At 43.2% G+C, this 72089-nt stretch overlaps 1 protein-coding gene across 1 annotated transcript; it reads left to right on the forward strand.

Annotated features, from left to right (window-relative positions):
• The first annotated feature begins 442 nt into the window (after nt 1-442).
• Nucleotides 443-48097, forward strand: LOC126106130 (chymotrypsin BI-like). The gene is made up of 3 exons (XM_049912374.1): nt 443-503; nt 19700-19868; nt 47797-48097. The coding sequence occupies exons 1-3, from the start codon at nt 443-445 to the stop codon at nt 48095-48097; spliced, it is 531 nt and encodes a 176-aa protein (XP_049768331.1).
• Nucleotides 48098-72089: the final 23992 nt, after the last annotated feature.

Genomic DNA, 72089 nt, shown 5'->3' on the forward strand with positions numbered 1-72089 from the left:
AGCCTCAAATGTTGGGGAAAAAACGGTGGAAGCAAAGTTGTATACCTTGTAACTCTTATTAGTCGGAGCAAATTTTCTTGGACATATGGCGTGGAAAAGCATATGATACTGCTGAATAAGAACAGGGGAACTTGCCAATTAAAGCAACTATTTCGCCCTCAAAATTAGGAAATTAATCGGTAGGATACGTCTGAGATGTATTTATAACTCGTGCAGACAGATTAGAGATTAAAGAATTTTAGATTTCTTAAAAACTCTCCCTTTCTGAGAAATGGTGACTAATGCAGTTTGAACAGACAGCAGCACTGACTTCGTAAAGCATGCGCGACAAACTTGTAACAAGCTGCTAAGTACGGTCCGCCACGCGGGTTGCAGTGGCGATATATAAGGCGACGCGGTGTGCCGTGACCGCAGTAGCTGACGGTCAATTGCAGCAGCAGCCATGGATGTGAGCGTCGTATACTCGCTGGTGCCTGCTCTGTTGGTAGTTATGGCGAACGGGGGTGAGTTTACTTCTAGCAAAGATCATATTTCTCACTGGTACGTGCAAAACGACTGATTGGTTAACTAGAAATTTTTATGGTCCTTCGTTTCCATTGCCAAACGTTAATCATTGTATCATTTAATTTATGTTCATTTCTTCTGACTAGTTTGTAACGGCCTACCTCCATTATCTGTCCTCCGAGACATCTCTTCGTTGCAGAATGCGATATGCGCCCAACATTTTCAGTCACCTGGAGTATATACAGGGTGTTACAAAAAGGTACGGCCAAACTTTCAGGAAACACTCCTCACACAGAAATAAAGAAAAGATGTTATGTGGACATGTGTCCGGAAACGCTTAATTTCCATGTTAGAGCTCATTTTAGTTTCATCAGTATGTACTGTACTTCCACGATTCACCGCCAGTTGGCCCAATTGAAGGAAGGGAATGTTGACTTCGGTGCTTGCGTTGACATGCGACTCATTGCTCTACAGTACTAGCATCAAGCACATCAGTACGTAGCATCAACAGGTTAGTGTTCATCACGAATGTGGTTTTGCAGTCAGTGCAATGTCTACAAATGCGGAGCTGGCAAATGCCCATTTGATGTATGGATTAGCACGGGGCAATAGCAGTGGCGCGGTACATTTGTATCGAGACAGATTTCCAGAGCGAAGGTGTCCCGACAGGAAGACGTTCGAAGCAATTGATCGGCGTCTTAGGGAGCACGAAACATTCCAGCGTATGACTCGCGACTGGGGAAGACCTAGAACGACGAGGACACTTGCAATGGACGAGGCAATTCTTCGTGCAGTTGACGATAACCCTAATGTCAGCGTCAGAGAAATTGCTGCTGTACAAGGTAACGTTGACCACGTCACTGTATGGAGAGTGCTACGGGAGAACCAGTTGTTTCCGTACCATGTACAGCGTGTGCAGGCACTATCATCAGCTGATTGGCCTCCACGGGTACACTTCTGCGAATGGTTCATCCAACAATGTGTCGATACTCATTTCAGTGCAAATGTTCTCTTTACGGATGAGGCTTCACTCCAACGTGATCAAATTGTAAATTTTCACAATCAACATGAGTGGGCTGACGAGAATCCGCACGCAGTAGTGCAATCACGTCATCAACACAGATTTTCTGTGAACGTTTGGGCAGGCATTGTTGGTGATGTCTTGATTGGGCACCATGTACTTCCACCTACGCTCAATGGAGCATGTTATCATGATTTCATACGGGATACTCTACCTGTGCTGCTAGAACATGTGCCTTTACAAGTACGACACAACATGTGGTTCATGCACGATGGAGCTCCTGCACATTTCAGTCGAAGTGTTCGTACGCTTCTCAACAACAGATTCGGTGACCGATGGATTGGTAGAGGCGGACCAATTCCATGGCCTCCACGCTCTCCTGACCTCAACCCTCTGAACTTTCATTTATGGGGGCATTTGAAAGCTCTTGTCTACCCAACCCCGGTACCAAATCTAGAGACTCTTCGTGCTCGTATTGTGGACGGCTGTGATACAATACGCCATTCTCCAGGGCTGCATCAGCGCATCAGGGATTCCATGCGACGGAGGGTGGATGCATGTATCCTCGCTAACGGAGGACATTTTGAACATTTCCTGTAACAAAGTGTTTGAAGTCACGCTGGTACGTTCTGTTGCTGTGTGTTTCCATTCCATGATCAATGTTATTTTAAGAGAAGTAATAAAATGAGCTCTAACATGGAAAGTAAGCGTTTCCGGACACTTGTCCACATAATATATTTTCTTTCTTTGTGTGTGAGGAATGTTTCCTTAATGTTTGGCCGTACCTTTTTGTAACACCCTGTAGATAGTAGAGATCATCCCATTACTTCAAGGAAACGTATCAGGTCTACAACTTTGCTTCCGCCGTTTTGCAATAGACGGCAGTAGTGGCAAGTGGAGTTCAGGTGGTTGATCATAGGTGTAATACAATAAGCTTAGCTCTCTGTAAACATAATGCCATAAAAATATTAGTCGATTTGTGATTGCATCATGAGGTTATTCTCTATTAAGTACGTCAACCTACGTATCCATTTCTCGCTATTTACGGGAAATTTTAATTTTCTGCTTTAACATGAATAAATCTGCGACTGTGGCTCTTAAAATTCTGGGTTAGACCAAAGGAGAGGGAGCTATTAGTGGAAGAACGTACAGAGAATGTTTTCAACGCCTTAAGAACGGTGATTTTGATGTCGAAGACCGGCATGGCGGTGGAAGACAGAACACTTTCGTAGCTACTGAAACAGACGAAGACAGTCACAGGACATCATTATGGAAAGCAATTGAACACAAACGGCCACAGTACAGCGATAGACACGTAAAGGTAATTTTGCAGCAGGTCAGTACTCGACCCATGTCGCAAAACCCATCAAAATATACATGGAAACTTTGAAATGAGAAGTTATGTCCCTCCCGTCGTATTCTACATAATTTGCTCTCTCTGACTACCACGTTTATCGATCAGTGGCATACAGTGTGGCTGACCAGCACTTCCGATCATATGAACAAGTGCAAAATTGAATCGATTCATGGATCCCCACAAAAGACGGCCAGTTCTTCATCCACGGAATTCGTATGGTATCCGAAAGATGGGAGAATGTAGTGGCCAGCGATGGGCAATACTATGAATCATTTTTTTTTTTTTGTAAAATTTTCACAATAAAGCCCTGAACTAAACGGCGGGAGCAAAGTTGTAGACCTAGTGATAAATGTTTTGTTTACAAATCTTATTGCAATTAATTGCTCTGAAAGAAATATAGTTGCAATTTAAAGAAAATAACTGTTAGATGTTTCTCCAATACGAAGCAGAATTAAAGGGTCATCTTTTCGAAACCCCGTAGTTCCAATCTGTTGCGACGTTTAAGTTTGAAATGTGGCTCAAAATTGCGTACAACCTTACCCTGTAATTGCGCCCTGCCAATTACGCTTAGGCTCGAAGACGCTCCAAACAGCAACGTGTCGACCCAAGCGAACAAAAGGCCACAGCTCAGAAGTTCGTGTCACGTGTGAGGTGGCTTAGTGACGTCACATTGGCACCAAAATTCACCACAGTTCCGTCCAACACCTTCGTGCACTTCTTACACTATGGGAAGGTCGGCACACCCCCTCTTACCCACATATCAGCCCTTCTTTTGACGCCTCTGCGCTGTAGGTCAGAACCGTTACGGTTTTCTTGCGAGTGCCCGAAGAAAAGTGTCCAGACTCACCGCTGCTCATAAGCGGCACGAGAAGCCACAGGGAGCTGGCATGAAGGGCGACAATGAAACCACCCCTTTCCCTGAGGCGTTGATTACGGCACGTTTCGCGGTCGGAAATGACTGTTCGCAGTGCGATGAGCCTTTGACGCTGCTGACACCGTCGAGCGTATAATACTACTGAATAAGATCACGGAAGCTTACCAATTTAACCAATTCCGTTCTCCCTGATCATCGCGAAATTAATCGATAGGATACGTCTGCGATGTATTTCTAACTCATACAGACAGATTATAGATCATATAAACTTGCAACGTACGGAGGCTTTTATTGTAAAATTATCGATATATTGAGAAATATCTACTGGTAGCCTTAGTCGACCTTCAGTTACTATCTGACTTAAGTTGGCTCTGTTTAAACGTGCGGTTATGCCCCCAGTATTGTTTGCATCGAAATTATCATTGTTGTTGTTGTTGTGGTCTTCAGTCCTGAAACTGGTTTGATGCAGCTCTCCATGCTATTCTATCCTGTGCAAGCTTCTTCATCTGCCAGTACTTACTGCAACCTACATCCTTCTGAATCTGCTTAGTGTATTCATCTCTTGGTCTCACTCTACGATTTTTACCCTCCACGCTGCCCTCCAATACTAAATTGGTGATCCCTTGATGCCTCAGAACATGTCCTACCAACTGATCCCTTCTTCTAGTCAAGTTGTGCCAAAATCTCCTCTTGTCCCCAATTCTATTCAATACCTCCTCATTAGTTATGTGATCTACCCATCTAATCTTCAGCATTCTTCTGTAGCACCACATTTCGAAAGATTCTATTCTCTGCTTGTCTAAACTATTTATCGTCCATGTTTCACTTCCATACATGGCTACACTCCATATAAATACTTTCAGAAACGACTTTCTGTTGTGTACATAGTTCCGCGTAGTCAGCGCATACACAACTTTCCCAATAGAGCGCGCCCCGCTAAGCACAACAGCGCAGTCTCCGCACTATGAGATGGCGCTGTCTTAGAGACGGACCAAATGCTGCTTCCGCCGATCCGCGTATTAAAATGTAATGCAGCCGATGAGATTGCTGCTAACGTAGAACCTTTTCTCCTCACGGATCACAATCACGCAGTGATACCTGAATGCTTGAGGTATTATAACGAGTGTACAGACCTCCGATTAGTCAGTCTGCATTAGTCTGTACCAGTCTGCATTTGTCTGTACCAGTCTATAGTCAAGTTTCAGTCTGTGCATAATAAGATTATGATATTCCTGTACATAGCCATGAAGAGAAATGAATAGACACTTTGTCAAGTATCAGAGATATGTGATAATAAGATTAACATACCAAGACCAAAGGAACTTCAGATTGTCAGTTGTAAACGGCATCCAGAATCAAGTTACGTAATATTTATGCTTTTTATTATTTTAATTTAACGTGTGTGAAAATTAATCAAGTTCTGTTTAAAGTTGGTCACTGTCAATCTGCTACTCTAAGCGTGCAAGTGGCATTTCTATCGTCTGACCTAACGGCAGAAAATAAACACGCCACGATAAGGCCACGTGACATATTGCTGACACTCGCCTACTTCGTTAGAGCGACAAGTCAAATAATCTGATGGTGTGTGTACCGAAGGTCTTACAGTACGCACACCACACTTCCTGACACTTAAATCAATACTCGATGTTAGCAAATTTCTCTTCTTCAGAAACGCTTTCCTTGCCATTGCCAGTCTACATTTTATATCCTCTCTACTTCGACCATCATCAGTTATTTTGCTCCCCAAATAGCAAAAATCCTTTACTACTTTAAGTGTCTCATTCACTAATCTAATTCCCTCAGCATCACCCGACTTAATTCGACTACATTCCATTATCCTCGTTTTCTTTTGTTGATGTTCATCTTATACCCTCCCTTCAAGACACTGTCCATTCCGTTCAACTGCTCTTCCAAGTCCTTTGCTGTCTCTGACAGAATTACAATGTCATCGGCGAACCTCAAAGTTTTTATTTCTTCTCCATGGATTTTAATACCTACTCCGAATTTTTCTTTTGTTTCCTTTATTGCTTGCTCAATACACAGATTGAATAATATCGGGGATAGGCTACAACCCTGTCTCACTCCCTTCTCAACCACTGCTTCCCTTTCATACCCCTTGACTCTTATAACTGCCATCTGGTTTCTGTACAAATTGTAAACAGCCTTTCGCTCCCTGTATTTTTGCCCCTACCACCTTCAGAATTTGAAAGAGAGTATTCCAGTCAAGATTGTCGAAAGTTTTCTCTAAGTCTACAAATGCTAGAAACGTAGGTTTGCCTTTCCTTAATCTTTCTTCTAAGATAAGTCGTAAGGTCAGTATTGCCTCACGTGTTCCAGTATTTCTACGGAATCCAAACTGATCTTCCTCGAGGTCAGCTTCTTCCAGTTTTTCCATTCGCCTGTAAAGAATTCGTGTTAGTATTTTGCAGCTGTGACTTATTAAACTGATTGTTCAGTAATTTTCACATCTGTCAACACCTGCTTTCTTTGGGATTGGAATTATTATATTCTTCTTGAAGTCTGAGGGAATTTCGCCTGTCTCATACATCGTACTCACCAGATGGTAGAGTTTTATCAGGACTGGCTCTCCCAAGGCTGTCAGTAGTTCTAATGGAATGTTGTCTACTCCTGGGACCTTGTTTCGACTTATGTCTTTCAGTGTTCTGTCAAACTCTTCACACAGTATCGTATCTTTCATTCCATCATCATCTTCATCCTCTTCCACTTCCATAATATTGCCATCACCGCTATATAGACCCACTATATACTCCTTCAACCTTTCTGCCGCCAGTCTTTTAATATGTATCTCTACGCGCTCTGCGCCAATCCCGTCACAGTCTTCCGCAAGTTGTCCACTGTGGTGCGAAATCGCCTTTCCCTCTTTCACATATATCTTCTTCTCACTTCTTGTTGTGATGGCCCGGCCTCTCCGAACGTCTCTGTTGTCCTGAAGCGCCAGCCGACAAAGGGGCCCGGCCGTGTTCCAGCCTCTGCGGCCGTCTCGTTAGTTTCACATGACACACACAACTTCCTTTTCTGTGTCCATTCTCTCCTACCGGTGGGCCAATTATCTCGTTTTGTTAAATGGCTATCTCTGTACGTTCGGTATATTAGTACCGATTTAGCATCTTGTAAGGTGCAAAATCTGCTACCTTACAAACTGGTGTCCAAAATCAAAGCAACAAACTGATATTTTGCAAAGTTGCGTTTATTTTGTCGGAAAAGAGTATAAACAGGTGATAGTAAAGTATAAAGACTGTAAAGAATACAGAACGTAAACAATTTCAGCATGCTTAAGGGGCTCCGGAAAGGCTCAAAATCATGAAAAGTTCAATTTTTACTTTTTTGCGTTTTCTGAATCTGCAGACTATTACCTTTTAATAGATATATAATTTATTCAATTCCGAAGACTACAACTATTTTTAAATTTTTTTTGAAATGTGTTCTGCATGGGCGTGACCCACTGTGGCGCTGTTAAACTGCTGTCAAATGGTGTTATTATTAACGTCCGTGTTCATCAGGTACATTTTAGTGATGTGAGATAAAGTATGTGTTGTGGCTAACCTATTTTCAGAGACTTAGCAGCACCTGAACTGTTGAAAAGTGTATTCACGGAAAAACTCAAAACCCCAATGCAAGTGTAAATAGTGTTATATGGTCGAGAATCCCCAAGACTGTTGGAGTAGAAACACTTCACTTTGGTGTGTATCATGCTGTTGCGACTTTCAATGATGGCAACATTGTAAGGTGCAAGGTATTTAGAAATATGGCAATGAAGATAGGTTTAACATGGTACGAGCGATGCTTGCTTTAGACAAGGAACGCCTTCGGGCTGCAGCCAGGGCCGTAAAGAGTCTAGAAATACAAGCAAGAGTAAACAGGAGGAGGTACAAGAGGAAGCTGGAGGAGGAGTTTGCAGAGGATGAAGATAATCCATCCTATGGACCTGGAATGCACTAAAAAGTTAATCCAATCTTTGTCGCTCGATTTCCAAAACTTTTATTTTCTCATACTAATTACATGTTTTCTAAGGATCTTCCAAACATATTTGTTTCAAACTTTCAGTAAATGTTACACAGTACCTTCTGCATAATTTAACACAGCCTTTTTCCAAAAAACTGTATATTTTTGAATATATAAATAGAAAATTGCAAAAAAATGTTGTGAATTTTCATTACAATTGAAAAAAAATCATCTTTAATAACTGAACTAAAATTTTGTAAAATCCCTGTGTTAAGTTGTAGCCCATATTCCAATAAATAATCTGTAAAAAGTTCAACTTCCTACCTCAAACACTTTGTGAGGAAAGATGTAATTTATAAGCGTTATTTTAACATTGCAAGTATAGGGCGTTCCGGAGCCCCTTAACGTTAGACAAAAACGTTTCTCGTTGTTTCTTTTTTCTTTTTTTTTTTTTACTTAACGTATTTGCATACACATTCTGACAACTGGTTAACGTGCTCAGTATGGGGTGTCATCACCTCTGGCACCAATAGGCCTGACAATGACGGGGCGTGCTGTGAATGATTTCATCAATCTCATTTTGAGGCAATAACGCCCATTTTTCCCGCAGAGCTGCTCACAAGTCTTGGTGGGTGCTGACGTGATGCACCCCGTCGCTCTAGTGCATCCCAGACATTCAAATCGAGAAAGCCAGCAGGCCACGCCATGCTTGCAGTATCTTCCGTTTCCAAGAAAACATCAACCGGCAGTGCTCTGTCAGGTCGAGCATTATCGTCCATCAGTACGAAGGCTGGGGCCACAGCACTTCCCAACAACCGCGCATGAGATCCCAAGGTCTGCTCACGGTACCTGACAGTAGTTAAATCTTGCTGATTCACCTGCAAAATTTCATGGGTGGTCAACTTAATCCCTGCCCTCTCCATTAGGGATCCTCCTCAATATCTTTCCACAATGTTTGGGTCCCGAAATCGTGTTCCACTTGCCCTCCAGATGCGAATCCGTCGGTAATCACTCTTCGGACCAAATCGGGACTCATCTGTAAAAAGAACATTGACCAACTGTTCGACCGCCCAGGTGTCGTGTTGACAGCTTCTCTCTAGGCGTTCCCTTCTATGAAGACACGCCAGAGATAAAGAGACAGCAGGGCTCCAACAATAAAGGCCACTCTGCTGCTTCGATGCAACACGACCAGGGACTGTTGAGAGGTCAGATGCCAGCTGCAGTATCCTTACAGCCAAATAACGATCCGCTCTTTCTGATGTCAGGCATAGCCATAACCGCTTAGAAATCTTAATTTTTGCGTAAATATTTTGTCTACATTAAGTTGCATATGGTTGCAGATGACAAACTGTAAAAAAAAAAAAAAAAAAAAAAAAACAGACAATGTAAAAACGTAATATAGCAGGAAAACCACACCATGTGTTAAGAAGGTATGACTACTATGACTACATGATTTTATGTGCTCTTCAAACATATGTAATTACAATTTGAAAACTAATATTTACATGTATGTAAACAGTAAAGAACATCCCTTACGTTTAACAGCCATAAAATAAATAAAATAAAAATAAAATAAAATAAAATAAACCACTGATGATGCTGCAACTGCAGTGAAACATGTCTGGAACAAAAAATCAGATTGTGTTTTGCTAAAGGCGGACCCCACCCAAAACAACACAAACTATCTTGGACGTTGGACTCGTGCCTGTTTTGTCTACGATGATGCATCCAGTATGCTATTTTAGCAGCTTACCCGTATTGCTATTGGCTCATTCATTATTAGATATATGTCTGCGTTACCCGTATTTGACTTTGTATTGTTAAAGCGAAAACAGACAAAAGAGCTTCAACCTCAAGATGAGTTGTTACTACTTTTTTATATTTGTACTCACTTCTTTCGAGGCACAATGCATCCTAAAATAAAGCACAACCTCTTTTCCAAGCAGAAATTGTCCATATTGTTTCTCAAGAATTCGTCTTAGTTCTGTTGATACTGGAACACCTCCCGCGAGAGTCCGATTATTAGGATGTAGCGTATGCAGTGATTGGAGCCTATCTCCCTGGTACTGGAATCTGCAAAATGCTGTACGCAGCACTTGTGTACACCCACTACAACCGTTTTTCTAGCCGAGAGTATTCGAGATATCAGTTCACCCTTTATTTCCTGCAAAGATATGTAGTTGCTAAGTACTGCCCCATCAGATGCCATGCAGACACCAGTGCATGAACGGGGCAGTACGACGTGGTACACTGTTTCATCCTTTACTGCTTTCACTCTATCAAAACCACCCATTCATCTTCCATTGTATGCTTTTCTTCTGTTTCAGCGATATGCCTAACTCTGCTTTTGACACACTCAGCATCCTCTGGTTACTTCAACTTATGCGGATCCCATCTCCCTAATTTCCTACATTTGTGCAATCTCTTCGTTTGCAATCTGTAGCTCATGTCGAATAAATTATGGTCAGAGTCCGCATCTGAACCTGGAAATTACTTATAGTTCAAAATTTCGTTTGTAAGTCTGCCTCATTGCAAAATCAATCTGGGACCTCCTCACCTGATTCTTAATCCAAGTGTCAGCGATAATTAAATTATGCTCTGACCAAAGTTCTACAGTAGGGTTTCCTTTTCATTCCTGTCCCGACATCGACATTCTGCGGGTATATTTGCTTTTCTCCGTTTCTTAATACAGAAATGCAGTCCCCCATAACAATTAAATTTTCGTCTCCATTAACCATCTGAATAACTTGGTTTATCTCACCATACGTCCTTACCATCGTCTACAAAGCTATCTTGGACGTTGGATTCGTGCCTGTTTTGTCCACTATGATGCATCCAGTATGCTATTTTAGCAGCTTACCCGTATTGCTATTGGCTCATTCATTATTAGATCTATGTCTGCGTTACCCGTATTTGATTTTGTATTGATAACCTTGTACTGATGCGATAACGACACAGGAGTTTTCTATACCTACCTGGGACAGAGGGTAGCAAAATGGGTGAGGTTAGCTGGATATTTTGTCGCTTGTCATTATCACTATGTATCAATATGTAGCAAAGCAGAACAAGCCATTTAACTGAAAGCGTAAACAGGGAACTTCAACACTGTATTCTTTCCTATTCCCTAGAGCATACCGCTGTTGAGAATCCAAACTGTGTTAACATTTTCTGAGCTCTGTCTAGTCAGTCAACTGTTGACAGTCAAACTTCCTCTTATCAAACCTAGGGATACGTATCACCAGCTCTGCAGAGGCTACAGAAATCCGAACGTCATACTATTTTATTTCCGGAGTAATTTATTGAAGAGGATGCCATCATCATTAAGCAATAAGGTGGAGCTGCATGCTCCCGGGAAAATCACAGTTATAGTCTCCCTATAATTTCAGTTGTTCATAGTACCAGCACAGCAAGAATACGTTGGATAATGTTACAAGGCCAGGGTCAGGTAATCATCCAGTCTTGCTTCCGCAGTTATTATGGCCATGAATGAGTAGAGTAATGGGCTATTCTAGGATGTGGGAAGATGCGAGTGTTTGGAATTTGGGAGTGCTGCAAGCGTGAGTTCAAGTAAAGTTCCACATTGTTGCGAGAATTACCAGGTAGTGTGTGGGAAATACGAGGGCTAGGTTTAAACGTGCGACAAGCCACACATTTGCATCACATGTACGACTGAGTGCTAATCCTCTGTCACCTGAACAGTTCTTGTCATAGTTACAGAAATCATGGAGAGTGCTGCCACCTGAATTAAGCCCGCTAACATACTATAAGGCAAAATCACCTTCTACTGCCTGCTATAGCTCTATGCGCTAAGTCCCTCCCAGAGTTAGTGGCAACGTACAGCAGGCCGCAGCATGTCTGACTCCTGCCTACTGTCAGCAAGTCACTCGCCGTTCACACCATCTTCCAGCAACGAGGAACAAGTGCCACATCGCCTTTGGTTTACCCAGATATGACACAGCTGGGTGCCACAGGGGCCGCTGCAGATTCGGCACTGTCGAGGGTACACACTGCCGGTGTGTAAGGCTCACTGCTCGCTTATGTGATGGGGCCGCTGGCACACGGCGAATACTCACCGTCGGGTTCATGAGGCATGCAGGTAGGCAGCACAGCACAACCCAGCGTCCAGCCGGCCACTGACTGGGTATACTGCGCAGTGCAGATGCTTCAACAGCGAACTTGTTTAACCCAACACCTGTCTTTCTTCTCTGGAGCCTCTTCAGTTCCCCTTTCGCCTTCGTCACCTGCTCACTCCATGCTGGCTTACAGCCACTCCCGCCTCCTTTGGGGACATTATAGAATGACACTGAGTGAGGTAGAAAAGGGAGACAGAGAGGAAGAGAGGTAAGATACATACTTGAAGACGTTTTAACTGTGTGACTCGTTTTGACTTGAGCTTCAAAGTATTTTAAATCTGCATATGTGCTTTAGTATACTATTATTGCATTAAATTCTTCAAGAATACCATTAAATTTCAGCCGGATTATTTGTGATCTGCCTGCTATTACTAAACGACTGTATTTTTGTTTATAGATTCGTCATGATATTGTCAGCATGTACCACTATCGAGGAAGTACATATAAAGTTTATAATACAGTTTAGCTCTAGGTGTATTGTTTCAATATTACATCAAAATATACTACCAAACGACTTAGATTTATGGTTTCTATTTCTGTTGACATTTCTCATTCTGTTTACTGAACCAGTTTGTGACAAGAAAGTACCTACAAAGCGATTGTCTTGTAGAATTTTAGCTTAATATGTTTATATCTCGAGATATTTGCTAACACTTCCTCTGTACATATAACATTCAGATATTTATATACAACAGGTGTTTAAACAATACATAGCCTATGTCCGTCTCAACTTTTAGCAAAGTTTCACACAAAACTTGAAATAAATCAGTCATGATTTTTCGAGCTTTATGGTAGCAAAGTTAAAATATGGCTTTCCCTCATTTAGTGATGTAGATCTTTTATAGATTATACACAGGGTAGTCCATTGATAGTGACCGGACCAAATATCTCACGAAATGAGCATCATACGAAAAACTACAAAGAACGAAATTCGTCTAGCTTGAAGGAGGAAACCAGATGGCGCTATCGTTGGCCCGCTAGATGGTGCTGCCATAGGTCAAACGGATATCAACTGCATTCTTTTTAAATACGAACCCCAATTTTTATTTCATATTCCTGGAGTACGTAAAGAAATACGAATGTTATAGCTGGACCACCTTTTTCGCTTTGTGATAGATGGCGCTGTAATAGCCACAAACGTATAAGTACGTGGTATCACGTAACATTCCGTCAGTGCGGCCGGTATTTGCTTCGTGATATATTACCCGTGTTATAATGGACCGTTTACCAATTGCGGAAAAGGTCGATATCGTGTTGATGTATGGCTATTGTCACCAAAATGCCCAACGAGCATGTGCTATGTATGCTGCTCGGTATCCTGGACGACATCATCCAAGTGCCCGGACCGTTTGCCGGATAGTTACGTTATTTAAGGAAACAGGAAGTGTTCAGCCACATGTGAAACGTCAACCACGACCTGCAACAAATTATGATGCCCAAGTAGGTGTTTTAGCTGCTGTCACGGCTAATCCGCCCATCAGTAGCAGACAAATTGCGCGAGAATCGGGAATCTCAAAGACGTCGGTGTTGAGAATGCTACATCAAATCGATTGCACCCGTACCATATTTCCGTGCACCAGGAATTGCATGGCAACGACTTTGAACGTCGTGTACAGTTCTGCCACTGGACACAAGAGAAATTACGGTACGATGACAGATTTTTTGCACGCGTTCTATTTAGCGACGAAGCGTCATTCACCAACAGCGGTAACGTAAACCGGCATAATACGCACTCTAGGGCAACGGAAAATCCACGATGGCTGCGACAAGTGGAACAACCGCGACCTTGGCGAGTTAATGTATGGTGCGGCATTATGAGAGGAAGGATAATTGGCCCCCATTTTATCGATGGTAATCTAAATGGTGCAGTGTATGCTAATTTCCTACGTAATGCTCTACCGATGTTACTACAAGATGTTTCACTGCATGACAGAATGGCGATGTAGTTCCAACATGATGGATGTCCGGCACATAGCTCGCGTGCGGTTGAAACGGTATTGAATAGCATATTTCATGACAGGTGGACTGGTCGTCGAAGCAACGATCACCGGATCTGACGTCCCCGGAGTTCTTTCTGTGGGGAAAGTTGAGGGATATTTGCTATCGTGATCCACCGACAACGCCTGACAACATGCGTCAGCGCATTGTCAATGCATGTGCGCACATTACGGAAGGCGAACTATTCGCTGTTGAGAGGAATGTCGTTACACGTTTTGCAAAATGCATTAAGGTTGACGGACATTATTTTGAGTATTTCTTGCATTAATGTGGTATTTCCAGGTAATCACGCTGTAACGGCATGCGTTCTCAGAAATGATAAATTCACAAACGTACATGTATCGTATTGGAACAACCGAAATAAAATGTTCAAAGGTACCTACGTTCTGTATTTTAATTTAAGAAACCTACCTGTTACCAACTTTTCGTCTAAAATTGTGAGCCGTATGTTTGTGACTATTACAGCGCCATCTATCACAAAGCGAAAAAAGTGGTCCAACTAAAACATTCATATTTCTTTACGTACTACACGAATATGTAATAAAAAATTGGGGTTCCAATTTAAAAAAACGCAGTTAATATCCGTTTGACCTATGGCAGCGCCGTCTAGCTGGTCAACCATAGCGCCATCTGGCTTCCCCCTTCAAGCTAGATGGAAAGTTGGTAACAGGTAGGCTTTTCAAATTAAAATACAGAACGTGAGTATGTTTGAACATTTTATTTCGGTTGTTCCAATGTGATACATGTACCTTTGTGAACTTATCATTTCTGAGAATGCATGCTGTTACAGTGTGATTACCTGTACATACCACATTAATGCACTAAATGCTCAAAATGATGTCCGTCAACATTTGGACAGACGTAGGATATATATATATATATATATATATATATATATATATATATATATATATATATATATATATATATATATATATATATATATATGTATATATATGTTATGGTATCTTGCAAAACTTTGAAGTATATCACTGAAGAATATTTTTAGATTTTTGATAATGACGTTTCCCTACTATATGATATACAGGTTTATACATTATATGTGTTTAAAAGAATATAGTCTACGTGCATCCATATATTTGATAGTTTATGGTGTAAAAATCTGAAGTAAGTTGCAAGAATTTTTCCAGACTTCGCCAACAAAATTTCTGTTTTACATAGTATGTATAAATTGGTGAAGGACTTTTCGATATTATTGGTAACAATCTTTCCCATTTGTATCGTATGTGTATACTTATATACCATATCTATTAAAAATGTGTAGCGTTTCTGTGTGACTGTTTATCGGAGTAAAATGTAAAAATCTGAATTTAGTCGTTCAAGAACGTTTCCAGATTTGTGGGAGCAATGTTAAATTACGAATTCTCTTGATCGAACATTTATCAGAATACTGTGTGAAAATTTCAAGTAAGTCGGTCAATAACTTTCCGAGATTTTTGATAAAAACCTTTCCCCTTTGTATACTACAAATATAACCTATGTCTCTCCAGACGTTTATGAAAGTGCTGAGTAAAGATTGGAAGTAAATCTTTCGAGAACTTTAACAGACTTTTCCTAACAAAGTTTTTCTTTTATATTGTGTAGAGGATGACTCAGGAGGAATGTCACATAATCTGTGAGGTGATTGTACATGTGAAAAATAAACCAAAAAGTCCTATGGACACGTGGCTGATTTTCGATCGTTACAGAATTGGAGCAGGTTTAAAGCTACACACATCCACGAATGTTTATGGAGACAAGTGTGGATATTACTACTGAAATGCTGTGTAGGCGCTGTTGCGGACTTAATAAGGAATGTTCATAAAATTCCCCACCCATTTCAACGCCCTTGTCAACGCATGGCAGCGTGTGTTTTGCTCCACTCGATCATCATCTCGGTGGGCTTAAATGTGGGCAACAGCATCGGTGTTGCAAGTGACGAGTTCTTCACGTGTATCCACCTTTGCAGCGTACAAATGTTCAAATGTGTCTGAATTTCTAAGGGACTAACTGTGGTGTCACCGTCAGACACCACGCTTGCTGGGTGGTGGCCTTTAAATCGGCCGCGGTCCGTTAGTATACGTCGGACCCGCGTGTCGCCACTGTCAGTGATTGCAGACCGAGCGCCACCACACGGCAGGTCTAGAGAGACTTCCTAGCACTCGCCCCAGTTGTACAGCCGACTTTGCTAGAGATCGTTCACTGACAAATTACGCTCTCATTTGCCGAGACGATAGTTAGCATAGCCTTCAGCTACGTCATTTGCTACGACCTAGCAAGGCGCCATTATCATTTGCTATTTATCTTGTGATGCATGTACCGTCAGACCGATGTTCACCAATTATGGGTTAAAGTTAAGTATTCCAGAAGCTACGTACTTTTCTTCCTACTATAAACTCCTATAACTGTTCCAGACCTCACGCCAGCCTGCGTGAGCTTAGATGCGTGCCTTTCGGCTACCAATCATAGTGGCTTGGCTGTCTTGCCAAGTCACAACACTAACTGCTGAGGTCATCGGTCCCTAGACGTACACAGTACTTAAACTAACTTACGCTAAGAACAACACTCACACCCATGCCCAAGGGCCGGCCGGGGTGGCCGAGCTGTTCTAGGCGCTGCAGTCTGGAACCGCGCGACCGCTACGGTCGCAGGTTCGAATCCTGCCTCGGGCAGGTTATTTAAGTATAAGTAGTTCTAAGCTCTAGGGGACTGATGACCTTAGAAGTTCTCAGAGCCATTTGAACCATGCCCAAGAAAGGACTCGAACGTCCGGCGGTAGGGACAGCGCAATACGTGACATGACGCCAATCTATCGTACACATTTCCCTTTAACCAGCCCCATAAACCGAGATCTGATGAGGTTGAGTCATGTGATCTGGCAAGCAGTTAATGGGTCCACCACAAAAAAATCCACCGTTGAGGAAATGTGTTATTCAGGTACTGGTATACTTGTCTGATACAAGTGCTCCATCGCGTTGCAGATGCATTTGCCGTCGTTTCTCTAATGTCGCGTCTTTCGAAAGTTCTGGTAGGTCTTCTAACTGGAAATATGTGTACCCTGAGGTTGCCATACTTTGGCAGGAAAACAGGACCTATCACTACCTCATCTGTCATACCAGACGTTCACTGAGAACCTAACTTTGGATCTTGTTTCCCTAGTTTCATGTGGGTTCTTCGTCACCCGTTTTCAAGAACTGCGGGTTTTCATGAGCCCCCTGCGTGTAAATGTAGCATCATCTGTTAATAAAGGGTATTGTATGACATATTTGTGTACAGCCAACATTCACAAAACTGTTTCCTGCTTATTGAGTCGCCTGGTTGCAGATGTTGCCCTCAGTCCACAGTGTACACCGCATTCACGTTTCCGGAATATCGAGTTGACGGCTAATGCGCCATGTACTGATGGTGGGACTCTGTCGTACTGTTGCAATAATTTCTTCCCTTTCCTCGACTGACTGGACGGTCACACGTTCTGATATTACATGTGCACTGGGTAGTGTTCTCGATTCACGTAATGGTTGTAAAACACTGGCAAATACCGTGGGACAGGTTGTTCGTCGATCAGGGAAGCATCTCTGGTATTCTGTCACAGCGACATGGGCACTGCCATCAAAGCACAGGTGAACATATGCTGCTAGTTGGTATTCGCAGACACAATGCATTTACTCAATTAAACAACACTCAATCACAACACGAACACGGCCTGACAACTGCACAGGAATGAGTGTGAGGTTATTTTGGAATATACCAATGTTGTTTTTCTGCTTTTAATCGAGGTCTGTTAGTAAATATCCTAATCCACCGTTCCTGTGGGTGTATTTTTCTTATTTGATGTTCTTACAAACACAATTGTATCATTCGATGAAGTAATAGTCAAGTTTTAATCACTAAAAAAAGTCTTACACGAAGTCTTTTACACTACTGCCCATTAAAATTACTACATCAAGAAGAAATGCAGATGATAAACGAGTATTCATTGGACAAATATATTATACTAGAACTGACATCTGATTACATTTTCACGCAATTTGGGTGCATAGATCCTGAGAAATCAGTACCCAAAACAACCACCTCTGGCCGTAACAACGGCCTTGATACGCCTGGGCATTGAGTCAAACAGAGCTTGTATCGCATGTACAGGTACAGCTGCCCATGCAGCTTCAACACGATACCACAATTGACCAAGAGTAGTGACTGGCGTATTGTGACGATCCAGTTGCTCGGCCTTCATTGACCAGACGTTTTCAATTGGTGAGAGATCTGGAGAATGTGCTGGCCAGGGCAGCAGTCGAACATTTTCTGTATCCAGAAAGGCCCGTACAGGACGTGCAACATGCGGTCGTGCATTATCCTGTTAAAAATGTAGGGTTTCGCAGGGATAGAACGAAGGATAGAGCCAGGGGTCGTAACACATCTGAAATGTAACGTCCATTGTTCAAAGTGCCGTTACTGCGAACAAGAGTTGATCGAGACCTGTAACCAATGGCACCCCATACCATCACGCCGGGTGATACGCCAGTATGGCGATGAGGAATACACGCTTCCAATGTGCGTTCACCGCGATATCACCAACACAGATGCGACCATCATGACGCTATAAACAGAACACGTATTCATCCGAAAAAGTGACGTTTTGCCATTCGTGCACCCAGGTTCGTCGTTGAGTACACCATCGCAGGCGCTCCTGTCTGTGATGCAGCGTCAAGGGTAACCGTAGCCACGGTCTCCGAGCTGATAGTGCATGCTGCTGCAAACGTCGTCGAACTGTTCGTGTAGATGGTTGTTGTCTTGCAAACGTCCCCATCTGTTGACTCAGGGATCGACACGTGGCTGCACGGTCCGTTAGAGCCATGCTGATAAGATGCCTGTCATCTCGACTGCTTGTGATATGAGGCCGTTGGGATCCAGCACGGCGTTCCGTATTACCCTCCTGAACCCACCGATTCAATATTCTGCTAACAGTCATTGGACCTCGACCAACGCGAGCAGCAATGTCGCGATACGATAAACCGCAATCGCGATAGCCTACAATCCGACCTTTATTAAAGTCGGAAACGTGATGGTACGCATTTCTCCTCCTTACACGAGGCATCACAACAACGTTTCACCAGGCAACGCTGGTCAATTGCTGTTTGTGTATGAGAAATCGGTTGGAAACGTTCCTTATGTCAGCGCGTTGTAGTTGTCACCACCGGCGCCAACCATGTGTGAATGCTCTGAAAAGCTAATCATTTGCATATCACAGCATCTTCTTCCTGTCGGTTAAATTTCGCGTCTGTAGCACGTCATCTTCGTGGTGTAGCAATTTTAATGGCCAGTAGTGTATATCTAAGTTCTACCAGAAATAGATACTGTATCTGCATAGCTTGAATGTGCATGCTGCCATTTCTCTGAACGAGACCCCAGTTTGTTGACACCATCTTTGCAGAAAGTTGGACATTGTTGACGGAACCGCAGTATCACTTCTGCTTGCACCGCGTCGTGTCGCAGCGCTCGTGTGTGGTCTGGCAATGCTGCCACCATATCATTATTCTAAGTGAAAATCCAGTGTCATCCCAACTGACGCACTTGGTCACAGGCCAAACAATGTCTCTTAAACAAATTCAGATTACCCTGATGGGAGATGATGTGTATCAAAATAAAAATCGGAGTCCATGAGAGATGGAAACCACTGTTTGCATGCAAATCATGTTTATAATTAGAGGAAAATCTTGGTTGTGGCAATCAAAGGGCCTTCCGTCTGAAGGATTCGCCTAGCTGCAGATCCAGCGTTTGCAATAGTTCTCATATAGATAAAAAGGAGCCGAGAATTAAACAGAATTGTGTCAGAGCGTGACGTCTTGTTTCAGACTCATGGGCAGCTCCTGAACGCGGAATCTTTCGCATCGTCGGTGGCAAAAACGCCACGCGGTGCCAGTTTGCACATCAAGCCCTCGTCCAAAGCGACGAGAAGACTGTATGTGGCGGTTCGCTTATCACGCAAACTATAGTCCTCACCGCCGCGGGCTGTACTGTAGGGTGAGTTGAAACAACAGCTAGGCGAAAACTTGTACAGGCTGTTCACAGTGTGACGTAGCCGTACTGGGCAATAACCAAGTTTAATACTGCAGCTGTATAGTCGTCTGGTTAAATTATGTCATGTGTCTCAGTTTAATAATTTGTTGATTGCGCTATTTCCGGTTATGATTTTCGTGTATCAATGTACCATATGTTTGTCACGGCAAGGAGAAGTGTAAAGTTGGCTACGCATTAATGCAAGATTGCACATCGAGGACAGGGTGAGAATGCTGACTGTACAGTTTGGACACGGAGGGCGGCTCGAAGCTATAACTCATCTACATCTACATGGTTACTCTGCAATTCACACTTAAATGCCTGGCAGAGGGTTCATCGAACCATTTTAATACTACTTCTCTACCATTCCACTCTCGAATGGCGCGTGGGAAAAAGGAACACACAAATCTTTGCGTTCAGGCTCTGATTTGTCTTATTTTATTATGATGATCATTTCTCCCTACGTAGCTGGGTGTCAACAAAATATTTTCGCAAGCTGAAGAGAAAGTTGGTCATTGAAATTTTGTAAATAGATCTCGCCGCAAAGAAAACCGCCTTTGTTTTTGTGACTGCCACCCCAACTCCCGTATCGTATCAGTGACACTCTCACCCCTGTGGCGCGATAACACGAAACGGGCTGCCCTTCTTTGTACTTTTTCGATGTCCTCCGTCAATCCAGCCTGTTAACGATCCCACACCGCGCAGCAGTATTCCAGCAGAGTACGGACAAGTGTAATGGAGGCTGTCTCTAAAGAGACTTCTAAGTGTTCCGCAAACAAAGCGCAGTCTTTGTTTCGCCTTCCTCACAACATTATCTATGGGGCCTTTCCAATGTAATTTGCTCGTAATTGTAATTCCTAGGTATTTAGTCGAATTGGCAGCCCTTAGATTTGTGCGATTTATCGTATACCCAAAATTTATCGGATTTATTTTAGTACCCACGTGGAAGACCTCGCACTTTTCTTTGTTTAGTGCCAATTGCCACTTTTCGCACCATACAGAAATTCTCTCTAGATCATATTGTAATTGGAATTGATCGTCTGATGATTTTACTAGACGGTAAATTACAGCGTCATCTGCAAACAATCTACGGGGGCTGCTCAGATTATCACCTAGATCGTTTATGTAAATCAGGAACAGCAGAGGGCTTATGACCCTACCTTGCGGAACGCCAGATATCACTTCTGTTATAGTCGATGATTTACCGTCTATCACTACGAAGTGTGACCTCTCTGAGACGAAATCGCCCGCATCTCGTGGTCGTGCGGTAGCGTTCTCGCTTCCCACGCCCGGGTTCCCGGGTTCGATTCCCGCCGGGGTCAGGGATTTTCTCTGCCTCGTGATGGCTGGGTGTTGTGTGCTGTTCTTAGGTTAGTTAGGTTTAAGTAGTTCTAAGTTCTAGGGGACTTATGACCACAGAAGTTGAGTCCCATAGTGCTCAGAGCCATTTGAACCATTTTTTGAGAGGAAATCACGAATCCAGTCACATAACTGAGACGATACTCCATATGCACGCAATTTGATTAATAGTCGCTTGTGAGGAACATTATCAAAAGGCTTTTGTAAATCTAGAAATATGGAATGGATCTGAGATCCCTTGTCGGCAGTACTTATTAGCCGGCCGGTGTGGTCGAGCGGTTCTAGGCGCTTCAGTCTGGAACCGCGTGACCGCTACGGTCGCAGGTTCGAATCCTGCCTTGGGCATGGATGTGTGTGATGTCCTTAGATTAGTTAGGTTTAAGTAGTTCTAAGTTCTAGGGGACTGATGACCACAGATGTTAAGTCCCATAGTGCTCAGAGCCATTTGAACCATTTGAAGTACTCATTACTTCATTGGAATAAAGAGCTAGATGTGTTGCACAAGAATGATATTTTCTGAATCCGTGTTGGTTATGTATCAATAAGTCATTTTCTTCAAGGTGATTCATAATGTTCGAGTACAGCATGTGCTCCAAAATCCTACTGAAAATTGAGGTCAGTGATATTGGTCTGTAATTCAGTGGATTACTCATATTTCCTTTCTTGAATATTGGTGTGACCTATGCTACTTTCCAGTCTTTAGGAACAGACCTTTCGTCAAGTGAGCGGTTCTATATGATTGTTAAGAAAGACGCAATTGTGTATGCATTCTCTGGAAGGAACGTGATTGGTATACCATCTGGACCGGAAGTCTTGCCTTTCTTAAGTGTTTTGAGTTGTTTCGCAACACCTGAGATATCGGCTTTTATGTCACTCATGATAACAACTGTTCTGGTTTCGAATGCTCACTTCATCTTCTTTCGTGAAGTTTGAGTCTTGGCAAAATAAAAGTCAACGAGACTTAAAACTAGTAATTACCTATCAATGGCACACACAGACAAGTAAAAACCATTTGTCGCTGAGGCAGCTACATTTTCATATCATACTCTGATGCACAGTTAGTGTTTAAGGATGATGGATTGCGTCACAGATACTTCGATACCACTAGTCTATCATAAGGTTCAAAAATGGCTCTGAGCACTATGGGACTCAACAACCCCCCCCCCTTTTTTTTTTTTTTTTTTTTTTTTTTTTTTTTTTTTTTTTTTTTTTGAGCGGTCTTGCGGTTCCAGACTGCAGCGCTTTTTTTTTTGCAGCGCCTTAGAGCGCTTTTTTTAGAAGAATTTAGTGTTTTTTTATATGGGGGGGGGGAGATGGATCAGGTAGTGGGTTGGCGGAGGCAAGGTGGGCAGGGGTCGTGACCCGAGGCCTGGCCACGATGTCTCCTCCCTCCCATCCTGGGGATATGTGGTACAAAGGATGCAGTTGGTGTATTACTGTGATTTTTTATAGTTTATTTATTCATTTATTTATTTTTAATTTGTTTTAAATTTTTATGTATTTTTTAAATTTTTTTGTATTTTTTTAACAGTAAGGAACTGAATACTAGTAAGTGCACTCGTTGGGTCGAGTTGGGGACGCACATAACTAAAACCATGCTAATAGTTGTAGAAAAAGGCATAAAGAAAGAGAGCAAAGTGCGGGGCGAAGGAAACCATGAAACAAAACTGAAGGGTGGAATCCTTACCACCATTAACCAGTGCTACATCTTGCACTGGATGGGAAAACAAAAACTGCGAAGACCTTTTCGCACCGGGGACAAAAAGAGGAAATGGGGCAAATACTGCTACAGAGTGTGAGGGTTCACAACGAAACTCTCCATCTGCTGTATCATCCAGGTATGACTTCTCGTAATGATAAAAGTAGATCCCACGTTGTACCGTGTAGTGTTCTATCATCGTCTTGTAATCTTAGCTTCTCTTACCCGTGATGTTCCAGCTACGTGGAGGGTCGTGGAACGCACTCCACAAAAAATTGGAAAAATATTGTCGATACTTTGGGTTACGGAGGATCTTGCAATGTCGTTCCTGCAAATAGTTCCAAAAGTCTAAAGTGTCCTTAGTGCCGTCTTGAAACAAATGATGCACTGCATGTCCACGAAGCCACGTCATTGCATTAGTTTTAATGCGTGGGTAATACATCTCATCCGGGAATAGGATAGTCTTGGGGTCGATATGATTCGGCGTTACCCGAAGGAAGTATGCTGACATTTGCCTCACTAAGTGCCACACTGCCGTAGACTCGCCACAGCTAAGACGGTGTTCATCGTTGTCTTGAACGCCGCAGCTCGTGCACGTGGGTGAGTCGACCATGTGGATCGCATGTAGCCTTGATCTGGTCATCTGCTTACCGTTGACAGTGATATACCACATCGCCGTGACGTCAGTGTCCAGTGTTACGTGGTGAATTGTCCTCCACACTACTCCCCAGTTGACGTTCGGGTGCTTCCTCTCCACGACGTTATCGGGTCGTCCACGTTGCAGGACCCTATAAACCACCTTTGCCGTCGCCAGGTGAGTCACTGGTAAGGCAAGCCGAACGTAACTGAGTTCGGGGATAGGTCATAAGTCCCCTAGAACTTAGAACTACTTAAACCTAACTAACCTAAGGACATCACACCACCCATGCCCGAGGCAGGATTCGAACCTGCGACCGTAGCAGTCCCGCGGTTCCGGACTGCAGCGCCAGAACCGCTAGACCACCGCGGCCGGCCTCTATCATAAGGTTTCCTACTCTCAGTTATCACGCACGTAATGCGCCATTTACTGCGGAACTGAACAGTGGCGTCTTTCATTTTGAAGCATAGCACTTGGCTCGCCACCAAGTAGTCGGGCTGCCGAGATCGATCTGACCTTTTGGGGGACTCCGGCTGTCCCGTATGGGCTTCGAGAAGACGCGAGTGTTTAACTCGGTCAGACGCTAGCCTTGCTATCCCGTATAAGGAATGGTGTTGGCGAGTTGCAGGAAGAGCAGAGGATATCGCGTGCGACCTGGTCAGCAGGTCCCCAATCTACGCCGCAAGCTCAAATTTTATGGCATCTCGAAGACCACCTGTACGGATTGGAGACAATAACGCCCCAGTAACCCTTGACAGTCACGGCGGCTTCACGCCTGACTGGAGTTACTTGTCGTTTTCTTATTTTTTGTCTACTTGATACTGCAAGGCCACGTCTGTGTTAATGTGGAATTGAACCTGTTATATCAGCTCGCCTCCGAGTGATTGTGCGTATGATCATAGGCCAGTGTAACTGACCGCAATTTGTTGTTCCACGCCATATTTTGTGCAAGTGTACGAGTATCATCTGTTATACAGGGTGTAAATTTGAAGTTGACAAACCAGAATAACTCGAAAAACAAGCTTCACACGAAAAAATTTGTAGAATCCAAAGCTGATTATTTTCGACGGGGACATCTGTTCAAATGTGTGTGAAATCTTATGGGACTTAACTGATAAGGTCATCAGTCCCTAAGCTTACACACTAATTAACCTAAATTATCCTAAGGACAAACACACACACCCATGCCCGAGGGAGGACTCACACCACCACCGGGACCAGCCGCACAATCCATGACTGCAGCGCCTGAGGGGGACATCTGCTGGTTCTAAAATTTGACCGCCACCCAAGCCCCTGAGGGTGGGGAGGGAGGCAACTTTAAAATTTCAAATGGGAACCCCCATTTTTTTATGGCAGAATCAGATTCTACATAAAAAAAACACGTACATTTTGTCTTAAACATTTGTTTTGATTCTTGGTAGTTGACGCTGTAATTCAAGAAAATCCATCTTCTCATTTTTGCGTGCAAAATGGTTACAGGTAAATAAAAAATACTTATTTACTTCGTAAGTTTTGATTGCCTAAAACTAAAACTCTCCCTCTCTCCCCATATGGTGGGGTTTTAGAGAGAGGAATTTGAGTTTTACAAATACTGACAAACAAAACTTATCCGAATCTGCGGAAAAAATTAATATGTGGGTCAACATTTGCAAAACTCTAATTCATCTCTCCCAAACCCCACCCTATGGAGAGAGAGTGAGAGTTTTAAATTTAGCGGGCCGGCCGCGGTGGTCTAGCGGTTCTAGGCGCTCAGTCCGGAGCCGCGCGTCTGCTACGGTCGCAGGTTCGAATCCTGCCTCGGGCATGGATGTGTGTGATGTCCTTAGGTTAGCTAGGTTTAAGTAGTTCTAAGTTCTAGGGGACTGATGACCACAGATGTTAAGTCCCGTAGTGCTCAGAGCCATTTTTAAATTTAGCGAATCAGGGGCTGGGGTGGCGGACTAATTCTAGCACCAGCAGATGTCCCCCTAGAAAATAATCAGCTTTGGATTCTACACATTTTTCGTCTGAAGCTTATTTATCGAGTTATTCTGGTTTGCCAACTTAAAATTTACACCTTGTATATTTAAACAACGAAATTAAATTTGTAACATAATTTGCATCCTTAATCTTTGCATCCAAGGCGCTGAGATTTCCTCTCCTAGTTAACAAGTAATTTTAAGGAGTGATAAGCTTGTAACTTGTATGTGGGGTCGCTTTCGCGGTAAGTTGAGATTTCCAACATCTTGAGCATTCTCGTCTGTAGCCTTGTATGCGAAGATTACTGTTCCCTCCCTCCCTGTCGGGTGGGGTCTGAGAGAGAGGAATTACAGTTTTACAAATGCTGACAAACAAAATTTATCCGGATCAGCGGAAAAAAATAATATGTGGGTCAACATTTGTAAAACTCTAATTTATCTCTCTCAAACCCCACCCTATGGGGAGAGAGGGAGAGTTTTAAATTTAGCGAATCAAACTTTACGAAGTAAATAAGTATGTTTTATTTATCCGTAACCATTTTGCACGCAAAAATGAGAACATGCATTTTCTTGAATTACAGCACCAACTACCAAGAATCAGAGCAAATGTTTAAGGCAAAATGTATGTAGTTTTTTGTGTATAATCTGATTCTGCTATAAAAATGGGGGTTCCCGTTTGAAATTGTAAAGTTGCCTCCCGCCCCACCCCCAGGGGCGGGGGGTGGCGGGCTACTTTTAGCACCAGCAGATGTCCCCCTCGAAAATAATCAGCTTTGGATTCTACACATTTTTTCGTGTGAAGCTTGTTTTTCGAGTTATTCTGGTTTGTCAACTTAAAATTTACACCCTGTATAACAGATGATAGTCGTACACTTGCACAAAATATGGTCTGGATCAACAAATTGCGGTCAGTTACACTGCCCTATGATCATACGCACAATCACTCGGAGGCGAGTTGATATAACAGGTTCAATTCCACATTAACACAGACGTCGTCTTGCAATCTCAAGTAGCCAAAAAATAAGAAAACGAGGCGTAACTCCAGTCAGGCGTGAAGGCGCCGTGACTGCCAGGGTTCGAAGCTGGGGTGCCATTGTCTCCAATCCGCACAGGAGGTCTTCGAGACACCATAAAATTTGAGCTTGCGGAGTAGGTTGGGGACTTGCTGACCAGGTTGCGTGGGATGTCCTCTGCTCTTCCTGCAACTCGCCAGTACCGTTCCTTAAGCGAGACAGCAAAGATTGCGTCTGATCGATTTAAACACTCGCGTCTTCTCGAAGCCCATACTGGACAGCCGGGGTCCCCCAAAAGCTCAGGTCGATATCGGCAACCCGAGTACTTAGTGGCCAGCGAAGTGCCATGCCTTCAAAATTAAAGCCGCTACTGTTCAACTCCGTAGTAAATGGCGCATTACGGGCGTGGTAACTGAGAGTATGAAACCTTATGATAGGCAAGTGGTGTGACGTAATCCATCATCCTTAAACACTAGCTGTGCATCAGAATATGATATGAAAATGTAGCTGGCTCAGTGACAAATGGTTTTTACTTCTATTCTGATACAACGAAATTAAATTTGTAACGTAATTTGTGTTAGAGGCAAAGCACCCTTAATCTTTGCATCCAAGACGCTGAGATTTCTTCTTCTAGTTTACAAGCAATTTTAAGGAGTTGGCTCAAATGGCTCTGAGCACTATGCGACTTAATTTCTGAGGTCATCAGTCGCCTAGAACTAATTAAACCTAACTAACCTAAGGACATCACACACATCCATGCCCGAGGCAGGTTTCGAACCTGCGACCGTAGCGGTTGCTCGGTTCCAGACTGTAGCGCCTAGAACCGCAGGGCCACTCCGGCCGGCTTTTAAGGAGTAAAAAGCTTGTCTGTGGGGTCGCTTTCGCAGTAAGTTGCGATTTCCAACATCTTGGGCATTCTCGTCTGTAGTCTTATATGCGCGGGTTACTGTTCCCTTCTGATGCATGTTGGCAGGGTAGCTTTGGCAGCGAACGACACGTTCGTGTTCCGTGTGCCTGGAGCAGAGGCGAGTTTGCTTTCTGCCGTGGCGACACTTCCGTGTTGCACTGGCTGGCAATCTGGCGATCTGGTGACTCCACCAGCCGCGCCGCGGTGGCTCAAGCTAAGTAAAGTTGATCGTATGATGCATGCCGCGGCGGAGTGTCGCCGATTACTCGGTAACCATTCGTCTGTCCTCTTTGGTGAAAAGGTTTATAGCGTGTTCTGAAAGCCCGAAGTTCCTCCTCGCTATACCTGCTCTTTAGCTACTCGTTTAAACCTTGTAACCTCATTTGCTCCTTCTGGAACTAGTTAAGTTTTAAGGCCTTTTACTTATCAATATGAACTGTCGAATGTTCTTTTTGATCCACAGTCATTAGCTAACTCCACTCATTCTGAAACTTGCCTGCTTGTTCCTTGTTGACTGCGACAGCCGTTTGCTCTAGTTCCCAGCTTACCTTTGGGCGATATACTCCGCAAGCCACCCGACGGTGTGTGGCGGAGGGTACTTTGAGTACCTCTATCAGTTCTCCCTTCCATTCCAGTCTCGTAATGTTCGTGGAAAGAAATATGGTCGGTATGCCTCTGTGTAGGCTCTAATCTCTCTGATTTTATTCTCATGGTCTCTTCGCGAGATATACGTAGGAGGGAGCAATATACTGCTTGGCTCCTAGCCCGTAACGAGCTACTGAGCGTCTCTCCTGCAGAGTCTTCCACTGGAGTTTATCTATCATCTCCGTAACGCTTTCGCGATTACTAAATGATCTGTAACGAAGCGTGTTGCTCTCCGTTGGATATTCTCTATCTCTTCTATCAACCCTATCAGGTATGGATCCCACACTGGTGAGCAATATTCAAGCAGTGGGCGAACAAGTGTACTGTAATCTACTTCCTTTGTTTTCGGATTGCATTTCCATAGGATTCTTCCAATGAATGTCAGTCTGGCATCTGCTTTACCGACGATCAACTTTATATGATCATTCCATTTTAAATCACTCCTAATGCGTACTCCCAGATAATTTATGGAATTAACTGCTTCCAGTTGCTGACGTGCTATATTGTAGCTAAATGATAAGGGATCTTTCTTTCTATGTATACGCAGCACATTACACTTGTCTACATTGAGATTCAATTGCCATTCCCTGCAACTTGCGCCAATTCGCTGCAGATCCTCCTGCATTTCAGTACAATTTTCCATTGTTACAACCTCTCGATATACCACAGCATCATCCGCAAAAAGCCTCAGTGAACTTCCGATGTCATCCACAAGGTCACTTGTATATATATTGTGAATAGCAACGGTTTTGCGACAGTCCCCTGCGGCACACCTGAAATCACTCTTACTTCGGAAGACTTCTCTCCATTGAGAATGACATGGTACGTTCTGTTATCTAGGAACTCTTCAATCCAATCACACAATTGGTCTGATAGTCCATATACTCTTACTGTGTTCATTAAACGACTGTGGGGAACTGTATCGAACGCCTTGCGGAAGTCAAGAAACACGGCATCTACCTGGTAACCCGTGTCTATGGCCCTCTGAGTCTCGTGGACGAATAGCGCGAGATGGGTTTTACACGATCGTCTTTTTCGAAACCCATGCTGATTCCTACAGAGTAGATTTCTAGTCTCCAGAAAAGTCATTATACTCGAACATAATTCGTGTTCCAAAATTGTACAACTGATCGACGATAGAGATATAGGCCTATAGTTCTGCACATCTTTTCGACGTCCCTTCTTGAAAACGGGGATGACCTGTGCCCTTTTCCAATCTTTTGGAACGCTACGCTCTTCCACAGACCTACGGTACACCGCTGCAAGAAGGGGGGCAAGTTCCTTCGCGTACTCTGTGTAAAATCGAACTGGTATCCCATGAGGTCCAGCGGCCTTTCCTCTTTTGATAGATTTTAATTGTTTTTCTATCCCTCTGTCATCTATTTCGATATCTACCATTTTGTCATGTGTGCGACAATCTAGAGAAGGAACTACAGTGCAGTCTTCTTCTGTGAAACAGATTTGGAAAAAGACATTTAGTATTTCGGCCTTTAGTCTGTCATCCTCTGTTTCAGTACCATTGTCAATGTCTCTGCTGGTGTATACCAGTTGAGAGTAGCATTTAAATTGCACGTCCTCCCAACTTATCGTGTGTTTCGGGCAAATGTATTTTTATTAAGGAACACTGTCATCGTTTTTGACGATATGCAACAGTTGGGAGTCACATTTAAATTGTATGGCTTCCCAACTCTGCCTCTATTTTGAGGGATTGTGCATTTTATTGCTTATGGGATTTTTATTAATGCTTATGCGTTGTTAACAGTTTTCCAACAGGCAGAATCAGTGGTATGACATTATTCTTTTGTATTTTGCATGGGCGTTATACACTTTGTGACGTCTTACCTATGCTTGGGAATTGTTGGTACATTTAGTGGCCGTCATTGTAATTAATTTTACTGATACAATTGTTTGTTGAACCCGCTTGCAGCCAGGCCTAGTTGGTGTGGCTTCTTTCTTGTATTTGGGAGCAACACGAGGTATCAGAAAAGATAGTACAAGCAGTTACGGTGACGTTTCTTACCAGGAAAATTAGGGAGACACCACATCTTATATGGACTGGAAGAAGGACATGAATATTGCTTCTACATTCTGATGCATTTCCAAACTACATACAGGTCTGTCACCTAAACATTCTCTCCATCTTCATTGTGTTGGACCATCCAACAGATAAAAATTATCAGCAATAAAAACTGTGCTAACGTCACCCAGCAGTGAATTTGATAAGATATTACCGCAACTCTCTCTTGCAATACATCGAAAACAAATACCGTCTGCGTGCCGATGTTGGGCGTAAATGAACTGCAGCAACAACTCTCTTTCTCTATACGAGTAATTGCATCATTAGCTGACCATTAAATCATACCTTATTGCAACCTCTCTCAGCCAATCAGTGCATCAACTTTCTATCATCCTTTAACGCAGATCCATATCAACTTAGAAGCAGGTGGACCTCTTTTCCAGGAAATCATAATAGTCAGCTGTTGACTTACATGTATCGCTATTACTTCAATAGACATACAGCAACAGTTTAAGAATATGTGGCGAGAAGTGATGTCACGATCGCATGGTCGGGAGTGACATAAAAGCGATGAAATTACGAAAATTGGCGAAAAATATGTATAAATTGAGGGAAAATACGCCAAAATGCTTGAACCAGTAAAATGCTTCCAGATGAGAACGAGAATTTGAGAGCAAGAGGAATACGAGAGGAAGTTGACATGGAAGTACCAGGAACCAAGGAAACAGTCGATTTTCATCGATATGAATTAGAAGGCTGGAACAGAATGTTTAACGTTAATGACCGCCAAATGTAGACTAATAAATTTATATTTGTCGGATCACAAGCCAAGGCGTGATCTCAAAGTTGGCGGCAATAACCTTATAGACTTTTATAAAGCGTCTTTAATAAAGAGCGTTGCTTTACCAGCTGGGGAGATTGCAATATACACCCACAGAATGGATCGCGTGTTTGATTCTGCGCAAGACTGTTTAGGAGTTTCAAAACCTAACAAACAGTATTTATGATGTGCTTCTCTATACTCTTCACCAATCACAATCATGTGGTGTCAGAAAAACAAACACCTTACAGACAGTTGCTGCATCGTTTTTGACAACATTGTACTGTATGTCTATTGAGGTAATAGTGATACACGTAGGTTGACTGTGTCTTAGATCCTTGCTTGGAAAAGACAACCATCTACCTATAATTGACATGGATCTGGATTAAAGGCTGATAGAACGTAGATGGAGTGAACGGCTGAGAGGGGCTGTAACGAGCTATGATTTTATGGTAGACGGATGATGCATTCTAGAGGGAGGGAGATGTTGCTGCAGGGAATTTATCATGCATTTAACAATTTTTTCCGTTGATCTCTCAGGGTGCATCAGTTGTGTGGTATAACTTGTGAACGACACGTGTACAATTGCGTGTTCTATGTGTGACGTAGAGCGCTACCTTCTTCAATTGTTAACAGCAAACGTCTCCATACAGCAGTTCGCGTGTGTGATCAATCATGTCCGTAGATGGAAAAAACTTATTTTAACACCCTCCTCTAGATGCCATGTACTCTGTTTCTCTGCCACATCTTGGACACAAATGGAGTCCAGTTTCGTAACTGCAGTGATTGTAAATTAGTGACAGTTGTTTGTGAGGTTCTGCAAAACTTATATATAGATTTGCTTCAAAGTCGTCTTGATTACAGAATTAGGGTAGCATGGCGTCTAATTTTACATGTCAAACACCGCTGTTATGCGTTTATCTGTTTCCTTGTAAGAGAAATTTTCCATTGCTGATGATCATTTTACGGGGCTGATGCTGAAAGTTGGATGTCTATGATTCTGCTGTGTGCATACACAAAGTCTGAGTCTGAGATATTACACTATTGGCGATTAAAATTGCTACATCATAAAGATGACGTTCTACAGACGCGAAATTTAACCGACAGGAAGAAGATGCTGTGATATGCAAATTATTAGCTTTCCAGAGCATTCACATAAGGTTGGCGCCGGTGGCGATACCTGCAACGTGCTGACATGACGAAAGTTTCCAACCGATTTCTCATACACAAACAGCAGTTGACCGCCGTTGCCTGCTGAAACGTTGTTGTGATACCTCGTGTAAGGAGGAGAAAGGTCGGATTGTAGCCTATCGCGATTGTGGTTTATCGTATCGCGACATTGCTGCTCGCGTTGGTCGACATCCAATGACTGTTAGCACAATATTGAATCGCTGGGTTCAGGAGAGTAATACGGAACGCCGTGCTGGATCCCAGCGGACTCGTATCACTAGCAGTCGAGATGACAGGCATCTTATCCGCATGGCTGTAACGGATCGTGCAGCCACGTCTCGATCCCTGAGTCAACAGATAGGGACGTTTGCAAGACAACAACCATCTGCACGAACAGTTCGACGACGTTTGCAGCAACATGGACTATCAGATCGGACACCATTGCTGCGGTAACCCTTGACGCTGCATCACAGAGAGGAGCGCCTGTGATGGTGTACTCAACGACGAACCTGGGTGCACGAATGGCAAAACGTCATATTTTCGGATGAATCCAGTTTCTGTCTACAGCATCATGATATACGCATCCGTGTTTGGCGACATCGCGGTGAACGCACATTGGAAGCGTGTATTCGTCATCGCCATACTGGCGTATCATCCGGCGTGATGGCATGGGGTGCTATTGGTTACACGTCTCGGTCATCTCTTGTTCACATTGACGGCACTTTGAACAGTGGACGTTACATTTCAGATGTGTTACGACCCGTGGCTCTACCCTTCATTCGATCCCTGCGAAACCCCACATTTCAGCGAGATAATTCACGACCGCATGTTGCAGGTCCTGTACGGGCCTTTCTGGATACAGAAAATGTTCGGCTGCTGCCCTGGCCAGCACATTCTCCAGATCTATCACCAATTGAAAACGTCTGGTCAATGGTGGACGAGCAACTGGCTCGTCACAATACGCTAGTCACTACTCTTGATGAACTGTGGTATCGTGTTGAAGCTGCATTGGCAGCTGTACCTGTACACGCCATCCAAGCTCTGTTTGACTCAATGCCCAGGCGTATCAAGGCCGTTATTAAGGCCAGAGCTGATCGTTCTGGGTACTGATTTCTCAGGATCTATGCGCCCAAATTGCGTGAAAATGTAATCAGATGTCAGTTCTAGTATAATATATTTGTCCAATGAATACCCGTTCATCAACTGCATTTCTTCTTGGTGTAGCAATTTTAATGGCCAGTAGTGAATAATTTCTGAACTGTAATCAGATGTGAACCGTGTGTGCTATAGAACTCTGGGAAGCTATATTGCGCATGTATCACAAAGATTCTATGTTTTTCTTTGGTGTAGACGGAAGCTGTTTCATCATCTTATGTTTTGTCACAGTAGTGAGTGGGACAGAGAACATGCAGGGTGAATGTATGTCAGATGTTGGACATACGAGGTATGATTGTAAAGTTTTAAGAATGGGTGTGTAATTGAACAATGGTGTTACTTATATTATACTGTGATGCACCTCCTTCAAAATAGTCCCCTTCTCACTGAACGCACCAACTCCAAAGGTGTTTCCATTTTTGGAAACATTCCTGGAATTTTTTGTCCTGAAGTGTGTTAAGGACGCTCTCTGTATTTGCCTGGATGTCTTCAATCGAGTCAAATCGCTTCCCTTTCAGTGAAAATTCCAGTTTAGGAAACAGGCAGAAGTCTACAAGGGCCATATTAGTGGAATATTGCGATTTTGGAAAAACAGGAATTTTGAATTTGGTCAAATATCCAACGATGGAGAAGGCACGATGAGCTGTAACATTGTCATGGTGTAGCACCGAACTCCTCTCTTTTCACAATCCAGGCCTTTTCTTCCACACCTTTTTGTGCAAACGATCAAGGACACATTTGTAGCATTCCTGGTTAATTGCCTGTCCTCCAGAGGTAAATTCATGACGCACAACACCGGTAGAATCGAAAGAAAATCGCCAAAATTGTCTTCACCTATGACCGACATTGCCGTGCTTTCTTCAGTCGTGGTGAACCTGGCGTCTTCCAATGCGAAGATTGCACTTTGGTTTCAGGATCATTAATCACCTGTAATTACCCTATTTTACAAATCTGGGTCATTTTTAGTCCGATTAATCAGTTCTTGGCACACTTAAAGTCGGTATTGTCTCTGGTCACTTGACAACACTTTTGGAATGAATTTTGCGGACACTCGACGCTTGTTCAGATCTTCAGTTAAAATTGCCTGAAATGCATAGAAACTTAAATTAAGTTCATCAGAAATCTCCCTAATTGTAAGTCTACGATCAGTGCGCGCTAAGTCGGGATCTTTCACATTTTCATTCGTTTTTGAAGTGGAAGTATACCCAGACCTTGTTCATCTTCAAATGATTCATGGCCATTTTTTAAATCTGTTGAACCAGGCAAAAACATTTGACTGGCTCATATAATTATCTCCAAAAGCTGTTTTTAATAGTTCGTAAGTCTCAGTAGCCGATTTCTCGGCTTTAAAACAAAGTTTCATACAAATTCGTTGCTCCGTTTTTACGTCCCTTTTCACGCATACAGAATCCGTCAACAAGCCCTAACAGACTCGCACTCAACCAGCTGCCACAAAAAACTGAATAAAAGAAACACAGTTTCCTGTCAGAGGGCGTTCAAGGACAAGGCAATGACTCACTCCCCACCCTCCGTGTATGTGCCCGCCAAACCAGTAAGCAGTAGCGGATCCGGTGTTAAAACTTTCCAGTCACACCTCGTATATGTCCTGCATCAGAGCGTTACACTCCGCATGACTTATGTTTCAGCAACAACTTGGCTTTAACATTATCACATGTTTAAGTGCAGAACCATGTAGCCTTAGGAGTGTAGTATGTGTTTATGTTCTACAATCAACCTTCTTGTACTGGCCCCAGCCACTAGGAGAATACTTCAGAATTGATAGCACAGTTGATCTACGTAAAATGCTTCAAACTCCGTCCATCCGGAGCTCCATCATGCATAAACCACATGTTTCGTCTTAACCATCTGTTATACCATTGCAGCACTCTCATATCCACTATACACCGATAAGGGGTGCTAACCTCCACGACATGCACATATCTGGAGATATCTTGTGCACTTGGATGGGTGCTGTGAGTAAGAGTTGTTTGGAACAGTCCTTGCTGAACAGCAGTTACGGACTCAACTTGCTCTAATCCTTCACAAGTCGTGTAATAATATAGCAGGTATAGTACCCTCTTGTCCATTATAATTATCCGGGCTGTTATGCCGTGGTCGGTTGATGAATTCTGTGGTGATTCCCAACGTTTCGTCTCCGACTGCGGGAGACATCTTCAAGGGGGTCCGTAGCTTGATGGAAGGTCCAACACACACACTGGCTCGCTACTGACTGCCGCTAAATTCCGTGTCCGCGCGCCCTCGCGCCGCGGCGTGACGTCACGTGTTTTGAAAACGTCAGTGCAATTGGCCGCTGTCCGTCGCCGTCGATCGCCGTTGCCATCACCCAGTAGTGGACGAGTGGTACACATCTTCCTTAACACCGGCATCCATATACCGTTTAATTTGACGCCCTCCTCCTTTCGGTTGAAATTATTTGGGTGTTTAGCGATTTCGATTGCCTCCCTGTAGAGCCTTTCGTAGTATCCGCTCGTGGCCGCTAGTACTTGCGTCTCCTCGAAACGAATATTGTGGTTCCCTGGCTGGAAAGCATGCTCCGCAACAGCTGATCGTTCCGTTTCTCCTCTTCTACAATTTCCCTTGTGCTCTTCCAAACGTGTAGAAACAGTTCTTTTGGTGGTACCGACATAAACATCACCACAGCTGCATGGGATCCTATACACTCCAGATTTTTCCAATGGTTTGCGAGCGTCCTTGGCAGGCCTAAGGTATTCCTGTATCTTCCTGGTGGGCTTGTAAATTACGGTAATATTCCGCTTCGTCAAGATCCTCCTTATTCTTTCCGTTACATTTTTAACAAACGGCAGGAAAACCTTAGATTTTGCAGTAGCCTGTACGTCAGTATGATTTCTGCGTGGCTGCCTCAACGCACGTTTTATTTCGGCGGACGAATATCCGTTCTTCGTTAGTGCATTGTGGAGATGTTCCATCTCAGCGTCGAGCAAGTCAGGTTCACAAATATTTCTAGCTCTGTCCGCTAACGTCTTGATAACACCCCGCTTCTGTTGTGGGTGGTGGTTCGAATCCCGGTGCAAATAACGGTCCGTGTGCGTGGGTTTGCGGTACACTGAGTGGCCCAAACTACCATTTTCGTTTCTAAACACAAGCACATCGAGGAAATGTAGTTTGCCGTCTACCTCCTCCTCAATTGTAAACTGAATTCTTGAGTTTATACTGTTCAGATGTTCGTGGAACCGGCTTAGTTCCTCCCTACCATGTCTCCACAACACAAACGTGTCATCCACGTATCGGAACCATACATTTGGTTTCTTGCTGGCAGTACCTAAGGCCTGTTCTTCGAATTTCTCCATAAAGAAGTTTGCAATTACGGGACTTAGGGGGCTTCCCATAGCCACGCCATCCGTTTGCTCATAAAACTGTTCATTCCACTTGAAGTATGTGGTCGTCAAACAACACTTAAACAGCTCTAAAATATCGGCAGGAAAAATTCGATCCAGCTGTTCCAATACATCATTAAGTGGAACCATGGTAAACAGCGATACCACATCGAAGCTGACCAATATGTCCTCCGGCTGGACCACTATGCCATTCAATCTGCTGATGAAATGTGTCGAATTCTTTATATAAGAGTCCAAACGGCCCACATGTGGTTTTAACAGCGTAGTCAAAAACTTGGCTAACGAGTAGGTGGGCGAACCAATGGCACTTAGTATCGGTCTTAACGGAACATTTTCTTTATGAATTTTGGGCAATCCATAAAGCCTCGGTGGTAGCGCAACCGAACTGCAGAGACCTTTCCGTACACTCTCTTCAATGGAGGACTTTTTTATTAACCGCGACACAGTTCTGAGAACGTTGTTAGTGGGGTCCTTATTCAGCTTCCTATATGCTTGCGGATCCAGTAGATCCGTAATTTTTCTCTGATAGTCGGCCACATCCATAACCACCGTTGCGCTTCCTTTGTCAGCTGGGAGAACCAAAATACTATCGTCGCCATTCAGGAGTTTTAAAGCTCTTCTCTCACCCACAGTTATATTACTTTTCGGCGGTTTTGCATTGGCTAATATTCTCACTGTTTCTATACGGATTTCTTCAGCTGTTACAGAATCTACACTGCGAATTCCTGCTTCTACATTGGCTATAATTTCTTCCGTGGGCACAAAACGCGGACTAACAGCAAAATTTCCTCCCTTGGCAAGCACAGATGTCTCATCGTCAGATAACGAACGTTTGGACAAATTGATAACGGTCCGGGAAACGTCTAAATGCCGAACAGTCTGATTAGGTAGCAAATTATCAAACTTCTTCTTCTGTCTACTAGACGTCGTCAACATACGCTTCCCCATGGTATCATGCAGTAGTCTATCAATTTTATCCCAGTCACCGCTGCACAGTTTATTACTGATCGTAATATGGAGAGACATTAACTTACAGTTTGTGCTTGCCAAGTCCCGTCGGGTCTGCTAAATGCGCTCTCGTAGTAAGGCCTCCTCAGTCCGTTTGAAAATGCGTTGTGCCTTTCCCGAATAGAACAGTCGCTTTATCTTCAGAAACTTCGGTATAACGCCGACGGCTCTGCAACGAGACAGGAATGTGAGGGAACACAAAAGCTGCACTCTCTTCTTCTGGAGTCCTTCCAGGCGTCGCACTTCTCTTGACATATCCTCCCCGTAGAGGCGTCTGATACTAAAATGTAAACTTTCACGGCCGGAAATATCATGTCCATTATAATTATCCGGGCTGTTATGCCGTGGTCGGTTGATGAAGATACAGGAATACCTTAGGCCTGCCAAGGACGCTCGCAAACCATTGGAAAAATCTGGAGTGTATAGGATCCCATGCAGCTGTGGTGATGTTTATGTCGGTACCACCAAAAGAACTGTTTCTACACGTTTGGAAGAGCACAAGGGAAATTGTAGAAGAGGAGAAACGGAACGATCAGCTGTTGCGGAGCATGCTTTCCAGCCAGGGAACCACAATATTCGTTTCGAGGAGACGCAAGTACTAGCGGCCACGTGCGGATACTACGAAAGGCTCTACAGGGAGGCAATCGAAATCGCTAAACACCCAAATAATTTCAACCGAAAGGAGGAGGGCGTCAAATTAAACGGTATATGGATGCCGGTGTTAAAGAAGATGTGTACCACTCGTCCACTACTGGGTGATGGCAACGGCGATCGACGGCGACGGACAGCGGCCAATTGCACTGACGTTTTCAAAACACGTGACGTCACGCCGCGGCGCGAGGGCGCGCGGACACGGAATTTAGCGGCAGTCAGTAGCGAGCCAGTGTGTGTGTTGGACCTTCCATCAAGCTACGGACCCCCTTGAAGATGTCTCCCGCAGTCGGAGACGAAACGTTGGGAATCACCACAGAATTCATCAACCGACCACGGCATAACAGCCCGGATAATTATAATGGACATGATATTTCCGGCCGTGAAAGTTTACATTTTAGTATAGTACCCTCTTACTTCTGGTTAGTTGCCAATTAAATCGGAGACGGTGTTGCAGGGATGGTTCGTCAAAGACAATGCGGGGACAACTTTAAATCTCCAACTTTATCCTATGAATGCCAGGATACTCTGTGACTCCCGTCCACATAGTGAATGATGGGCAACCGTAACTGTAAATTCCACACTGCAACCGAAGTGCCAGAAATATGTAGCTAACCTAAATGCATCGTTATAGGACGCTGTCTGGTATACTTTGGTGTATATGTCCGACAATTAACCATGAATGCGCGCACTGGACGGTCATCTATCTACGTTCTCAACCTAGTATATGGTACTCGCAAATTAGTGGAGGGGTAGTTTACTGATGATATATAAACTGGTTATCATGATGCCATGTCACTGGTTGGCATTGAAATTACGGAAAAACTGGTAAACTTGCTAAAACTGATCACACTTTCAACTGTGATGCTTATTACAGTACATCGTCCCATATTGACAGTGTCTTTCCCAACCCACCTGTCCACTGTTACACTGTTGATTACCACATAATGTTTGAGCGACACCTCTCGTTTGAGATGGAGAGAGTCTTGGTGGAAGCAACACCTCCGGTGATGGCCAGCACTGAAACAGTGATCATATACATGGCTAGAATATGAAGAGTCAAAGCTATTGGTCTCTTTAAAATGGAACACTGAGGCATTTGCTACCCTGTCACTGTGGAAGACGAGATTAAATGTAAAAGTCATCATCTTCGGACAGCGGTCTGTAACGCCCCACAATGCCGCAAACTCTTCCACATTCCGTATGTTGCGATGTCTTTCTCATTTTTGTTAATTAGAAACACGTCATCTGGGTGTTGTGTGAACAGCATAGTTTACATCATTCGATGTCCAGCAGATGATGCAGTTGTTTATACCAAAGTAGCAATGCCAGAAGATAGTAAGAATTTGCACAACGACCTGCAGAGAATTGATGAATGGTGCAGACTCTGGCAGTTGACCCAGAACATAAATACAGGGTGTTTCAAAAATGACCGGTATATTTGAAACGGCAATAAAAACTAAACGAGCAGCGATAGAAATACACCGTTTGTTGCAATATGTTTGGGACAACAGTACATTTTCAGGCGGACAAACTTTCGAAATTACAGTAGTTACAATTTTCAACAACAGATGGCGCTGCAAGTGATGTGAAAGATATAGAAGACAACGCAGTCTGTGGGTGTGCCATTCTGTACGTCGTCTTTCTGCTGTAAGCGTGTGCTGTTCACAACGTGCAAGTGTGCTGTGGACAACATGGTTTATTCCTTAGAACAGAGGATTTTTCTGGTGTTGGAATTCCACCGCCTAGAACACAGTGTTGTTGCAACAAGACGAAGTTTTCAACGGAGGTTTAATGTAACCAAAGGACCGAAAAGCGATACAATAAAGGATCTGTTTGAAAAATTTCAACGGACTGGGAACGTGACGGATGAACGTCCTGGAAAGGTAGGGCGACCATGTACGGCAACCACAGAGGACAACGCGCAGCTAGTGCAGCAGGTGATCCGACAGCGGCCTCGGGTTTCCGTTCGCCGTGTTGCAGCTGCGGTCCAAATGACGCCAACGTCCACGTATCGTCTCATGCGCCAGAGTTTACACCTCTATCCATACAAAATTCAAACGCGGCAACCCCTCAGCGCCGCTACCATTGCTGCACGAGAGACATTCGCTAACGATATAGTGCACAGGATTGATGACGGCGATATGCATGTGGGCAGCATTTGGTTTACTGACGAAGCTTATTTTTACCTGGACAGCTTCGTCAATAAACAGAACTGGCGCATATGGGGAACTGAAAAGTCCCATGTTGTAGTCCCATCGTCCCTGCATCCTCAAAAAGTACTGATCTGGGCCGCCATTTCTTCCAAAGGAATCATTGGCCCATTTTTCAGATCCGAAACGATTACTGCATCACGCTATCTGGACATTCTTCGTGAATTTGTGGCTGTACAAACTGCCTTAGACGACACTGCGAACACCTCGTGGTTTATGCAAGATGGTGCCCGGCCACATCGCACGGCCGACGTCTTTAATTTCCTGAATGAATATTTCGATGATCGGGTGATTGCTTTGGGCTATCCGAAAGATACAGGAGGCGGCGTGGATTGGCCTCCCTATTCGCCAGACATGAACCCCTGTGACTTCTTTCTGTGGGGACACTTGAAAGACCAGGTGTACCGCCAGAATCCAGAAACAATTGAACAGCTGAAGCAGTACATCTCATCTGCATGTGAAGCCATTCCGCCAGACACGTTGTCAAAGGTTTCGGGTAATTTCATTCAGAGACTACGCCATATTATTGCTACGCATGGTGGATATGTGGAAAATATCGTACTATAGAGTTTCCCAGACCGCAGCGCCATCTGTTGTTGAAAATTGTAACTACTGTAATTTAGAAAGTTTGTCTGCCTGAAAATGTACTGTTGTCCCAAGCGTATTGCAACAAACGGTGTATTTCTATCGCTGCTCGTTTAGTTTTTATTGCCGTTTCAAATATACCGGTCATTTTTGAAACACCCTGTAAATGTAACATATTGCGCATACACAGGAAAAGAAACCCACTACTGTACAGCTACACTATTTACACTATTGATGACAAACAACCGGAGACAGCGTGTGAAGTAAAATATCCGGGCCTAACTATCCAGAGCCACCTTAAGCGGAATGACCATATAAAACAAATAGTGGGAAAAGCAGACACAAGACTCAGATTAATCGGAAGAATCTTAAGGAAATGTAACTCACTCACGAAGGAAATGGCTTATGAGGCGCTTGTTCGCCCGATTCTTGAGTACTGTTCATCTATCTGGGACCCCTATCAGGTAGGACTGATAGACGATGGCGAGAGAGCGTTAGGAAGTTGCTAAACAAACTCCACTGGCAAACGTTACAAGAGAGACTTTGTGCATCACGGAGGGATTTACTACTGAAATTTCGGGACAGCACTTTTCAAGAGGAGTCAGGCAACATATTACTTCCCCCACATACATCTCGCATATTGACCACGAGGAAAAAATTCGATAAATAAGAGCTAATACAGAGGCTTACGGACAATCATTCTTCCAACGCACTATTCGCCAGTGGAACAGGGCTGGATCCATAGAATCCAGCGCAAATGTAGGGACTTGATACTAAATGGCAAAAAGAGTTTCTACCAGAAAGCACAGTACTATAGATCAAAAAAGTCAGTGTAATGATGATAGGATTTTGTACATTTCGTTTGACTTCGATCCTACATTGCATTTTTTAAATGATTCCTCACATAGCACACCATCTACTGTATGTGATCGTTCTCAATCAAGCATAATCCTCCCTCACCTATAACCCAGTGGATGTATCGCAGAACCTCTGTTACTGCTTACATAACTCCAAGATCTGTTTGTTGGTCTGATAAATACACTACTGGCCATTAAAATTGCTACACCGTGAAGATGACGTGCTACAGACGCGAAATTTAACCGACAGGTAGAAGATGCTGTGATTTGCAAATGTTTAGCTTTTCAGAGCATCCACACAGGGTTGCCGCCGGTGGCGACACCTACAACGTGTTGACATGAGGAAAGTTTCCCACCGATTTCCCATACATAAACAGCAGTTGACCGGCGTTGCCTGGTGAAACGTTGTTGTGATGCCTCGTGTAAGGAGGAGAAATTCGTACCATCACGTTTCCGACTTGGATAAAGGTCGGATTGTAGCCTATCGCGATAGCGGTTTGTCGTATAGCGACATTGCTGCTCACGTTGGTCGAGATCCAATGACTGTTAAAATGGGTTCTGGCGTTGCATTCCCAATAACTACTATTTGCATACAAAGTACAAGTAGTTTTCGAGTAACATAGGTAGTGCAGGGCCCAGTAATCAGTAGATTTAACATATACAACCAGCGTAGACCAGCTTGCTTAACCTAAATACTAACAGTCTAAATTTTCCACCTGTAATTAACGTCTAACTACCAACAACACTAAGTACATAGACTTGTTTCGATTCATACAGATTCCACATGTACATAGGCCACCCAAAGTTTCCAGAAGCAGCACCTGTTAACTGCTAAAGCACTATTAATAACTCAGGCACAGCCATTTATTTGATTTAATATACAAATGACAATTATCATCTGTGTAGATTTTTTTTTATCTTGGTGGGCACCAGTCGCTTAATATTGTTGGTTTTAGGATAAGCTAGTAGCTACCTTCCTTCTTGAGGCATCGTGACTATCTTTCATAGACCTAACTCTTAGAATTCCTTTTGCATAGAAGGTTTCGGCTACTTTTTCTAAATAATACCTTTCTGTTGCCTGATATCTTTGTATTTGTCATGCTTTCTTGAAGCAATAAACAGTGAAAGCGTGCTCTCTCAATGAGCGTGATTAAGGTTTGTCTTTTCTTCTCAGAAACATTCTTCCCTCTGAAGGGTGGAAATGGATCTGTCCATTCATTCTTCTCTTTCGTTCTGCATACTATACCAGCTGGAGTGTATTGTATTGTGCACAGTGGCAAAATATTTCCGGTCTGTCCGAATAATTCTAGACAGTCTATCCATTGTGTCTGGTCTGTTGACTATGTTCACAAGTGCGCATAAACCTGAAAATATGCGAAAAATACTTGCTGTGGCGTTGCTTTTGGGATGAAAACTTAATATAAGCATTTTTTTGGTCTCAAATTCAAGAAAAAATGTTTTTCTATGCTCAACAGGCGACATTTCGTACGTCAGCTGACAGCAAGGTCGCAGGCTTGCCAACTCTAGGCATGCAATCATTTGCTGTTCTTCCAACGATTGCGTCTGTTGCAGTAGAATTTGTAGGATATTATTTAACATTCTTGGAGAAAATATCATACAATATTACTTCATACGTAACTGCATCTCTGGTTGAGGGCAAAGATTGCGCAATATCAAATCAAACTATTTTTAACGGCTTTGATTGCGAAATCGGATGTAATTCTGCATGATTGCGTTTGTTTGCCGGACTTCTTTTCTAACATGTGAGACATTTCTTAAGCAGCTGTTGTATTCGTCACCTCATCCTTGGAAAATAGAAGAACAATTTGATCTTTATTGCACATTTAGTTGCGCTGTACTACCCCCACACATGATATGTGTACCAAATTAAGGAATTCTCTCATTCGGCTGGAATGCAAACACACCATACGTCAGATCATACATCATTTCTTGGAAATAGAACTTAATTAAGTATTTTATAATGTTGCTTCAATTTTTCAGCACTTTTTGGGCACCAGTGCTGGGAAGCATTTAGCATATCAGCCATATTTTTGTACATATATAAAAATTACTGTTCTTGATAAATAACGTACAGTAATCTATGGTTTGTTCCAAAATGACCAACACACAAAGCATGGCTTCTTAGAGGCCCAAACTGCATTTGGAATTTCCAATTCGGTGGCAGACTAGGCACGTACACATTCTGGTAATGTGCATCTAGCAAAGCTTATAATAAAAATATCGTGCATGTCGTCTTCTTCATTAACTTGAAGTAAACACGCCCCAAAAGCAATGAATGAGGTCTCACTAACAACACAGGAATCCTTGGAAATATCTGGATAATCTATCAGAGTTAACTATAGTGTATTTCACTGAATCAAAGTGTTGCTGCTAGTCCCTTGTCACACCTACGATGCACTTTTCTTGAGTAAGTTTATTAAGGCTGTGCTGTTCTCATGTTGATTAGGTATGAAATAACCGAAAACTGAGCGTGATCCAAAAAATATCTTGAGCTGTCTTTTAGCTCGTGGGTGAGGAAACGTCTTTATAGCACTGATTTTGTGTATATCAGATGTTTATATGGCCTACAATTTAATCTTGCGTATTACAAATTTTGACTGCAGTAAATGTGCTACAACTCCAGTTTCTGACCTCTTTTGTTATTTTATCTACAATAAACCTAAGTGCTCTACCCACGCAGCGGTGTTAATAGATCAACAACATACAATGTTACGTCATGTAATGTCAGGGCCTAAAGCTGTGTCTAAGGCATTAATAAATACTGTTAATGATAAAGCTTAATAAAAAAAGTAATATATACACCAAAACGTACATATAATTCGAAAGGAAATGCGTCGAAGTGGTAATCCTTCCTCCAAAGGTGAATACAGTACATTTTCAGGATTATTTTATTAGGCTTACCTGCCTGTATGAAGCCCTCAAATCTATGTTGGTACAATAAGTTTGGTGACACAAAACGAAAGTATGATGTATAGATCTGGGTAAGGACGAAAAAAGCTAACATAAAAACATAACTCAGGAACACCTCAAGCAATTCCTACAACATTTGGTATACATCATTCATTATTTGTATAAATGTACTGTCACAGTACAATACATCTGAAACGACATGTTGTTATTTCTTTCCTGTAATTACATGATTTGCAACACTATAAATATATGAAGCACAACCAGTTCGCAAGGGTGAGCACAGCAGCAAAGCCAATAACTCTGACCGCATATTTCAGGCCAAAGGTCACCCTTGCAACTGAATACCCCAGACGTATTGAACACCCTCTGCTGAGACGACCGTGTTAAACAGTGGAAAATCAGACAGCTGCCAGCGAAAAATATGTGTGAGATACGTGCTTGTGGTTAAAGCTATGGGCTGGAAGCTAACTGACCAAATTTTCTGAGGCAATAAGAATTTTTTAACATTTATGAATTATTCTCTCAGCACCCGATGTATATAAACATATTAAAAGCTCAAATACACTGCATTAATGTTCACAGTTTTTCATTGTGAACTGTCTTTCGGCTTTCTAGACCAACATCAGACAACTGGACTGCCTGTTCATTCTTAAGTTTTTTGACGAGCATCAGGCCGACCAATTACAACTTTATAATTGGAAATAATGTTCTTTACTTTTACTCCCTCTTTATTCATTAACTTAATAACAAAACTCATCATGATTGTTATTTTTCATTTCCTCCTCATTTGAAATGTCATCCCCTGATTCACAGCAGAAATTTGTGAATATCTCTGCACCCAGTTTCTCTTCATTACATGAATGATTATGATTTATAACATTAACATTGCCTCATTTCCAAAATTTTCTATCAGGTTATTATCAGCTCCTATGGCATGCTGCCCTGTTATCATGTCCATAAGACTTTGAGTTTATTCTCCACTAGACTCTTAGCTTTTTATTATTTATTATTTACATCTCTTGTCTCTAACTTACAGGCTCCCAATGGGATGTCCCTCAGTTTCGCTGAAAATTCCCCCGTGTCTTCTATTGTCCCTGATCTATTATTTCCCTCCTGTGGCCTGCCTATGTCTTCTAATTCTCTGTTCCCATTCCTGTTTCTTTCATTTCAATGAAAAACTCTTCTGTTTCTACCTGCCTCAAACTCGTTCCCATAATTTCATACATCTTTCCTCTCCCGATTTCCCCCGTTATAATTTTTATTTCACCCCAAGTTCACAACCTAACAATTCACATTAATTAAAATTTTGTCTCATATTGTTCTCTAAAACTTGGTCCAGCTTGTCAACATATTTCAGAAACTATTCATTTGAGGCATCTGCTCCATAAATTAAGCCCTACTCCACTTTTCCTGGTTATCTTCCTTTTAGGACATCTACTTGAATAAACTCATCGAAAAGTCTGCACAAATGTATTCATAAGCTGTCTCTCACAAAATTCGTTCGCTCTCTCATGTCCTTCTCTATATCTTGGCCTATTCAGGACTTCCATTTAGAGCCTCCCTTGTTCTGATCCCCGCAACTTTTATTTAGTACACGTTTTTGAAATGCAGTGTAAGACATATCTCAACTGGACTTTTATTAGTAGTTTAACTGTTTATGACTGCTAGCACGTTATAATAAATGTGTATTCCTCAATAATGGACACCATTCTGGTACTAAAGTAATGACTTCCTATCTTTGTGAAATTTACTTACATTTCTATTATTAATTAACTAATGAAATGGTCTGAAAAATGTATATTATTTAATATGAATTTCATTAGGGAATAAACATGCTGTGGAACAGCAGTTAGTATCCCGAGTTCCTTGAATAGACATCTGTACGATATTCTTGAGTTCATACAGCAGTATTATATGTTTTTGCCCTAGGAAAACTTTAACTTGGCTTGATGAGTTACCCAAAAAATGGTACCGTACGGCATTGTGGACTGTAAGTAAGCGAAACATCTGCAATGAAACTAATTCTTTTTAAGGTGCTTCAGTTGTTTCATGGCATGTTCTTGTCATCTGAATTTATTATCAAGCAGTAATCTCAAGGATTGAACACTGTCAAGCTCTTACATCTGCTCGTCATCATGTTTGAAGTATACACACAGAGGAATCCTCTGTATGTAGTACGGTTTAATCAAAAGAAATTACCTAGGATTCATCAGTTACCAGTTTTATGTTAGCTGATACCATAATAAAAGACTCTTACCTACTTACACTCTTTGTTTCGCATCAGAGAGATACTATATGAACCATTCTGCTCTACTTCCTGGGACACTGTAATATTCTAATTTATTTAAAGGATTTTGTTATTTACTTCGTCCAGTACCTTTCACAGATCACAATGTATACCAATAAACTGCACTTATTGTCTAACGAATTAATTGTATTTTCAGTATTTCTGTAAATAGCCTTCTCAGTTTCGTAACCATTTAGAAATCCTAACTGTGACATTGAAAGTTTATTATTTGTAACCAGGTGGTTAAGAATCCGCTTGTAGATCACCTTTCCTGAAATTTTCGAGACTGTTGGCAAGAGTGGAGTAGGGCGGAAATTTGGCGGTACTTATTTATTTCCCTTCTTATGTAAACTCTTGACTGCAGCATATTACAACAATTCGGGAAATGTTTCACTGATAAATGCCTGAGTACACAGGTACCACAATATGCTAGTAATTTAGAAGAACACAGTTTAATTAATTATGTTTATATAGTATTGTGTTTGAGTGTTGTAGATGTACTTTTGATTACTACACCCCTAAGCAAAAGTTAGCGACCTTGCTAGACTGCTTCATAACTGAAAATAGGAAATTTGTTCCATAAGAGGAAATTTACTGTCACAGGTTCAAAAAACTGACTATCCGCCTGGGAACCAACCAGCGGACCCAGAAGGATACAAACACCTGGACCGCCGTCTCCACCTGGAGCAAGGCGCACCCGGACTACGACTTCGACGGCCATAGTGAAGATGACGTGGCTCTTGCGTTCCTGCCTGAGAAAGCTCCTCTGGGCGGTGAGCTGAGCAAAAATAAAGTAGCATTTTTGTTTTATACACAGAGCATAAGAAAGACAGAGGGAGAGTGTGTAGTGATTGAGCAGAACCCAGATCCTAGTAGACTGAGAAAGCACTGCATGCTGTTCTGACACTCATACTTTCCTTTTTATATACCACTCATATTTTTCTTAGTTAATTCAGTACATTATACACTGTTTTTTACATTAATTATCTGATAGTCTGACAATGCCAGGTAACGTACATATCTCTATCTTATATTAACCCATTAGCGCCGGAATTAATTTTTTCGTGATTTTTTTTAAAAAAATTGCGTTATTATGTCTGTAAAAGGCATAAATTACACAACAGAGTTGTTTTCACGAAAGTCATTACCACCATACCGAGATATTTGATGTTGCCATATGGCAACTCTAGGCACTTTCACTACCGAAGTTTGTATGGATTACAACTTCAACTAAAATAAGTAGGTTATTGAAATTTCTTATTACATATACAAGTTTTGTGCAAATTTATTATTCAGTCTTCATCATCCAATTGATAATTTATAACACAGTACAATTAATAATCAAAAATCAAACCTTTAACTTAGCATTATTTTATACAAAATGGAATAAAACAGTCAATACACAATCCCACATTACACTTTGAACGCATTGTTCTCATAATAGCTTTACAGTCCTTGTGTGCACACCTTTTCTTCTTCTTTCCTTCTGTGTGCTGGACGAGGTGGTCAGTCTTATCAAACCTAACTGAGTCTGATATGCGGCTGTTGGAACATGCCCTTGATGCAGATGGTCTCCCGGCTCCTTTTGGTAGAACTTGGTGTCTTTGCAAGTACACTGTTGCTACTTCTCTCTTGAAATCGAGCTGAGAAATACACTCCTGGAAATTGAAATAAGAACACCGTGAATTCATTGTCCCAGGAAGGGGAAACTTTATTGACACATTCCTGGGGTCAGATACATCACATGATCACACTGACAGAACCACAGGCACATAGACACAGGCAACAGAGCATGCACAATGTCGGCACTAGTACAGTGTATATCCACCTTTCGCAGCAATGCAGGCTGCTATTCTCCCATGGAGACGATCGTAGAGATGCTGGATGTAGTCCTGTGGAACGGCTTGCCATGCCATTTCCACCTGGCGCCTCAGTTGGACCAGCGTTCGTGCTGGACGTGCAGACCGCGTGAGACGACGCTTCATCCAGTCCCAAACATGCTCAATGGGGGACAGATCCGGAGATCTTGCTGGCCAGGGTAGTTGACTTACACCTTCTAGAGCACGTTGGGTGGCACGGGATACATGCGGACGTGCATTGTCCTGTTGGAACAGCAAGTTCCCTTGCCGGTCTAGGAATGGTAGAACGATGGGTTCGATGACGGTTTGGATGTACCGTGCACTATTCAGTGTCCCCTCGACGATCACCAGTGGTGTACGGCCAGTGTAGGAGATCGCTCCCCACACCATGATGCCGGGTGTTGGCCCTGTGTGCCTCGGTCGTATGCAGTCCTGATTGTGGCGCTCACCTGCACGGCGCCAAACACGCATACGACCATCATTGGCACCAAGGCAGAAGCGACTCTCATCGCTGAAGACGACACGTCTCCATTCGTCCCTCCTTTCACGCGTGTCGCGACACCACTGGAGGCGGGCTGCACGATGTTGGGGCGTGAGCGGAAGACGGCCTAACGGTGTGCGGGATCGTAGCCCAGCTTCATGGAGACGGTTGCGAATGGTCCTCGCCGATACCCCAGGAGCAACAGTGTCCCTAATTTGCTGGGAAGTGGCGGTGCGGTCCCCTACGGCACTGCGTAGGATCCTACGGTCTTGGCGTGCATCCGTGCGTCGCTGCGGTCCGGTCCCAGGTCGACGGGTACGTGCACCTTCCGCCGACCACTGGCGACGACATCGATGTACTGTGGAGACCTCACGCCCCACGTGTTGAGCAATTCGGCGGTACGTCCACCCGGCCTCCCGCATGCCCACTATACGCCCTCGCTCAAAGTCCGTCAACTGCACATACGGTTCACGTCCACGCTGTCGCGGCATGCTACCAGTGTTAAAGACTGCGATGGAGCTCCGTATGCCACGGCAAACTGGCTGACACTGACGGCGGCGGTGCACAAATGCTGCGCAGCTAGCGCCATTCGACGGCCAACACCGCGGTTCCTGGTGTGTCCGCTGTGCCGTGCGTGTGATCATTGCTTGTACAGCCCTCTCGCAGTGTCCGGAGCAAGTATGGTGGGTCTGACACACCGGTGTCAATGTGTTCTTTTTTCCATTTCCAGGAGTGTATCTTATGGATTATCACACAGCCCTGGAGCGCTCCTCATGATACCCTCGTCTCTGATGAACATCAACTATCGTGGACAACTTACTGGATTCTATAACTTAAGAAGTCTTGGAGCCACTCGCATACCTGTGAACCTACTCCAGACGCTCATAGCTTCGTTAACAGCCTGCAATTGGGCACCATGTCGTATGTTTAGGAAATCTAGAAATATGGAATCTGTCCGTAGCACCTCTTCTGTAGTTTGCAGTATATCATGTGAGAAAAGGACAAGCGGAGTTTCGCAAGAGCACGAGCCACCCATAAGTGTCCCTTTTATCACTCCACACCCCCATATCCCCATATTAGGTTACCACAGACGCGTTACCTCAACACAATACTTTCCCAAACGATCTGTGTATAACGTTGGTTGAAATTGCTACAGATGTTCGAGAGCTTCGCTGGGACACAGACGTACATGCAAGTGCACAGACACATGAACAGATGCACATACGGTCATCCATTTTCTTTCCAAGATGACCAACAATTCCATTCTTCGCTTTTGAGTTGCGGTGGCAGTTTTCCTCGAATCAAGGTGCTCGTAGCGTACTACCGATATGGTGACATGAGATAAATTCTGTAATGACAACCATGTTCCGATTTCAATGAAGCTTTTAGGCGGAAATATCTATCGAAGTAACTTTCTGATAACACAGGTTATTTGTACTTTCCGGCTCCCGCATTTTACTACATTGAGTTGTATAATTTGTTACATGATCTTCCACTAACAGCCAACATCCAGGAGGTCTGGCTGGAAACCTGTCTGCTATTTGAGATGGGTGGGTGGTTGATTGAACTGTTATGTATTGTAGTATATTCAAAGAATTAAACTGATGAAATGCTAATGACAAGAAAGATCGTTCCGTATCTGGACGCCAAAATGTAGTGAACTGAAAATCTGGCACACAGTGAAAACAAATGATTAAAGGATTTAAATTTGTAACGTTCGAGCCGGTGAAATGATTTTTACTTTTTCTTCAGGTATTGATCTGCTAAGAAGCGAATTTCAATTATGAACCAATGAGTTGCCATAATTTTTTCTGGTGCTGAGATGATTACGTATATGTACTATTATTCTGTGGTTAGCATTATAACAAACACGAAGATTTTGTTTCATTTTCTGTGACATTATTGCTGATTAAAATTATGCTCCAGTATATTTTTTTTTTTTTTGTTTAAATGGAGATGTAGAGTAGGTATGCGGCGGCGCGGTCAGATTTTGCTACATTTCCACTCAGTTTCTGGTAATCTCTTATCACAGGCACGCATCCTTGAAGTTACTGAAAAGCAGTTCTCAGCCGGAAAAGACTATAGAGAAAAACAGCTATACACTTGGTAACCACAAGTCGTACTAAAAATTATTTCGTCGCTAGAAGGTAAATGATTACATGAAAGTATGGAAGTGCGTAAAATTTCACCCTGTTACGGTAAGCTTGCATACACCATTTATCACCAAGTCATATTTTATTTAAACTATACAAAGTTTGAAAAGTCAACACGCACACATCATTCATAACCGTAGCCAGTTTGTGATAATTATTAATTATCCTTCATCGAAAGTTTACAAATGAGTTTCTTTTAGAATACCTCGCTCAAATGTTGCTATAATGGTTTTCACATAACAAAATGTTCACGTTCGCTAGTAAGCAATACACCACGTGGAATTTAGTTATTTAAAATGTCACCAAAAGTTCTGAATTTCACACTGTGTATTAAATCGAACTCTCTTCCACACTTTACGGCACTTCTGAAACTGTTTGATACCGAATGTTACAATATTAATAATCTTATTTGGCGCACATATCAGTATGTCTGATCACTATGAGAGGCAAGCCCCGACTCTACTCATCTCTCTGCATAAAATAAGTTTCTAGTTCCCAAAATATGCGCTAATGTGCTAACTTGTGATTGGCAGAGAAATATCACGGCCAATCGGAAAGTAGCATCAAACCCGCTCAATTCCGCGCGTGTATACGGAACCAATCGCAGTTTGTCACTGAATCAGAACACTAAATTGACTTACTTACATTCTGAAAATTCACAAATATAAAATCAACTCCCTCTTAAGAAAACTACTTTACTAAAATCATAGTCTCACTTCCGCAGTACCATGAACTGACGAAATAGTTTATAACAAATCCCCAGGTACGAATAACTAGCATACAAGTCATTCTCGAACATTCCTACGAGCCCAATTACTTCAATGTACAGTATAAAAGCTTTCCATGTACCATTATTTCACATTCACACCTTCATTGACTATCATAACTAAGCAGAATGAAGATAGTAGTTAATAAACAGAAAATTAAACAAACAAAACTGCAAATAAAAATGACGGTATTTTGACTACAGCTCAAACAGTCTCCGTCAGCTAGTGGCTTGGAAACTACACACACTCACATACTCAGGCGCCTGACAGCGCCTGCTCTGCGTGTGACCAACACTGCGGTTACCAAAATTCAAGAGGATGCCAAAATCACGGGAGAGATCGTTCACAAAATCTTAATCTGAACAGTCATACTTCGGAGGCGAAAGTGGAAAATGTTAATTACTTTACTCCACCTCTGAACAGGAAAATCACTAGTCACCAGATTAAGCCCCAGAATGCTGGTTATTGGTACGAGTAGGCGCAATGATATTAGTGTAAAGATAATCTATTATAATAGTGGGAAGAATCGTATCAAGAACTAACCAAATTTAGTTACTACACTAGGCGAGGAAGTATCGCAGTCGGCTCTGCAAGCACATTTGGAGGCTATCCCTGTTGTGAACGTTTTGGATACCAACGATGCGGGGGAGTATAGTGTCTACCAAGTCCTAGAAAATAAGTTGTGGCTTTGTCAAAACAACATTTCGCCACTTGCTGTTGTTGTGGTCTTCAGTCCAGAGACTGGTTTGATGCAGTTCTCCATGCTACTGTATCCTGTGCAAGCTTCTTCGTCTCCCAGTAACTACTGCAACCTATATCTTTCTGAATCTGCTTAGTGTATTCATCTCTTGGTCTCCCTCTACGATTTCTACCCTCCACACTGCCCTCCAATACTACATCGGTGATCCCGCGATACCTCAGAACATGTCCTAGCAACCGATCCCTTCTTCTAGTCCTCTTCTCCCCAATTCTACTTAGTACCTCCTTAGTAATAACGTGATCTACCCACCTAATCTTCAGCATTCTTCTGTCTAAAATATTTATCGTCTATGTTTCAGTTCCTTACATGGTTACACTCCATACAATTACTTCCAGAAACGACTTCCTAACACTTAAATCTATACTCGATGTTAAAAAATTTCTCTTCTTCAGAGATGCTTTTCTTGCCATCGCCAGTCTACATTTTATATCGTCTCTATTTTGCTCCCCAAATAACAACACTCATCTACTACTTTAAGTGTCTCATTTCCTGATCTAATTCCCCCAGCATCACACAATTTACTTCGACTACACTCCATTATCCTCGTTTTGCTTTTATTTATGTTCATCTTATATCCTCGTTTCAAGGCACTGTCCATTCCGTTCAACTGCTGTTCCAAATCCTCTGCTATCTCTGACAGAATTACAATGCCATCGGCAAACCACTAAGCGAATCGGAGAAACATTTTTGAGTGAAGAAAACAGGCTGAATGAAGAACAAGAATTGCAGGATTCAACTGACCGGCTCTACTGCATTTACACTGATTCGGTGCCACCTTCAGTGAACGTGGAATCATCGGTAACCGTAGGCATAAGCTATTGCGACGTAGATAAGGATGTAATAATAAAGCCTCATTTCAAAAGTATGCACTATTTGCTGACAGATCTCGTTTTCCACGTCCCAAAATTGGATTAAGCAGTTCCAAGAAGATCTGCCCCGATCGTGGTGTGCAGCTAAGAAGATCATCTTTATTTGCACACACTTACGAGAAAAAGCACCCGCGACTATGCGCGTGATCGCGCCAAAGTGCTAAACGTCTGAAGAATTTAAAAACGCGTTTCTTCATCAGTTCTGGGCGAAGGAGAAACAAGAACGAGTCCCATTAGCCACTTTAATGATGTCCCCTTACGCGGGCTCGCAGTTTTGAAGTCCGGTGCGATACTTTAATGAAAGCGTTAAAAGAAACCGATTTTAGGATACACCGTTTGAAGCACAAAAACTCACACATATCTACCAAAAAAATCGTGAGGTATAGTTGCAACGGAGAAGAGGATGCGATGGCGGATATGGAGGTGTGGCCGACGTTGCACATAAGAAAACTAAGTGGCGCTCACCAGGATCAGGAATAGAGTAAAGAAGGATAGGTGGTCCATTGTATTTTAGAGTAAATTACTGGTGGACAATACTAAACATTTTTATTTCTCTATCACTCTGTTAAGCAAATACCTACTATCAAAATTGAGAATATGTTTCCATTGAGATCAGTTGGAAAAAATTGGGGAATATTAACGAAATGGGATGTTTGGCGGAGGATTGGGAACAGTCTCATGAAGTCACAGAGTGTGTTGCAGTTGGAAGTTCGGGAACCGCAGCTCATCTAAATAGCTCAATAGGATGAAACTTCCTGGCAGATTAAAACTGTGTGCCTGACCGAGACTCGAACTAGGGACCTTTGCCTTTTGCGGGCAAGTGCTCTACTAACTGAGCTACCCAAGCGCGACTCACGCCCCGTCCCCACAGCTCCAATTCCGCCATACCTCGTCTCCTACCTTCCAAACTTTACAGAAGCTCTCCTGCGAACCTCCTCTCCTGGTTCGCAGGAGAGCTTCTGTAAAGTTTGGAAGGTAGGAGACGAGGTACTGGCAGAAGTAAAGCTGTGAGGACGGGGCGCGTGTCGTGCTTGGGTAGCTCAGTTAGTAGAGCACTTGCCCGCAAAAGGCAAAGGTCCCGAGTTCGAGTCTCGGTCTGGCACACAGTTTTAATCTGCCAGGAAGTTTCATATCAGCGCACACTCCGCTGCAGAGTGAAAATCTCATTCAGCTCAATAGGATATTTGGTTTCTGTGCGTACTACTGCCAGAGCCAAGTAGTGACATATGTTCAACAGTAAATCAGCTAATAGTGACGTTGGTAGCAATATGTTTATTAAAGCCCTGAAATTACTGCAAAAAATAAACAAATAAATATAAATAAAAATGTGGAAAGGCAATAAGGAAGAGAATAATTCATTTAAAACGCAAATTGAAACAAGATTAGAATAATTTTCAGACGAGATGAAAGCATTTCAGGTCTCTCAGTTGTGGTAACTAAGACAAATTGGAGTCAAAAATGATTCCCAGGAACCTCACTGACTCTTTGAAATGGCGTCCCTCATGTGCAAGTCAGGTAAATTAAAAATACAACAACAATTAAAATGAACGCGCACACACTTATCTGCCGAATACTGAAAAAACGTGTTGCAGCCCACTCCTCTAAGCTTCGCACTGTAAGTTGCAACTGACAGGTCGCTGCTGCAACACTGGAGGAGGAACAAAAAACAGCAAAATCGTTCACAAGTAAGGAGCTCTGTACAGGACTGCTTACTTGTGGAAGTGTTACTGGCTATGGCTATGACAAAACACTTCCCTGAGGAACATCATTCGCCTGCTCAAAACGATCCGACAGCACTTCACCAGCTCGGGACCCAAAAAAGCGGTTGGACAGGAAGGACCGAATAAAGATGGGGAGATGGCCACAAAAGCCCTACTGATGGAGTTGCACGAGGATACTGTATCTCCAAGTAGGGTCGTATGCCTTACTGATATCACAGAATATACTGGGACAGTGAAGATTACGTGAGAAAGCCTGCTGAATAGCCACCTCTGGTAGGGTCAGGTTGTCGACAGTGGACCGAAAGCTGCGGAATCCACACTGAGAGCGGCTAAGGAGTTGCCTGGTCACCGAGAACCAGACCAGACGAGGGTTAACCATTCGCTCCAAGGTCTTTGGTACACAGCTCGTTAAGGCGACGCTCCGGTAACTACCGGGACACGTGCGGTCCTTCCCTGGTTTGAGGAGCGGTATCAGAATTGCCGAGATGGGGAAGTTGCCCTTCTACCATTAAGAGTAAAACATTCGAGGAGGATTTCCTTTGACACTGCTGGCAAATGTCTAAGCGTCCAGTAGCAGATATGTTCGTGACTGGGTGTGGTATCGCGAGTCTCAGAAAATGCTGATTCCTGTTCCCACATGGAGAAAGGGCACTGGTGAGACTCACTAGGGGAGGCCACGACGTTTGGAACGCGGATCTACCGCAAGCTTCGTACACTCGTAGTACTCCATGAGGACAACAAAATGTGTAAGCAGTAGCGCGTACTTCTCAAGCGTTATTGAGAAAATCGCAAGATAATTTCAGTCGTCAAATAGATACACCTGTGCGTGGCCATTAATAGCACGAAGCGGCGGCAGCCGACTGGTTAGCGCTCAAGCCTTGTAATCGTTGGGTCGCTGGATCGAGTCCCGTTCGTCAGTTTTTTTTCTTTTATTTTATTTTCAACAAAATTGGTTCAAATGGCTCTGAGCACTATGCGACTTAACTTCTGAGGTCATCAGTCACCTAGAACTTAGAACTAATTAAACCTAACAAACCTAAGGACATCACACACACCCATACCCGAGGCAGGATTCGAACCTGCGACCGTAGCGGTCGCTCGGTTCCAGACTGTAGCGCCTAGAACCGCACGGCCAGTCCGGCCGGCTTATTTTCAACACAGTCATTTTCTTTACTATTTATATTACAATTGACGTAATGGGAAAAATACGTGTAATCGGATGAACTTTTATAAAATTTACAATGTTAATTGGCAGTCTACAAATTTTTATTATCACAAATAATGTAATTTACTATCGACTAGTAAACGACCAAACGCATAAAGTGATACTGAAAATGTATGCTTGTCCGTGTCTTCAAAATTGTTCGTATTTAATCGAAAGTGAACAAGAAATTGCTTCTCGTGAAGACGCTATTAAAATACAGTCGATACTGCATGACCAATTAGCAGCGTCGATATTTAAGGAAATGCTGCGTTATGCATGGTTTGCTTCCAAATTATCGTCTGAAAGAGAGGTTTCTCAAAATGTTAACGAGGTTTGTTTCCCCACGGAAAACCTCAAAAGACCTTACGTATGCGGAAACATGGCATTTATTCAATGCAGCTGGTGCCGTTTTCCATGTTTTTACGAAAAATACCATCCTGCACCTTGTACTCGTAACGCCGAAAGCGACGATTAATTGTACGTCTTCCGAAAGCCGTCTGTGCCGCTCATAAACATGGAGGTAGCAATTCGCTATGGGCTCCTTCCAGGTATGAGGGATTTCTCAAATCACGGACAAGCGTACATTTTCAGTATCACTTTATGCGATTGGTCGTTTACTAGTCGATAGTTATGAATATTATATTATTTCTGCCAAATAAGATCGTAAATTTAATAAAACTTCATCCGATTACACGTATTTTTCCCATTATATCAATTGTAATATAAATAGTAAAGAAAATGAGTGTGTTCAAAATACACTCCTGGAAATTGAAATAAGAACACCGTGAATTCATTGTCCCAGGAAGGGGAAACTTTATTGACACATTCCTGGGGTCAGATACATCACATGATCTCACTGACACAACCACAGGCACATAGACACAGGCAACAGAGCATGCACAATGTCGGCACTAGTACAGTGTATATCCACCTTTCGCAGCAATGCAGGCTGCTATTCTCCCATGGAGACGATCGTAGAGATGCTGGATGTAGTCCTGTGGAACGGCTTGCCATGCCATTTCCACCTGGCGCCTCAGTTGGACCAGCGTTCGTGCTGGACGTGCAGACCGCGTGAGACGACGCTTCATCCAATCCCAAACATGCTCAATGTGGGACAGATCCGGAGATCTTGCTGGCCAGGGTAGTTGACTTACACCTTCTAGAGCACGTTGGGTGGCACGGGATACATGCGGACGTGCATTGTCCTGTTGGAACAGCAAGTTCCCTTGCCGGTCTAGGAATGGTAGAACGATGGGTTCGATGACGGTTTGGATGTACCGTGCACTATTCAGTGTCCCCTCGACGATCACCAGTGGTGTACGGCCAGTGTAGGAGATCGCTCCCCACACCATGATGCCGGGTGTTGGCCCTGTGTGCCTCGGTCGTATGCAGTCCTGATTGTGGCGCTCACCTGCACGGCGCCAAACACGCATACGACCATCATTGGCACCAAGGCAGAAGCGACTCTCATCGCTGAAGACGACACGTCTCCATTCGTCCCTCCATTCATGCCTGTCGCGACACCACTGGAGGCGGGCTGCACGATGTTGGGGCGTGAGCGGAAGACGGCCTAACGGTGTGCGGGACCGTAGCCCAGCTTCATGGAGACGGTTGCGAATGGTCCTCGCCGATACCCCAGGAGCAACAGTGTCCCTAATTTGCTTGGAAGTGGCGGTGCGGTCCCCTACTGCACTGCGTAGGATCCTGCGGTCTTGGCGTGCATCCGTGCGTCGCTGCGGTCCGGTCCCAGGTCGACGGGCACGTGCGCCTTCCGCCGACCACTGGCGACAACATCGATGTACTGTGGAGACCTCACGCCCCACGTGGTGAGCAATTCGGCGGTACGTCCACCCGGCCTCCCGTATGCCCACTATACGCCCTCGCTCAAAGTCCGTCAGCTGCACATACGGTTCACGTCCACGCTGTCGCGGCATGCTACCAGTGTTAAAGACTGCGATGGAGCTCCGTATGCCACGGCAAACTGGCTGACACTGACGGCGGCGGTGCACAAATGCTGCGCAGCTAGCGCCATTCGACGGCCAACACCGCGGTTCCTGGTGTGTCCGCTGTGCCGTGCGTGTGATCATTGCTTGTACAGCCCTCTCGCAGTGTCCGGAGCAAGTATGGTGGGGCCCGCATCTCGTGGTCGTGCGGAAGCGTTCTCGCTTCCCACGCCCGGGTTCCCGGGTTCGATTCCCGGCGGGGTCAGGGATTTTCTCTACCTCGTGATGGCTGGGTGTTGTGTGCTGTCCTTAGGTTAGTTAGGTTTAAGTAGTTCTAAGTTCTAGGGGACTGATGACCATAGATGTTAAGTCCCATAGTCCTCAGAGCCATTTGAACCAAGTATGGTGGGTCTGACACACCGGTGTCAATGTGTTCTTTTTTCCATTTCCAGGAGTGTAAAATAAAAGAAAAAAAACTAACGAACGGGACTCGATTCAGCGACCCAACGATTACAAGGCTTGAGCGCTAACCAGTCGGCTGCCGCCGCTTCGTGCTATTAATGGCCACGCACAGGTGTATCTATTTGACGACCGAAATTATCGTGCGATTTTCTCAATAACGCTTGAGAAGTACGCGCAACTGCTTACACATTTTGTTGTCCTCATGGAGCACTACGAGTGTACGAAGTTTGCAGTAAATCCGCGTTCCAAACGTCGTGGTCTCCCCTTGTCAGAGTTGTGCTATCGGAAGTCCAGCTTCCCGCCCTGTGAAGTCTCACGGTATCGACGGAAAGCCGGATCCTGGCTGACATCGGCAGTAGTCGCTGGAAAGTGCTCTGCCATCTTCTGAGTAATGTCTCCAGGCGTTGTTTGGAGGCACCCATGTTTCCGCACTATTGGTAAACGACTGTGTGTACCGGAACACCTCCGGATGGCTTCCCATACTTCCATAGAACAAGTGGAACGGTTTATAGAGTGCAGGAACGCTTGGCATTACCTTTTCTCGCTCTCCGTAATTACGCGTTGATTCTTGGCTCTCGCTACTCGAAAGACTGTGTCTGCAGTTGGGCGGCATTTAAACGGTCGAAGAGCCGCACGCCTGGCCCAGATTTCCAGCCGGCATTCATTAGTACACCGAGGTACGGGATGCCTCCTAAGAAGACCTGAAGACGTTGGGATGGATAAGACAGCGACATGACAGATCACTCATGTGTTATGGTCCGCCCATTCCTGGACTTTGTTGCAGTGTTTAAACTCAGCCAGCTGGCTGAATGGCATCCAGTTAGCTCTGCTGACCATCCAGTTTGGTGCCTTCTGTTCAGGTAATACCCCACCCAGGAGACGAATACGGAGCGGGAAGTGCTCACTGGAATGCAGGTCGTCAGTGACTTAATTCAAATGGTTCAAATGGCTCTGAGCACTATGGGACTTAACAGCTATGGTCATCAGTTCCCTAGAACTTAGAACTACTTAAACCTAACTGACCTAAGGACAGCACACAACACCCAGTCATCACGAGGCAGAGAAAATCCCTGACCCCGCCGGGAATCGAACCCGGGAACCCGGGCGTGGGAAGCGAGAACGCTACCGCACGACCACGAGCTGCGGACCGTCAGTGACTTCCCACTGAACAGCGTCGTCCAGGGCTGGAGAGGATACAGAGATGTCGATGGCTGAGAATGACCCAGAAGCAACTCAGAAATGGTGTACCGATGTTGAGGATGCATAGCTCGTGAGACATCATGAGGTTCTCCAAAACCCGTCCCCAGGGGGCAAGTACAAGTCAAGCCCCACAAGACATGACTGGCATTGAAGTCTCCCAGGATGTGTAATGGGTGAGGAAGTTGTTCTATAAGATCCGTGAGAGCCTCAGAGTCTATTGCATCTGGTAGATGTAAATACAATAAGCAGTGATCCTCTGACACAAATGAACTTCAACTGCTGGTCAGTAGTAAGGGGGATAGCACAGGAGCTGTGCTTGTTATTGACAAACAAAGCAACGCCTCCTTTGGATCTTTCCCCACTTATGTCATCCTTGTCACATAGTGTACAGCCCTGTGGTACAGGTCCATCACACACTTCAAAATTCATTTCCTGCAAACACAAACACAGGGGGCATTCCTGTACCGGCAGTTTCTGTTCCTCGAAATATGTCCTGAACCCATTAATGTTCCACTGTAATTTTGGAGCCAAATACCACGAGGGTCACACTTTCACCCTGATGAGCCCATAGTGGGGAGAAGCTCCGTCTAGGGGCGAGATGATCGCCTAAGTCCGATATCAAGGTCCATTAGCTCTGCAGAAGAATCTTGTGAGGTGTCAGAAAGAATGACGTCGACATCATCGGACTCAAAATATCCACGGGTGTGCTGCCGGTCTACAGTGTCCAACGGGCACAATATTTCGGCGATCATACATGTCGCCATCATCAGGTGAACTGACGGACTGAGCTCCTGTGAATGTACCGGCACGGAGATCCGTACGCTATGGCTGCTCAGAGGGAACTGGGTTCGGTCGCGGCGGCGGCCGATTTAAATACCCTCCGCCCGCGGCGCGCTCCCTCCGCCGTCCGCGCCCCGCGCCACGGTCGCGCGGTGGAACAGATTGCGACGGCGTCTGAGATGACGTCGGTGTGATGGCTCTGTCCGCCGTGGTCGTCACAACTATACGTTTGCTCGATTTACTCTTGATTAACCCAATCGCTGGTTCCCAAGCCTTGCTAAGATTATAGCCACAGTCACGGTTTATGAGGGCGTCATTGGTGCGAATTTCGATGGCCTCTCTAACAACGCCGCCGCGACCGAACCCAGTTCCCTCTGAGCAGCCATAGCGTACGGATCTCCGTGCCGGCACGTTCACAGGAGCTCAGTCCGTCAGTTCACCTGATGATGGTGACATTTATGATCGCCGAAATATTGTGCCCGTTGGACACTATAGACCGGCAGCACACCCGTGGATATTTTGATTATCAAATACGCCGGGAGAAACTCAAGAATCATATCATCGGACTGTTTACTTCCGGGCTTCATCAGCGGTGGACACTTTACCTTTGATTTTTTGGCCTGGGTAGGCTTTGGAGCCACAGCTGAGGCAGTGGTAGCGGCAGCACTGGACAGCATCCCAGAGTGAATCTTTGGAGAGGCTGGGAGCTCTGCGCTCTGCCACTGCCCTGCCACGCCCTTTTCTGAAGCTCTTGAGAGAGGTACAGGTGCCTAAGTAACTCCTGCTGCACTTCAGAAACGCAGGTGTTACTGCTGACACAAGCGACCTCCGGTCATGCAGCAGCATCGGCTTTCTGCGTGGGCTGTTTAAGAACCAAAGCAAAGAAGGTAGTGAACACTGGGAGCAGCATGGCTTTTTTGGCCTCACCATATGGGATGTGCTTCATAGTCTTGAGCTCTTGTACCTTCTGTTATTTGAGATACGTGCTGCAGCGCCGACTCCACAGAGGGTGAACCCCTGAGCAGTTCATACACTTCAGTGGTGATGAACACGTGAATCCTTTATGGGCACCCTTACCACATTTGCCACAAGTGGCTTCTCTCTTACACCCAAGAGTAGTATACCCAAACGCTGGCATTTTAAACAGCTCATTGGCTCGTATACATAAGGCCGCATGCTTTATCGAGGGAAACTAGTCTTAACGTCCAGAATGAGATTTTCACTCTGCAGGGGAATGTGCGCTGATATGAAACTTCCTGGCAAATTAAAATATAATGAGTCCGATTTGACAAGATTGCCATCTACCCTTTTCATGATGTTTCGCACATCAACTATTCGTTCTTGAGCCCACTAAACTTTCAGTTGACATAATAATAATAATACGCATGAGAGAAAATTGTATCTCACCTGAGCGGTGAGTGTTTACTTGTGATCGAATATTAAAATGTTCTTTTTCTTTCACTTTCATTTCCAAGTTATTTGTAATATTTCACTAAGGACGGTACATGATTATGTTAAAAAATAAGATTTTGAAGACAAAAGAGTGGGAAATAATATAGTTTATTGGAATGCTGAATAAACCCAATATGCTTTCAGAAAAAAATGTGGAGCAGTGCTTATCGAAAGTCTCCTGTAAGCAGCTCCATTGGGTATTTTTGTTCCTGCGCAACCTACCGCCAGAACCAAATCAAGTAATGATATAGGTTCAACAATAAATGAGATACCGAAAGGAAATAAGGAAGAGTAACAAAAAGAATGTAGAATAATTCCGAAAAAACTGGGTATTAAGATAGGGAATTCAAAAAAGTGTCCAAAAAGTAGCATGAATGTTTGAAAACTTTTAAGAGATAATGAAAGCATTTGCGAGGTACACAAAGAGTCATAAGCTAATTTATCTGCCCAAATACAGAAAAATGAAAATATAGAAACTGATGTTGCATGCCCATTTCTGCCTGTGTATTTGGGCAAATTTCAGGAAATACTGTAGAGATGTTAATACAGCTTTCATTAACAGCTGATCTGATTCACAACATAGGTTCAAGTACATAATTTATACATATTTCATGGAAATTGGCTGAACTGTGATTAATAAAGCCAGCCTCCCATGTGAAAACGATGCCATCCACATCTAGCTGTGAATGGCATACATTGGCGATACAGCCAGCGCCAGTTTGAGGCCAAAGCGACACAGGTTGCCGCTAGAGGCGCCAGTGAGAGAGGTGTGGCAGAGGCACCACAACTGTGACGTCTCTATACAGGACAGTCCGATTAAAATTATTTGATAGTTGACGTCTGTCACTTGTTGCTGCAGTGTCGCCTCATATGTTGCCGGGTACCGCTCGGTTACAGGCGACACACAAACACGGCGCTCACTTCAAGAAAAATTTGGAAATTTGTGGTAAGGTTTTATGGGACCAAACTGCTGAGGTCATCGGTCCCTGGGCTTAGACACTACTTAATCTAACTTAAACTAAATTACGGTAACGACAGCACGCACACACCCATACCCGAGGGAGGACTCGAAACTCCGACGGGGGCAACCGCGCGAACCTTGCCAATGCGCGTCAGACCGCTCGGCTATCCCGCGCGGCTGCTCACTTCGGAAATGCAGTTAAGGTGTAATGCGGAGCGACGCTGGAAGCGGCCATTGCGAGGTATGACCGAAATAGGAGATGCTCTGTCGACATCTGATTTAAAGCGACCAATGACTGAACTGCGGCAGACGACTCGTTTTGTAGCCATGAATTTAAACTCATGTTCTAACCTAACTACAACCTCGTGATGCACAATGTATCCGAGAAAACGGCAATCAACAATCTGCGGCAGAACTAAAATTACGATCGCTTTGCTAACGGCGTTTAAGGCCAACCTCTACGAGCACACTCAAAACAGAAAAAAGTTCATAATATATTTGTTTTCATAGCCACTTTTGCAGCAAAATTTCAGTTTTAGTGGTAAAAGCAAACTACAATTTCTCGCTGTCGCTGGTTACCTGAAACTCTTCTCACACTGGCTACGTGGGATGCCCCATTATTAACCGATGAGAAGTTCGCGTCGACACTTGTTTCCAGATTATAGGCAGTACAAGCAGTCTAAAAGCGAAAAAATAATGATACAAAGAAAAATAAGAGCAAATGGAAAGTCAATACGATAACGAAAATAATTTGGTAAAGTATTAGAAGTAAAAAAAATACATTTAAACCAATTAATTGAATAAAATTAACTAGATTTAGAAAAATAAAAGAAAATTCGCTGCATTTGGTAATATTCGAACCTTCGACCTTCGACTGGTTAGATTTGTAAGTTAACCACTAAACCATGCAATTCCTCTGGAAGAAGCTTTCGTATCTACAACTCTGGTGTTCCAGTCGCAACGATCGACAGCCGTCGGAAATTTGGCTTTACGTAATGTGGTGCGAAGCTTATCAAATGTAATCCGACCTCTGTGATTATAATAACTGTATAAATGACGCTGAATCGCGTCTTGTGCGGAAGGATACAATATCTTGTGGCTAGTGCTGCATATGAAACGTGTGTATTTCGTTAGCATCATTTTGTGTGTGTGTGTGTGTGCGTGTGTGTGTGTGTGTGTGTGTGTGTGTGTGTGTGTTTGTGTTGTTTTTGGTATGGTTATCACGTGTGACGAAATACGAAATAAAAGAGCCAGACCCACAATTTGGGATCCAAACATATCAACAAAGAAAGCCAGACAAGTAATTGGAAGGGAACTGATCAACTGTTGTTAAGTTTGGCAACGGCGAACGGTTCAGGTGTGACTTTGTGCGCTCTAATTGGAGGAAATCAACTACAAAGCATGAAGTGTCAACTATCAAGCAATTTTAATTGTACTATAGCAGCGGTCACTTCGGGTAACATGCTGACAGGGTCACCAGGGGCACCCAAGTACAAGATTTATAAGCAGTGCATATCACAATTGGTACTAATGTAAACACCGTCCGATCAAGCCTTGAAGACCCAACCATACCGACCGACCACCATGTCATCATCAGCCCAAAGGCGTCACTGGATGCGGATATGGAGGGGCATGTGGTCAGCACACCGCTCTCCCAGCAGTATGTCAGTTTATGAGACCGTAGCCGCTACTTCTCAGTCAAGTAGTTCCTCAGTTTGCCTCACGAGGGCTGAGTGCACCACGCTTGCCAACAGCGCTCGGCAGACTGGATGGCCACCCATCCCAGTGCTAGCCCATCCCGACAGCGCTTAACTTCGGTGATCTGACGGGAACCAGTGCGACCCCTGCGGAAAGGCCGTTGTCATTAATCACACCCTATCACGTGCAAACTGGTTGAAGTATGACGAATTAAAGTCCTGGCTGTGTCTTTCTCTCCGTGAAATCTAATCCCAGGGATTTTGATACAGTTTTCGATAACACATAAAATGGTTCACGAGAAAGGTTTCTGTATGTAACTTATTACTGCTACACCAAACATGTCGTCTGGTCACAGATAGTCCTACCTGTGTGGAACCAGTGTGGATCCCCATTGATTTAATAAAGAGAGATGATTGTATCACTTGAGTGGATGACATAGGAAATCGGTTGGTCGTAGATGCTACAGAATCGACCAGTGCAATAGAAAACAGGTATAAAGAAATGAAAACTCGAAAAATTTAGATCGACAAAAACCAGACAAACAATGTGAATCAGCAAAACAAATGAAAAGGGTAGAAAATTGATGTACAAGTAACTCATGTTAGGTGAAGTGCTAATACTCAATATACAGCGGGAAAACAAGGAAAACTGGAAAATTTTAGAAGCAAGCGTGTCAAAAGCAGCTTAGAAATAAGCAAAGGAGATTAGGCAGGATTCGAAGAACAAATTTAAACGAAGACCACTATTTAAAAGTGCTTCGAGTATTTCATTTGTGGAGAATGTAAAAGTATTTTTTGCTTCTTTGTGGATAGGCCAGTGAAAAATTAAAGAATAGTGAAAGCAATTTATCATATGTTACAACGAAGAAGGTTTTGAGCTAGAATATCACCCAAGAAATTGCACTGATGTGACACTAAAAATAAATTTAAGGCAAAAACCAATTGAATGGCTTCAGGTAAAGATAGCAAATTAGATTTGTATATTTAGGATAAAAACTGCTCTAATCAAGAGAAACACATCAGCAAAGCGGCGAAACGTTTCCCAAGTGTAGTGTACTGTATTATGTAAATAGAATAAAGTTACTGCAAGGGGAATATCTTAGTAGTGCCAGGAGAAAAGTAAAATGTGCAACTAAGCTAATGGATTACAGAGAACTTGACAAAAGATTAAGGTAAGGGAAAATTAGAAAATAAAACCATTTCAGAACAAGGCTTTCAGGCATGGTGATAACATCACACAGTATTTTGTAGATTGGTCTTATCTGTGGTGTAAAAAATGGAAATTTACTAAGTTGATTATCAGAAATATAATGTAAAACACGTTATTACATCAATTTCTACCATTGGTGGAACACAAAACTGTCATAAAATGTTAATTATGGATAAGTTGTAGTTCAGGGAGATATAAATGTGTGCAAGACCCATGGTGTGGAATGCTTATCAGTATCAGCAATAATTGAGTAAGGGCAATATAACACAGAGATGTCTGGGCAATAAAACAGTAGTTACTGTTGAGGACTTTAAGAAAAGGTATATTATTAATTTATATTGGGAAATACAGCGATTGGAGGAGATTTGAAAGTTATGAGAAGTTATTTTTGGTAAGTAAAAACACAGCTTTTGATTATGTGTGTGTGTAAACAATATATAAGGCATAGACTTGCTGTGCACGTTGCATAAGAGCTGAGTGGAGGGAGCATGTAAATTTTTGAGACATCTCTGGACGCTGTCAATATAAGACTTAGGGAGAAGGGTCTGATAAACTGCCTGAATATTATCATACTAGGATTTTAATACTCTGTTCAGTGGTTGCAGAGAATTTATAATGGTAAATTAAAGTGGGTCTGCCATATTGATCTGTCTGATATCAAACATGTTACACCATAGCCGTTGCTTCCTCAACAAGTTCCTTCCTTTTATTGTTCCTGAAATATATTCATACATTTTTATGTAGGCTAAGACTACATTTCATCAGATATTGTTTAAATTACGTATGTACATTACATTACGTATGTACATGCGTGTTCTGCTCCTACTACCAGAGATCATCCATAGATCTAAATTATGACATCATGCCCTCTGCAACATAGGTGTGTAAGGGCAACGTCTGAATTGAATTTTCGTTTAGAATACAACCGTTAAAATACTGTGTATTATGCTGAAGTTGAGCCATGTAACCACTTTCTTTCGGCTTGACCATTTTGAATATACAATTCAATACTTGACCTGTTGTGCAAGAGCAAATACGCTTTAATAGCTTACACTTGCCACATGCACTTGTAGATCCTAACCGACCTAGAAAGATACGATTCCTAACAGCTATAATTATTTGTCTTCATATGAAGTAAATACTGCTGTAATTTTGCTCAGTTGACTGTTCTCAGTCACTAATAAAAATATTTGTGTTTATATCACTAACACTCATTATACTGAATAACGGTCTCTGCGCGTTTTCTGGTACATTCTTGCTTTCTTGAATTAATTCAGCGTGAAGGAAAATTCGCGCTCTCGTATTTCGCAGTGCTATTTTTCACATACTGTCACAAAATTTAGTCCTGCACGTATTTCTGGCATTAAACTGGCGTTAAAGATTGGCAATCTGGCAACACTGTAATCGTATGTATGATAACCACCTCTGGCAGCAGTTGGGACTAGTACTGTGCAATTGGTGCAGTGGACAGCGTGTTGCAGGAGGGCGAGGGTTCGATTCTGGGTTAAGGCGTATGTTTTTTTATTTCCTAAATGTAGTCTGCATGGTACGGCATCTGGCGTCTTGATCGTCATACAGCGATTACAGTGGGTCTTCTACAAAACATTGGCATTTATCTTGTATGAACACAGAAATGGAAGTACAATCATTTTCATTGGTCACCTTTTAAAGAAGCCTTTTGCACCTCATGAAGGGGAACTGTTTCGCACCACTGCATCTACTAGATACCAAATCTGTTTTCTACGTACCTTCCCCCAATGGTCACATCGATTAGCACCAACTATTGCTATGTTCTCTTCCATAACATGTCATTAGGACGCTATGTCACCTTGCAAGTAATTTGGTTACCATTTGTTTTTATTATCACCATAGAACCACTAATTATCGCCGTGCGGGATTAGCCGAGCGGACTGAGGCGCTGGTGTTGGACTGTGCGGCTGGTCCCGGCGGAGGTTCGAGTACTCTCTCGGGCATGGGTGTGTGTGTTTTTCCTTAGGATAATTTAGGTTAAGTAGTGTGTAAGCTAAGGGACTGAGGACCTTAGCAGTTAAGTCTCATATGATTTCACACACATTTGAACGTTTTTGAACTAATTATCCCTTTCAGCTTTGTGTCTGATAAGAGTATGCTGTTTATTAAGTACCTTCATGCATTACTATTATTACTATTATTGATGGAAATGTGGAAACACCACGTCCATTAACGTTAAGAAAATAGTGTAATTCGAAAATTAACATTTCACAATTAGTAGATTCAGGATGAATCACGCAGAACAAAAGCTGTACCAGAGGTGATGCACATCAGGTGGAACAGCCCACTGTGACTAATGACTTTTTATGTACTGTATGCGCTGTTCACCAGATGGGGACCAGTTGCCAGCGAAGTAAAGCGCCCGTGACAGACTCCATGTACATTCATACACATATTGTACTAACAGCCTGGCATACACACACGATGAATATGTGGATATGCTTCTCATCCTTGGCCAGTGTTGCTGCTCGTGAACATGCTGTTGGATATCGTGGTCGATGTCTGTAACTTTGCATTCTGGGGATAGGTTCTCTCCTTCCACCATCATATGACAGAGGTCGTTCATGGACTCGCCGTACTCCAGCTACTGAGGAAGGTATTCTGGACGCCATACAGCAAGAACGCCACAAAGTACACTTGGCGTAGCATGCCTAATGTGCATGTCTCGCAACACACGGTCATTGACGTGCTGCACAATCATGGGCTGCACCCCTATCAATACTTCTGCAACACCTACCCCCACCAGATCACCATCTGGGTACACAGTTCAGTGAGTGCTTCCAACAACAATAAGAAGCCAACGACTACTTCATAAACACTGTAATATGGTCGGATGAAGCAGCGTTCATTTATGAGGGTGTCTTCAATATGCACAATACCCATCACTGCTGTGACGTTAACTTGCACGTCAGCAACAACCATGGATATTCCCTTTGGCATCAACGTCTCGGGCGAAATATTGGGAGACAGGAGATTTTCTCCATACTTGGTGCCTGGCCGGTTGACTGCATGACGGTATCATGAATTACTCTCAAACTATTTGCCTGATGCACTGAAAGATGCTCCATTTGATGGTCGGCAGACATCATGGTTCCAATATGATAGTGCACCTCCTCACTTAAGAATTAATGTTCGCCGGTATTTAAACAGTTCCTGGGAAATCGCTCGAACAGGGAGGTCCAGTTGTATGGCCTCCACATTCATCTGACCTAAATCCCCTGGATTTATTTCTGTGGTAACACTTGAAGGAGAACATGTATTCTACTCTGCGAACATATGTGGAAGAACTGATAGCGCAGCACCTGTGGATGCAGCCATGTTGCGAAGAGTCCAGAGATGTATGGTCCAGCGGATCGTGCAATGCTTGGACGTGCAGGAGTTACTTTTCGCGTCTGCTCAGACAATGTATTCTTTTGTACATGCGGTCATTATTATGGAAATTATTACTGTCTCTGATTGCTAATATGTTACATCTATGCAGACGCACTGTATGTGGTATAAATGAAAATGTGCAGCCATCTTTAACTTCTCGAAACTGACATTGTTTTTGTAGTTATTCTGTCCTATGACAGGCCATTTGTTTCAACTGTCTATTTATGACTTGTCTGACGTCGTTTATGTTATGTTTACCATTACAAAGCACTATACTTCGTAAATGTATACGTATGGCTTAGGAACCAGTGTATACTAGCGTATTATAGTGTAAAATGAAATTGGCAAATAAAAACAAATATGTCTCGACTAAGAATCGAAACCTCGACCTCCTGCATGCTAACCGAGAAATCTATCCACTGCACCAACTGCACGAAGCTACTGGTACATGCTCACGGAGGTAGTAAACGTACATGTAATTACAGTGTTGCCAAATTGCCAATCTTAAACGTCCATATACTGCCGGGAATATAGGCAGGACGAAATTAATTTTCTTGATTTTGTCATCAGGTCACTTTTTTTTAAAAAGTAGATAAGGAAAGGAGATAAGGAATTTTTATTGTCTGTAATATAACATACAGTCACCATTGATCTTTATTTTACAATTCCCATTTCCAACTTTAGCCCATATAAACAGGTACTCCTCAGCGTTCAACTTCTTCTGTCTTTTGGTTGACAAAACAAATGGCATACAAGGAACAAGAGTACCATATGGGACTTTTGCTAGTATTCCAGCAGTCTCAGATATACTCCACATCTTCCAGGCCAAAATGTTAGCATCTGGAAATGCTTCAAGGCCACCATAGTCTGCACGATTCCCCCAAACAACAGCCAAGGTAAGCCATGTTGATCCTCCAAACACAGCGATTTCGTAGAGAAATAGGCAAGTTCCTAGCTAAATGAAAAGTGAAGCTTTTCTGAAAGCATGGTTGTAAATTATTTGGAAACTGCTGAGTGGACATGCTCTGTGTTTGTTTTATCTCATTCTGACTATTTGGCTTTCAGTATTTTAAACATAGCTGCGCAACAGCAACGGTTCCACGTAATAAGACTAAAAACAGCCGACCAGTAACAAAGGATAAAGAAATCTTTACCTAGGTTTCAGCAGATTTAAATCTGTCTTCTTGTCGCTTGTGAGCTCTGCTACATCCATGTACTAATTTTTATTTACATGACAAACTCTATTTTCAGGGCTATATTTTAATTTGGACTAATGGATCTATGCAGATATTTGTAAAAACGACGATGTTACATCATTCCATCTTTATGTAAAATTGCCGCCTTCTGAAGAAGACAGATTTAAATCTGCCGAAACCTAGGTAAAGATTTCTTTATCCTTTGCAACTGGTCGGCTGTTTTTAGTCTTATTATTTGGCTTTGTGAGAGGATTGATTTGATGTATTTTTATAACTTTTGTGCATATCCTTTGAATTTTTTGTATGCACACTTTTTAGTCTTGTTATTTGGTTTTCTGCAATGAACTTCAGTTTATAGTCCTGGTATAGTCTCTTTCATACCTGTTGTTCCCTTGTCTGCTTTTGTAAACACTAGTTCATGTGTCTTCAGCTAGTTGTTTATCACTTTGATGTTTTCTCCTCTGTGTATGTCTTGTTATTATTGATGGTCCTTGTGTCCTTTCTAGTAATCCATCTGATTTACTTTGATACCAGTCCTGAGACGAATTTTACATTGAAGTTCCCTGTATCTTTCCTGTCTTCCTGTTTTAATGTGTATACACTTTCTGCAATGATGTTTTCTGTTTTACATTGCGTGAAATATGTGTTTATATTGTGAATTGGTTCCTTTTGGACAGGTTTTTCTTCTTCCACTGAGGATTTTTTTCTGTTAATCATCATTTCTTTCATAGAATGTATCTCTGTATGCTGATATCTGTTGTTTCTATTGTGTGATTTTT

The sequence above is a fragment of the Schistocerca cancellata genome, chromosome 10 (assembly GCF_023864275.1).
Source record: "Schistocerca cancellata isolate TAMUIC-IGC-003103 chromosome 10, iqSchCanc2.1, whole genome shotgun sequence".
Classification (NCBI taxonomy): Eukaryota; Metazoa; Arthropoda; class Insecta; order Orthoptera; family Acrididae; genus Schistocerca; species Schistocerca cancellata.

Excerpts from the sequence above, each read along its gene's own strand:
- LOC126106130 (XM_049912374.1), top strand. The coding sequence starts at position 443 with ATGGATGTGAGCGTCGTATACTCGCTGGTGCCTGCTCTGTTGGTAGTT. Across the intron at positions 504-19,699 it reads GGTAGTTATGGCGAACGGGG|ACTCATGGGCAGCTCCTGAA; the intron begins GTGAGTTTACTT and ends GTCTTGTTTCAG. Across the intron at positions 19,869-47,796 it reads GCCGCGGGCTGTACTGTAGG|GTTCAAAAAACTGACTATCC; the intron begins GTGAGTTGAAAC and ends TTACTGTCACAG.